General features: G+C 44.4%; 3 protein-coding genes and 1 long non-coding RNA gene across 5 annotated transcripts; 3 read left to right on the top strand and 1 right to left on the bottom strand.

Annotated features, from left to right (window-relative positions):
• Positions 1 to 5,137: 5,137 nt before the first annotated feature.
• LOC127340996 (actin-interacting protein 1-2) lies at positions 5,138 to 10,379 on the top strand. The gene is made up of 6 exons (XM_051366765.2): positions 5,138 to 5,569; positions 6,068 to 6,229; positions 7,037 to 7,223; positions 7,730 to 8,155; positions 8,817 to 9,224; positions 9,811 to 10,379. The coding sequence occupies exons 1-6, from the start codon at positions 5,178 to 5,180 to the stop codon at positions 10,066 to 10,068; spliced, it is 1,833 nt and encodes a 610-aa protein (XP_051222725.1). The 5' UTR covers positions 5,138 to 5,177; the 3' UTR covers positions 10,069 to 10,379.
• Positions 10,380 to 13,139: 2,760 nt separating this feature from the next.
• LOC127340995 (probable ubiquitin-conjugating enzyme E2 23) lies at positions 13,140 to 19,299 on the top strand. Of its 2 annotated transcripts, XM_051366763.2 has the most exons (9): positions 13,140 to 13,274; positions 14,324 to 16,361; positions 16,628 to 16,762; positions 16,869 to 17,013; positions 17,080 to 17,285; positions 17,460 to 17,529; positions 17,623 to 17,762; positions 17,963 to 18,274; positions 18,567 to 19,299. In XM_051366763.2, exons 2-9 carry the CDS (start codon positions 14,385 to 14,387, stop codon positions 18,849 to 18,851), a joined length of 3,270 nt encoding a protein of 1,089 aa, XP_051222723.1. In that variant the 5' UTR covers positions 13,140 to 13,274; positions 14,324 to 14,384; the 3' UTR covers positions 18,852 to 19,299. The 2 variants fall into 2 exon arrangements, with proteins under 2 accessions (XP_051222723.1, XP_051222722.1); XM_051366762.2 differs by having other exon boundaries at positions 16,869 to 17,285.
• Positions 19,300 to 21,978: 2,679 nt separating this feature from the next.
• LOC139838383 (uncharacterized) lies at positions 21,979 to 38,180 on the bottom strand. Its single transcript, XR_011754693.1, has 3 exons — positions 37,707 to 38,180; positions 23,200 to 23,285; positions 21,979 to 22,343 (listed from the first exon to the last, which is right to left on the bottom strand). It is a non-coding gene; the product is annotated as an uncharacterized lncRNA (long non-coding RNA).
• A 3,689-nt stretch (positions 38,181 to 41,869) lies between these two features.
• LOC127339175 (uncharacterized) lies at positions 41,870 to 45,528 on the top strand. Its single transcript, XM_071827119.1, has 3 exons — positions 41,870 to 42,982; positions 43,217 to 44,849; positions 45,419 to 45,528. Exons 1-3 carry the CDS (start codon positions 41,870 to 41,872, stop codon positions 45,526 to 45,528), a joined length of 2,856 nt encoding a protein of 951 aa, XP_071683220.1.
• Positions 45,529 to 71,442: the final 25,914 nt, after the last annotated feature.

The following is a 71,442-nucleotide window of genomic DNA, read 5'->3' as shown; positions in this document are numbered from 1 at the left end:
GCAAGCTACGATGCGCGGCGTGTAGGCGACTGCTAGGCGGTGCTAGCGCGCTTGATCGCAAGCCGAATGATGGTCTGTGGCGGGCTGGCGACGGAGGTGTCCTTGCGGTACCGCGGCGGCAGATGTTGATCATGGCGTGGGCGTCAGTGCTTCCGCGAGCCAGTAGGCGTGTCCAGGAGGGTACGGGTGTGGTGGTGATCGCGCATGCTCGAGAAGAAAAGGGAGAGGAGGACGAGGGCGACTGGGCACAGTGGCGTCCTGGCGCGTCCAGGGTGCTGCTGGTGCACGCTCTGGCGTGGCCAGTCGTGGTGATCACGATGCGTTCCCGTGCGTGTCGTGTTCCTTTTGATATGAGATCATGTCTAGCATGCTCAGTGCTGAGAGGGGAGCTAGTTTGGCAAAGTTTTATAGAGAGGAAAGGACCAGGGTAGGGTGGAGCATGGTGGTGAGCACCATGATGGCATGTGGTGGCATGGAGGTCCTTTGGGCATCTTCTCTGGTCCATTTGTGCAGGGTTAGGTTCAGTGGGAGCAGGCATGACTAAGGGACAAGGGGAGAGTGATCAAAGAAGTGGAAGGGCAGGGGTTGGCATGGTGGTGTCCATTTCAATGGCATGGCTTGGCATGGGTCTTATGTGCATGATTTCTTGTGTAACCAATGTGCTGCAAGTTTGGTTGTGATGAGTGGAGTGTGTATGACCAGAGGCACAAGGTGGAGAGGCTAATTGGGTGCACTTTGGATTAATTGCAAAAATGTGTATGTGGTACATGAAATGATGAGGCATGCTTGAGAGGGTGCTCATGGCCAAGGAGGGGTCACTCATTGAGGTTCTTTCAGAGTACCTTGGTGTACTATCAAGGATGGAAAGAGAGGGAGAGAGAAAAAGTGATAAAGTGATGGGTAAAGGGGTTGTACCTTTATTCTCCTCTATGTGTACTTCTTACTCCAAGGTAAAAATCCCTCTTGTGTGTAAATTTGGACAAATGGCTGCATGGATGTGCTCTATATGATGTTGGGCAACTATATGTGACATTGGTTTGAAATTTGGAGAGGTTTTGCAAAGTTTCAAATATGTGGGTCATCTTCTCTTTAATTCAAACTCTCCACTTGGCAATTCTCTACTGGTCAACCTGGTCAAAGTTAGGCATGATGGTCAACATGAAAGTTGTTGACCTTGACCTGGTCTTGGATGACATGGTCATAGTTGACCAAGTTTGGTTGGAGAAAAGTCAAAGTCAGAGGGGTAAAGAGGGGATCATGTTAAAAATCACCAAAATGACCATCATCACATGTGAGATGGTTTTGAGTTTTCCTTTGATTTGATTTTTGTTTCTTTGATGCATTTGTGTTTGTTTTTGTTATATAAGAGTTTTAGAAACCATAAGTCAAGCAATGGTGGCCTCACATGAAGATTTGCAAAAATGGCCATAACACATAAGAGGTGATGTGTCACTTTTTATTATTTTTGTAAAGTGTTGATCTTGCTTCACTTGGACATGGATTAGGGTCAATTTAGGGTTATGTGAAGTTTAGAAATGGTTGCACACCATTTGGTCAAGGTTTAAAGTCATAGGGCAAGAATTGGGTATTATGGCTATGTGCCACATATGCCTCTATGCATATGTTGCATTTCATTTTAAATTTGACTTGGCTTGACCCATTTGGTGCTGTTGAGTGTTGAAATGGTATATAGGAGTGATCCAACCATTCACAACAAGTCCTAGGGTCCATCTTCTCAAATTCACAAATTTGCATTTTACTCTCATATGCCTCTATGGCATTTTTAGTTTCTTTTTAATTTCTTTGGAAAACACTTGGATTTGGTTTGATAAGCCTTAGGTAAAGTGTGTGAAGGTTTTCCAAACCTTTAAACAAAGTGGAAAGTTCTAGGGTATAGATTTATAAAAGTAGCCATAGGCACATATGCCTCTTTCTTATTTAATTTTCCTTTTATTTTATTTTAACTAGGATGGTGAAAAGAGGGGTGAGGTTTAGGGTTTAAGATCACTTCAAATACTAATAACAATCAATCATAGCAATAGCACAAGAATTAAGCAAGATCACTATGTATCCTACTTAATTAATAAAAGTTTTTGTTGGTTCCAAAAATTTGGAACTAGTGAAATTCATTTGTTTTATTTTGAAATTCTTGGGATGTTACAGGAAGTTTATCAATGTAGTACTTTGCAATTTGTTGAATCGACTTAGACTTGAGAAAATATATGTCACTGAAATTTATCAATGTATTTTGCGATCTCTGGTTTAAGATGTTTGAGTTTTGTCTTGCCTTTTCTTGGGTTTTCCCTTCCCAATACATTTGTATCTTTAGTGCACCTTGTTACGAATTATATCCTCATTTTTGCATATTGATTTTTTTCTTGCGATAGAAAAGATAGAGCATTGAGATCAGTGATATGAGCTGTATCATATTTAAATAACCAACACTACTCCCTCCGTTTAAAAATAAGTGTACATGCGGGTATTGCAAGGTAAATTATGAAGTGGAGTATTGGGAATATGCATCTCTCCTATTTAATTCTTTCACCTCCAATGAGCTAAGTGCATGTAGAAAACATGTACTCAATATTATTGGGTTTGATTTCCGTGCGATGAGAGAGAAACAATTAAAGTGCATTGGAAAGATATGAGTACACTCTTTTATGGACAAAATTTAGAGCTAGATGTTCACTTATTTGAGAACGGAGGAAGTAGGTGCCTACCAATGTATACCGTGCCCGGGCATGTTTCATGTAAACAATATCAATTATTGTGTTTCTTAAATACTCCCTCCGTTCTGAAATAGTCTACATTCTAGCCCCAAAATATGTTCTGAAATACTCTACATTCTAGCTTTTAGTCAACAACAACACTGAAAACGAGGTGGTTTTACTCTCTTTATTGGATGTTGTTATTTTCAATGTAGCTTGGATTGATTGTTCAAATATCTAAGTAGTACTAATAAATGCACTACTAATTTGTCTTATTTTTTTCTAAAATGTACACTAAATCAGAACGGAGGGAGTAAACTAGCAAGGTGGCCCTCCATTGCATCTTCAACATATTGGACATGTCTATGAAATTAATTATGGTTTCAGAGATATTAGAAGTATGGAACTATAAATTACATTGTTTTATGGCCACACAAAATGTTTTGTTTAGTAAAATAGAACCCATATGAAAAATTGTTAGACCAAATTTAAGTTGTTGAACAATATTTAATGCACGATTTACTAAAACGCTAACTCACCTTATTTTTTCTTTCATAGGTAGTGCTATTCCTATTTTTTTTTATTTCCTTCCTATTGTCCCCTCCTTTTCATGCAGGGCATTGACGGTCTTAATTACATGTATTTATTTTATCATATCAGATGACTATATCGACTCACATTGGTCATAATTTTCAAAATGCTAATTAGTCACAAATTCACTACGTAATGTCAAACAATTAATCTCTACTATTTTCATGGCACGTGAAATTCTGCCCAATCTGTCATCACCACTCCTCATTAGCATCATTCATTATGCCACAATTCGATATGACTATTGGAACATTTTTACATGACTTATGTCATATGCTCCAAGACGGGCTTGGCTAACTGTCTTTATGTCCAATCCAATGAGAGTCGTGTAAATCAAAAACTAAGGGAGATAATATTTATTGATACATTCTCGATCTAAACTATATTAAACGGACGAGATTGTGCTCTATTCGACTTTTTCACCGGACTCAGCCGGCTAATTATCTCCATAAGTCTGGCTAGTTATCTCCATGTTTGGTACATTGTGATAGTCATGTAAACCAAAAACTACAGGATTTATACATATCTTCTTCTGTTTCGTGAAAAATCGGCCATCTCCCACACCAAGCTAGGGGCCTCACGCTTGTTGCTGCATTGCTCGTCTTATGGATAATGCTGACGAAGTGGTGGGCCCACCTGCTCGACACCGCAACAGTGCGCATGGCTTCCTTTGAATGGACGTAGTCGATCATGTGGCGGCCTAGCTCTATGCTAGGCACAGAGACAACGAAGGGAAAACGGAAATGGAACGGCAATTTCGGGAGGGTAGCGACTAACTCGCACCTAAAATTGCTAGCGCCTAAATTTCTGACAAAAACTGAGAAAAAAATTACATCTTAAATATTGGAACAAAAGGGAGTATTAAATAAAATAATTAATATCCAACAAATACAATTTTATTTTATTTTTAAGACAAAAATTACGTCTTAAATATTGGAATGAAGGGAGTATTAAATAAAATAATTGATCTCCAACAAATACAATTTTCTTTGTTTTTATTGAATAGTCTAGAGCCCTAGATATGTCTTGTCAAGCTCATCAATTTTTTTCAAGACTCCTTCCTTTTCACGTCTTACATGGCACGCGATTGCTCTTCCTTTTCTGGTACATATACCTCTTATTTAACGTGTCAAATATTGTTACACGGTTACGTACGTAACCATTAGTCTCTCGTTAAATCATATCCGTAAATTATAGATCTAACAGGTAACATAATTTTTATGATGTGGATTAACGTGGTGTCTCTATTTTAAACCGTGCTTTTAGCATATAATAGATAGATAATAGAAGTAGATATTGATAAATTCCGAATTCTTAGCATAAAAGTACCACTTTCTCGCTATAGTTTTAGAAAACTACTACTTCTCAATTTTTTTTTTTGCATAAATTTACAACTATACGGCAATTTAAAAAAAACACGGCTCTCTATGGACTCACCGACGCCTATCATCTTAGATCAGCTTAAAAAATATTTCAGATTTTTTTAAAACTTAGAAATATAATTTTAATTTTTTAAAAATGGAAAGATCATTGGTGCTATGGGCACCAAATATCTATTCTGAAGATGTTGTAAACAAAAAAATAAAAATAAAATGCTATATTGCTATGCGAGTGGCCGCGTCTCTATGGACCCACTGACGCGTATCATCGCAGATCAGCCAGATCCTTGTTCTCACTGAATTATGGGACCCATTTGTTCCTGGCTCGACCCGTCAATCACATAGCAAAATCTCCTACGGGGCACCACCATTCGTACACAGACCAGCCCCATGCCGTAACCAAATAACCACCGTCCACTCCCATCCCACTCGCGGCCCCCCTCCCTCCCTCCCAGATCAATCAAACCAAGGTAGGCAAGCAAGAGATAGAGACCCAAAAATGGCGAAGCTGCAGGAGACGTACGCGTGCTCGCCGGCGACGGAGCGCGGCCGGGGGATCCTGCTGGGGGGCGACCCCAAGACGGACACGATCGTCTACTGCGCGGGGCGCAGCGTCATCTTCCGCCGCCTCGACGCGCCGCTCGACGCCTGGGCCTACACGGACCACGCCTACCCGACCACCGTCGCGCGCATCTCCCCCAACGGCGAGTGGGTCGCCTCCGCCGACGCCTCCGGCTGCGTCCGCGTCTGGGGCCGCAACGGCGACCGCGCGCTCAAGGCCGAGTTCCGCCCCATCTCCGGCCGCGTCGACGACCTGCGATGGTCCCCCGACGGCCTCCGCATCGTCGTATCAGGGGACGGCAAGGGGAAATCCCTCGTCCGCGCCTTCATGTAAGCGGATCGCTTCCCCCTCCCCTATCTGTCTCATGCCCGTTCCGTACCGATCTCGGCAAATCGTACAAGGATTTGGGGGAATTTTGTTATCATTGATCTGTCATTAACACTCCATTTCTAACGAATAGGCGCTCGGTGAAGATTTCGTCTCAATTTAAGGGGAGGTCATTTATGATGAAGGATAGCTTGTCATTGACATTTGGTTATTATACTTTATAAGGCTCAATTATTATTATCTAATCTAATAATAATAATACACGATCTACCTTGTCTTTCCCTGTAATTTCTACGGTGAGAAAGTGATTAACATAATTTTGCGCTAAGAATCCGTTGATGGATGTATTCCGTGAGAATTTCCTCCAGGTAATTGGGGGTGATTTTCCACGAAGATAATAGGGACATGAGAGAGTAACATGCTGTTTGCACCGCGTCTTGTTATGTGCTGTTTCACTCCGGGTATATAATCTTATATGCTAAATTCTCCCAAATGTGTAGGTGGGACTCCGGCAGCACGGTCGGCGATTTCGATGGGCACTCGAAGAGAGTTTTGAGTTGCGACTTCAAGCCAACACGGCCATTTCGCATTGTGACATGTGGTGAAGATTTTCTCGCGAACTTCTACGAAGGACCACCATTCAAATTCAAGCACTCCATAAGGTGTGTCGTTTATATTCAAATACTAACATAAAGTATGAATTCTGACATCCATACTTTATTACTTTGTTAGACACTTACTGCAAAGTGTGTTCTCCTAGTTTTTGGGTTCCCAAGGCTTGTTTCTTTATCTTTCTGCTTTGTAACTTCGCTGCACATAAGCCAGATATTACTTGGTACCACAGTATGTGCGCATGCAGTAACCTTCCGTTTGCCTCTGTATATAGAATGTCTTAACAAAAAAAATCATATGTCTGATCTACAGCTGTTTTTGTGCCTGCGTACGGCACGATATGAAGTGCTAATTTCCCCTTGTTTTTTAAATCCTGCCCTTGCAGAAATTTGCTTATCTGAACTGTAGCGCTGAATACTCGAGGCTAAACCGCAAAGTTGTCTCTGTTTGTATACTCCTAAATCTAGTTGTGAGTCCATGATTTGAGTAGCACTCACTATGTTTATTGTCACCTACAAAGACAGTTCGTTTGCTGTTGGTTTCCTCTTTGGACTATGTAGAAATTTCATTTTGCTTGTTGCAGCTGTAAGTTTGCGGCAGCTTAATCCCATGAATTAGCTTATGCTTAAGTGGTGACAGAACATGATATGCGATTGGAGTACTTAGATTCTACATATTGCTCCCTTATGATGTTTCCAACTGAGTGGAGGCTATGTAGGAATCATGTTTGCTCCATATTTCAGAAATACTTTATTTGTTTTTCATTTGTCATGGACCATTGTTTCATCTTGTAATTTATTTTCTTTCTTGGTCTCCTAGACATGAAATTCATATTGTCGGTTCCCTTTGAATTTCAGGGATCACTCTAACTTTGTTAACTGTATCCGGTATGCACCTGATGGAAGCAAGTTTATTACTGTGAGTTCAGATAAGAAGGGTTTAATATATGATGGAAAAACTGGAGACAAGATCGGAGAACTATCCAGTGAAGACAGTCATACTGGGAGCATATATGCTGTTAGCTGGAGTCCTGACAGTAAACAAGTAATTTTAATACGAGTTGTTCCCTGATATCAGTTACTGCACACATACTTAATGTCACCAGTTTCTGGTCCATCGAGATTGGGCTTGGTCTGTTCTCGAGTTCCTTCATTAGGCGTGGTTCCAGAACCGACCACAGATTCATATATCGTAGTTTGCAGAACATAATGCTGTCAGTCATAAAGCATGATCTATCTATATTGCTGATATAATACCTGCAAAACTGGAACTATTTATCCTGTACTTGCAAGATTTCTGTACCTAGGATGCACATGCATTACTGTCTTTAGCTGAAACTATAATCTAATCTTTAGCTAGGATACTTTAATGGTATTAATGCACCTTTGCTACCAGTCAATTAGTTTGTCTGACTCTAAGCAACTATGGTTGGCATGTCTATCTATTCTTAATGGAGACATCATTGTTGCTCATACCTTCAGATATTTTTTTAGCCATCATACCTTCAGGTCTATTCCTAATTGCAATCTGTTTGTTGCTCGTATGGTTAGGTTCTAACAGTTTCTGCTGATAAAACTGCAAAAATATGGGATATCATGGAGGATGCCAGTGGAAAAGTGAACAAAACTCTGGTTTGTCCTGGCATAGGTGGTGTAGATGACATGCTTGTGGGTTGCCTCTGGCAGAATGATCATCTTGTCACAGTCTCTCTTGGTGGGACATTCAACGTCTTCTCGGCAAGCAATCCAGAAAAAGAGCCAGTGTCGTTTGCAGGACATTTGAAGACTGTTAATTCTCTGGTATACTTTCCTCAAAGTAACCCAAGAACTATGCTATCTACAAGCTACGATGGTGTCATCATAAGATGGATACATGGTGTTGGATATGGTGGCAGGTTGATTCGTAAGAACAACACTCAGATCAAATGCTTTGTTGCAGCAGAAGAGGAGCTGATCACTTCAGGTTATGATAACAAGGTAAGAACTAAGAAAACCTCTAGGTGATCTGTGTGGCTAGTGTTATCAGATTATATGTCAGAGTAAATCAATTTTATATTTATTGGGATTGCTTTCTCTTCAAGTTATGTATAGGTTTAACCATTTAAGTATGAAGTGGTAATCATCGTCTCTACGCTTAGCTTACATGATAGGCTCACTAAAAGAACCATGTCTTGCATTTTTAGCCCATATTAGCTCATCAATATGATAGCACTCTAATATATTTGTATCTCATTATCGGATATAGATGGTATCAGTCATGGGATTTAAATTCATTGCACTTGGTTGCTGGATTGAAATGCAAGTTTAGTAACACCTATGAAGTTTGTGTTTCAACCTTCATGTGTCATGTTGTGTAGTAATTGGTTCCGTTGCCCAAAAATAATACTCCCTCTGATCCATAATGAGTGTCGGTGTTTTAATTCAGATTTTGAACTAAAATGAACTAAAACCCCGACACTTATTATGGATCAGACGGAGTACTACAAATCTGTTGGTATGTGGCTTGTTTAGTTTAATTCCATCACTACTTATAAAATTAACAATTGGACTGAAGATTGTCATGGCCTTCTTTTTTCTGTTTGGACAATGGTTAGGCTTTAGTTATGATGAGGAGCTTATGTATTTTCCTTGAAAACAGGTCTTTAGAATTCCTCTTAATGGAAATCAGTGTGGAGACGCTGAGTCAGTTGATGTCGGAGGTCAGCCAAATGCTTTAAACATTGCAGCTCAGCTACCTGAATTTGCACTGATTACCACAGATTCTGCGATCGTATTGCTGCACAAGACAACAGTCACTTCCACAACCAAAGTTAGTTATACTATCACTTCATCTGCTGTTTCTCCTGATGGCACTGAAGCTATCGTGGGTGCGCAAGACGGGAAACTGCGAATTTATTCTATCAGCGGGGATACTGTTACAGAAGAAGCGGTACTTGAAAAACACCGCGGTGCTATTACTTGCATACATTATTCGCCAGATGTTTCCATGTTTGCTTCTGCTGATACCAACAGGGAAGCTGTTGCATGGGATCGGGCAACTAGAGAGGTACTGTTATTTCATCACTTTCTTTAATCTTTTTTTACTTGCCCAATAATGGATGCTAGACTTTCTTATTAGGTCAGAAATTGTTAGGCGTTACATTATCTAGCATGTACATTCAGAGTTTTTTTTCCGTAATAATTAGTCTGGTTCTTAATATGCCCTCAAAGTATTTCTCATTCCGAATATATCCCAAATTTGTTGTGCTGGTTCTGAATATGCCCTTCCCTTCAGTTGAACGTGTGTTAACTATTATGTGTCTGCCGAGACAACCATAGCTTGTAGTGATTTTTGGGTGATTGAACATGCCTTCAAGTAGAAATTACTCCATAGCAATGTTGTTTTTGCCTTTCTGCGGAAACCTCTGTTCATGTTTTGTGTTAAATAAGCTCATGAATTTAGCATTAATAGTTAAATATTATCTCTCAATATGCATGGATAGACATAGGATGAGGGGGTTATATGGCTGTTAAAGTTTTGAACGAGTACTGTCCACTACAGCTTTACCTGAAATACTGTTACCAACTGAAACTTGCTCCCTTGGTGTACCATATCTGGATTACACTGCATCTAATATTGCTTTCTTCCACAGATAAAGCTGAAGAACATGCTGTTCCACACAGCTCGGGTAAACTCCCTGGCCTGGTCACCTGACAGTCGTTTGGTCGCCACAGGCTCAATAGATACCTGTGCAATCATATACGACGTGGACAAGCAAGCATCCAGCCGCATCACCATCAAGGGAGCTCATCTCGGCGGAGTCCACGGACTCACGTTCGCTGACAACGATACTCTGGTGACTGCTGGTGAGGACGCTTGTGTCCGCGTCTGGAAACTGCCACAACAATAGGTGCCCATCATCAGTTAGCATTCCTTCAGTGTCGATTGAAATAAACTTTGCCTGCTGTTGCCCGTATGGTCTCGCTGTTTTTCCACAGGCCGTGGCGTCACCTTTTAGTCTTTGCTTTCTTGTAATGCTCCAGGAAGAACTCTACTGTCGTTATTTCCACGCATCTGGTTTTGTGAGCGGCTGAGAATACAGGGATGCTGGTGTGTGGTTTTTTTATGAGTCTGCTCCCTGGAGTAGTTGTTAATAACTGACATTTTTTTGCTTGAGTTTTCACGAATCATACACCTATACATCTTGTTTTTAGAACACTATTCCACAGCTACCGATATGTACTTTTCATCATAAACAAGCTTTGTCATGCTGTTGTTTCTTGTTGACTGTATAACCATATCCAATCGAGAAAACCCATGCCATTGGCACGAAGCAAGATACATGTCCAAGCTGAGAATATCGCAATGCAGCAGCAGAATGTTCAGGTATACGGTTCTCTCCCGGTGTGAGGGCAAATGAGGGAACAAGATCCAGAAGCGGTGCTTGTTGCTTCCATGAAGGAAAGAACATGGTGGTGGCCCGTGGGCATGCGGACTTTACACGGTCGATAAGGTTCTTTTTTGTGTAATGTTGGGGGTTGGTGTACTGCTGCCACCTGTTGCAATGATTTTTTTTAAAAAAATAAAAAATCAAATCTATGAGATTTTTGAACTCTTTCTTCTTTCCAGATACAACTTTGGAATTCTAGATGCCAAACCACAAACCTTTAAATATTAGCAACCAAGGCTATGGGCACACGCTATTAAAATAATCAACCAACATCAATAAGAATACCAACACCAGTATTTCAGGAAAAATCAACTGAAAAAATTGTCTATGTTACCTAGGAGTCGAGTGTACGAATAACCATTGTCGAGGACGTGATCGTCGGAACAAATATTGCGAGGATAATCTTTCTCGCGACAAACCTGATAAAAAGGTACAGAACTAAGAACCATACCTAGAGAAAATTTATTTTTTCAAACACCATCAAGATCTCGTCGTCGAACAAAAGACCGAAGATCACTTATTATTGACGTGAAGTCCAAAAGAAAACATCTACCAAAATATTAACATAATTAAAAACACTACTATTATTAAAAACTCTACTCATAAATCAGGTTTCCTGCCCCCGTCGACGCCTAGCCAGGGAAAAAAACATTTGTTCTATAGAAGAGGCTGAGGTGGAGACGGTTGCTAGTTTTTTAGTGGAAAAAAGGGCGGCATCTGTACCCTTAGGCTGGTCATAGTGCATAGTAACTTAGATTAGTGTCATGTACTACCTTCGTATATATTGCATAGACATCAAGGTAGTACTCATATAGACTAGTGAACTCCTCTTATCACTCACTTAGTGGGAGGGAATGAGTTCACCTTGTAAACCAGTTCAACTCTCTCCGAACTAGTAACGTGGAACTAAATTTAGTCTTCCAAAAGTTGTCTCAAAACCTTTCATTGTTAATTGATGGGGGAATGCCAAACGGGGCATGTCCACGAAGCGGAGTCGCCCTCCCGTGTGAGGGTGGGCTCGATGGCAGCCCATGGCGAGTGGTCTCATGGCGGCTGGATCACAAAGGCCCATGGAGAATAGTTAGCCTAGTCGGCCTAGTAAGCGGCACGGACTCGCCACCGGGTTTGGCCTTTGTCATTGTAAATCTAGATGAGGGGTGACTATATAAACCCTCCTAGGAGAACCCTAAAGGGTACGCTCCATCATATCTAGCTCAATGCCAAGCAGGCTTAATAAAAAAAAAAAAAAAAAGCTCAACGCCAAGCGCTTGAGCCCTATCCGTCGCGAAATCGCCATAGCCGATTTACCCCTTGTAATCACCAAATTTATACGAAACATCAAGAAGTAGGTCTATTTTTCTTTGAAGGGGCTGAATCTAGGTAAATACCGGTCCCCTTGCAGTCTTGATCCATAGATGGCTACCTCTCAAGTGCTACCCCCTATAGCATCTGCCGTGATCATATCCTTACACTCATAGGTATCCACATGGCCACATCTTTTGAATCTCCATACGTACCGGATGCAAGCATGCCCATGGCAATGATGCATTTCTGGATTGATGAGAAACCATCGCACTCGTGCTCCAGCATGAAGTACTTATTGTACTCTCTCACGTCATGAAGAATCATCATGACTTGTTCGTCTTATAGCGTCCTGAAATCACTTGTGTTATAGGCTGCATCCTCGGCAAAGTTGTCGTTGTAGAGCATGGTATGACCCTACATTCTCTATTGGAGCTTGTATTTCATTCTCCCAAACTTGGAACCTCCACGCCGTCGACCAACCTTCGTGTGCTCGATGGTGGCATTCTCCTGCTCCATCAATTGATGGGTCATCATCTCGTCCTCGTTGTCCATGTCTACAAGTCAACAAAGAAATCGTCAATCAAATGACGACATAGAGAGGCAAGAACGGTGAAAAATGCGCCTACCAAGCAAACGTCCGAGCACCTTCTGTGCGTGGTGGGCGCGCATAGTGGCCGCCACGTTCGGGGCTCGAGTCGACAAACTGGCCGTGGCAAAATGAGCGGCTAGGCGGGGAGGCGCTCAGAAAGCATGTGCAAGCGAAGTACAACATTGTAATGAGCGACCACAACAAGGAGGGAAGAGAGGGGGTGGGAGACGGGGTCATGTTGCACGAAAACGGTTTTTGAAGGGACGGTTGTTTATCCGGCGGACTAGCTAAATATGTTTAGGGCGCGGTTTGGTGACGCCACTAATAAAGACTATCATACTGCACAATGTTTAATCTTTTTTTTTTGTGTGTGCATGGAACAACAATGTTTAATCTGGACGGCGGTTACTGACGTGAAGCCACCGTAGACGCTGTGGGAGCCCCCACCGCCCATCGCTCAACGACCTTTCATGGTAGCACGGCAGGCGGGCGGGCACGAACCGTATCCAGGTCCAACCGGCCCGCACACGAAGTGGAACTGCTCATCTCATCGCCATCGTGCCCTGCCCTGCCTGCGCAACCTCCTCCACCTCTTTTTTCCTTCCTTTTTCTTTCTCCCTCTCTCTCTCTTTCTCCGTCTCCTCCGCACCTCTCGCCTCTCCCACGACCCTAGGGCACGCTCGCCCCGCGCGCCGCATCGGCGCCGCCGCCCGCCGCCGGGCGATCCCGCGGCCCCCGCGCGCGCGATCTCCCTCCCGTCCGATCGCCACAGGTCAGTCGCCCCCTACCTCCACCTCTCCCCCACCCCTCTCTCCCGCTGCTCTCGCCCCCATCCCCGCCCCGCCCGTCCCTGATCTCGCGGCGCCGGTTCCTGGGCCACCGCCCCGTAGCACCATCACCCCCCCGTTGGTCGACGACGGGGTCCCCGGCCGCGCCCCCGATTCGCGCGCGCGCGCGCGTGGCGTGCGGTTGCGGTCGGAGAAGCCCGACGGTTCCTGGGGCTCGGCTCCCGACGCCGATTCGTCGTGGGCGGGCGGGCGTTCCGCTCTCCACCTACTAGGCTTGGATCGGTTTCGCGCTAGGACGAACAGGGCGGTTGCTTCCCCTGCGGTGCTGCTACCTATCGGTTCCGTTCCCTGCATAGTTTTCCTACCTGATTCGGTTCTGTTCCGCGGTGTTGACGTGTTAATTGAAACTAGGATCTCAACTGCGTGTGCTACGATTAACCAGAAGGAGAGACCCGCATTAGATCACCGTCCACACTTGGGTTCAACGAGGCGTCAGTAGGGTGCTCGGAACCAGCCGCTAGAGGTATTCCCCAGTTGCAGTTTACATCGCTCATCCTTTGTTCTACCAAACTTGAAGGCATATCTTCACTATATGCTAGCGGTATCGCATCCTCTAGGAGCCAGCTTGCTCCGAGTTTTACCTCCCTCTACATTAGAGCAGTTTACATGCGCCCGTTTAGGCCTCATATGATTCGTATAGGATTTACATCCCATGAGATTTTTTTCCTGCACTACTTGTTTGATTCATACGAACATAGGTCCCGTAGGAACCAATCCTATAGGAGTCTTGCAGTGCAAATCCTATAGGAAAAAAAACATTCGGTCATACCTCATGGAAAATTCCTCTGGCACAATAAAGGAGGACTCGTCTTTCCATAGGATTGGACTATGCATGACATCCCCAATCCTATACTTTTCCCGTTCTTATGTTTTTCCTACCCTATGAATCAAAGGAGCCCTTAATGTTAGTGGACCTACTCATGTTCGTGTGAATCGCTGTGCTAATTTCAGAACGTATTTTCTGTTTTTTCAGTTTAAACAGAGAGCTTCCACGATTGCTACCAACCTGCCCGTATAGCTTCCTTAATTCAAGCATGGAAGACCAGCCAAATGACTCTGCCGTGTGCGCTGCTGAGCAGAGCCGGGAGAACGAGAAGCCAGCAGCTGCCGGCGAGCCCGAAGCAGCAGCAGCAGGGGACGTGTTCATCTACAGAGAAGATGTTGTTTGCCTGAAAGAAAATCCGGATACCCGTGGGTTGGTGATGGAAGTGGCTGGCGAGTACGATTCCGAGGGCAGCATCACTGACGACGACACCGACACCGAGGAGAACGAGCGTAAAAGTTCTCACAGAACTGAGAAGGGCGGCGGTGGTGGTGCTGCTGCGGCTGCTGATGGTGACAATTGCAGCCATGGGTCTGATCTTGACAGCCTGCCGGATAACAAGGTTAGGGTGCAGTGGATCGATGGTTCGGAGAAGACGGAAGATATCGACAGCGTGGCTGTGGTAGACAGGAGTTTCCTCCATGGGGACATGGTTGCTTCCTCCTCTGACCCGACTGGCCAGATGGGGCTCGTTGCGGATGTCAGCCTCGTGGTTGATTTGAAAAGTGCTCGTGGAGATATTGTTAAGGGTGTGTCTGCCAAGGATCTGAGGCGCATCAGGGAGTTCAATGTGGGTGACTATGTTGTCAATGGCCTGTGGCTTGGTCGAGTTGATGAGGTGTTTGATAATATTACTGTGTTGTTTGAGGATGGCGCTGTTTGCAAGGTTTCAAGGGCAGACCCAATGCGCCTAAAGAAGGTTACGGGGCCATTGCATCCGGATGTAGCATGCCCCTTTTATCCAGGGCAACGTGTGAGGGCGGCCTCTTCGTCTGTGTACAAAACATCCAGATGGCTTCATGGAATATGGAAAGCAAATCGTATTGAGGCTACTGTCATAAAGGTGGAAACTGCTGCAGTCATTGTCTATTGGATTGCGTCTGCGCACTGTGGTACAAATCAAGAATCTGTTCCTCCCGAGGAGCAGAACCCAAAGGATCTGACTCTCCTGTCTTGTTTTTCATATGCAAACTGGCAATTGACTGAGTGGTGCTTTCCTAACACATGCTCATCATCATGTACCAATGCTGCTTTAACGGAATGTTCAAAAGCCAAAGAGCCAAGTTCCGAGCACTCGTGTCTAACATCTGATGCTCCTGAATCTGCCATTGATGTCCAGGCTGAAAATAGTAAAACAGATTCAAATCCCGGGCAAAAAGATGGTGATTTTCCTGCTGATCAACCAAATACCTCTGATGGAGATAATGCATCTGTAGCCAAAGACTCAGAATCAGGCACTAGTGTACCAACCGCTCCGAAGGAGGGAGTGCAGGATAATGGAACTTACAGAAAAAAGAGTAGAAAACTTATTTTTAAAAAGGAGCATAAAAGAACAAAAAGAAGAGATGAGATCTTTGAAAGAGCCCTGCTGATCGCAGACACGCATACTAAGGTTGATGTCATATGGCAAGATGGGACAAAAGAATATGGAGTAAGTTCCATCTCACTGATCCCGATTCAGAGTCCAAATGATCATGACTTCTTCCCAGAGCAGTATGCTGTGGACAAGGTATCTGATGATTTTGATGGATCGTCTGAAGCAAGGCGTGCGGGTCTTGTTAAAAGTGTTAATGCAAAGGACAGAACTGTATCTGTGACATGGTTTAAGCCTTCATTGCACTCACAGGAGCCTAGGGAAATTGAGTGTACTGAAATTGTTAGTGCATATGAACTGGATCCCCACCCAGACTATGATTATTGTTATGGAGATGTTGTGGTCCGCTTGCCATCAGTTTCACATCCTCTGGAACCAACCATTAGTGGAAGCACCATGGAAGTGGACAATAATGTAGATTCGGCAGAAGCGTTGGCTGCTTCAAATACGGTGCCCTCTGATGTTGAGGCAGAGCAACAGCTTTCACAAACGGAATCCAGTTCAGAAGTTACCGGCCTTTCCTGGGTTGGAAATATAGTGGGTTTCCAAGATGGTGAGATTCAAGTCATTTGGGGTGATGGGTCGCTGTCAAAGGTATTACATAAGTGCAGTTAATGCAGCAAGTACCGCTATTTATGTTAAAGAACTAGCATTAGGTGATCTATGTTATCTCATGTCAGTTACTGGACTGTTGATCATCAATTTTTGCCTTGTCACCCCGTTGAGGCTTGTCCAGCCTAACCTTATTTTGTTTGCTTTGCTCATGTTCATCTGGAAGTTCTACCTGACACTTCCAGAAAAATAACCTGCTCCATGCACTACCTCTATTTTTTGTTAATGAGTTTGTATTGTTATTTCAGGTTGGGCCTCACGAGATATATGTTGTTGGCCGAGAAGACGACGGTGCCTCGCTAGATGATGGAACTGCCTCTGATGCTGCCAGCTGGGAGACTGTTGATGATAATGAAATGGACGTGCCTGATGATTCTGCAAATGTATTCTCTACTGCCAGGCTGTCATTTTTCTCGGTCCAGTCATTCCTCTCCAAAGCACCTTTTAGCTTCCTTTTGTTCCTTCATTGATTGCTGCCTTATGTTTCAGGATGATTCACAAAATATAGCCGAGAATAGCATTCCAATGGAGAATGGGTCATTTGATTCCCAGGAGGAAAGTTCTGTCGCAAGTGGTCCACTAACTGCTGCTTTTGGCTTTGTAACCCGAATCGCAAGTGAGCTCTTCGCCCGAGGTAAAAAGCATTTAGATGGGTCAAACTCAGATGCTATGGATGAAGTTGAATCTAATGAGGTTTCAGAATCTGGTGATGATGACACTGATAAAATCGAGGATGAGAACCACATCGCGACATCGGAATGCACTGCTATGGCAACAAATGACTCTTCTGCTGAGAAGTCTGCAGATGTGGTTATGGCTGACGAGCCTGCAGATTCTGATTGCTTGAAACATTTTGACGTTCTGCAGTGCCCTCCAGACCATCATTACCTTGAAAACATAGTACATGTAAGTTCTGCTACGCCACTGTATTTATTACTTATATCCATACATGTATTATGCTCTTGTGTTGCATCTTGAACAGACTGTTGAAGGGCATGTTTATTATTATTAGTTTCTTTGTCTACTGTATTATTTTGTTGGTATTTCCTTGCTTACAAATAAAGCTAAACAATGTTCTAGGGCACTGGTGGAAGAAAATGGGTCAAAAAGGTACAGCAGGAATGGAGCATACTCGAGAAGAACCTACCAGGTTTGTTTCTTCTTGATCAAGTAGAACGATTCGGCCATAAAAGTGTGCACACATTTTATGATTTTGCTGATGCTCTGTTTACTGCAATTGTAGATTATATTTATGTGAGGGTATTTGAAGATCGTATGGATCTCATAAGAGCTGTGATTGTTGGAGCAAGTGGCACACCGTACCAAGATGGCCTTTTCTTCTTTGACTTCCACCTTCCACCTGAATTCCCACAAGCCCCTCCAGTAAGTACCACAATTAAATAATCCCATTCTGGTTACCACGTCTTACATAATGTATGGCCTATTCTTTTTTGTTTTGCGTCTTTATTCTGGTTACCACAGCTGCTTTCAGTTTACGTTGTAAGTGAGTCCATAAGAGCTAGTTGTTCTGCTGGCACTGACTGCAACTTTCCCATTGTTAACATCTATTGCCAAATCTGCAGTCGGCGTACTATCATTCGGGTGGCTTGCGTGTAAATCCAAACCTTTACGTGGACGGGAAGGTTTGTCTGAGCCTCTTAGGTACCTGGAGCGGCAGAGGAAATGAAGTATGGGATCCATCATCATCTAGTATTCTCCAAGTGCTAGTTTCACTTCAGGGGCTTGTTCTCAATGAAAAGCCCTATTTTAATGAAGCTGGATATGAGAAGCAAGTCGGTACTGTTGAAGGGGAGAAGAATGCACTGCCATACAATGAAAACACATATCTGCTGAGCGTGAGGTCTATGCTGTATATCTTGAGGCGGCCTCCAATGGTAATACACCCCTCTCTCTTGGTAACCAGTTCATTGGTGTCATACTGTCATTATGTAGTTAATTCAACTAATGAACAAAGACTATTTTCTGAACACCATGTTTATCCTTTCTACTTCTCCGTCATGAGCCAACATGCATGTATTCTAGATCATTATATATTTTTCATGATAATTAAGCGGACCATGATGACCCAAAGATATTAATTACCTTGCTCTTGCATAGAACCTTAGCCATAAGTTTCGTTTAGTCCTTTGAGGTTCTGATTGTTTACATTTATTACTATTGCTGCAGCACTTTGAGGATTTTGTAAAAAATCACTTCTGCAAGCGAGGACGCTACATTCTGAAAGCTTGTGAGGCCTATTTGCAAGGAGATGTGGTCGGCACGCTCAACGACGATGCCTGTTCCACTGATAAGAACAAGGAGTACTCTTGCTCCATGGGCTTCAAGCTTGCATTAGGCAAAATCTTACCACGGCTGGTCACAGCTTTGAAGGACATCGGAGCTGACTGCAGCCAGTACGAGCACCTCGGGAAAACAGAAGCTGGGAAAACAGAAAGTGTTCAAGAAAGCTGACCACTGAGCCGAGTTGCATTCAGATCTTCTTTTGGCTTCAGAAACATGATAAACTTCACCCCACTGTTTTTCATATAATTGTACATTCAACATTTGTTGTTTCTATGTGAACATTTTGGAAATGTGGTTCCAAATGAATCCGTCTCTTCCAAACTGGGGAATCGAGGTGCCCTTCACAGTTTATGTTTTTTTGTTGAGCTTGTGGGGTTATTAAGGCCAGGCTAGCATGCAAGATTTGGTTCGAGCCTAGAAATTCCAGGAATAGGGATGCAAAGCCAACTAATGGATCAAGCCAAGCCTGGCCTAGATATTCCAGTCACAGTTTACATACCCTATTGAAGTTACTGTCCCACTTTAAGTGTTGGTCAACATTGTAGTTTAAGGTGTTTGTGTGAAGATTTCAACTTTCAAGAGTGTTTTTCGTGGAAGTTATCTCTGAGATTTTATCTGTTTGACTCTTGACTATCCTGTAATCTGGGCATTAAGAACATTAACTGGTTCAGGTTGCAACTGTGTCATTTTCTTTCCTGCTATTGGTGTTGCTTCCTATTACACTGGAGCAATAATTTCCATATTTAAACTTCAACAATCTAGAGGGTTTACTTCTAGCCAGCACATCTCTGTACTAAAAATTAAGGCATTAGGCTGACAAAGGTTGGCCTGACCCAGCCAAAAACTCTTCTGCAGCTAATCTCTGAATTTTAAGAACGAAGGCCTGACCAACCCAAGCCAGAAATTGTTCTCAGACTTTCGGCTGGCAAAGACTACAAGGTCAATCTCACAATCAAGTAAACCTACCTAAAAATATGTACTTCCTCCAAATCCAAATGTATCTACACATATTTTTAGTTTTAGATAGGTCTATACTAGAGACAAGTAATATAGATGGAAGAAAGTGGTATGGTAGCGGCGTTCACACTTGTAAGTTGTAAGAGCATCTCTAGCAGATCCCGTAAATACGCGAACTAAAAACGTGGAGTTCAGTTCACTGAACTCGTGTTTACGGGTCGAAAAATTGGTGGCGCAAAACAGTCCCGTAAATGAAAACTGCAAAACAGCATATTCCTTAAATATGCCATTAAAGACCCACCTATCAGATTTTTTTCTTTTTTCTCCTAATTTTTTTTCATGTCTTCTTCTTCCTCCCGTGCTCTCCCCGGCCAGCAGCACATCCGCCCCGCGCCCGGCCACCACTCCCCGCCCGGCCGCCGCGCTCGGCCCCGTGCCGGCCCGACCACGCGCCGCTCCGCCCCGCGCCCACCCGGCCGCGCGGCGCTCCGCTCGCGCCCGCCGCCGCCCGCCCACGAGCTCGCACTGCCCGCGGTGAGCTCACCCCGCGCTGCCCCACGCCGCCAACGAGGTCGCCCCGTCCGTCAACGAGCTCACCCCGTCCCGCGCTACCCCACGCCGTCCCGAGCTCGCTAGAAATTGGTTGGATTTTGATGACTGTACCGGTGGAAGCAGTTGGGCTGATCTGAAATTTCAGCGCGCCACGAGTAGTGGTTCGTGTTCAGTTCACTCTTTCAGCCCCTACAAATACAGGCCGAGTTGGGTTTTCGGTCTCGGCCTGAAAACTTTTTTTCGGTTTTAGCTCGTTTACGGTAACTGATCTGCGCCATTTTCTGAACTGAACCTGTAAATTGGCAGTTATTTTTCGGTTTTGCCCAGCTTACGGGCTCTGCTAGAGATGCAACATGCATCCTTTTTCCAGTACCTGCTTGCTTAATTTGGTGCCCTAGCTCCATTCTCCAGTTCAACTCTCTTGTTCTGCTCACACTGGCTTGTCTTGTATTGGACTATTTCTTGAGCAGTGGGCGCACTGTAAGCCCGGCTAAATATTTATCAAAATTGTCAGCCTGGCCAAATTCTCCAGCTCAACTCTCTTTCATTATGTCTTGGGCGTACTGTAACCTGACTAAATTTTTATTAAATATTTATCATCTTTTTATTAAAATAAGCTGCCCTGCCGCCGAAAGCCTGGACGGCGTGCCCGGGCTTAGAAACGATTGGGTCCGGCATATGTGTGTTAGCTAGTGTTAAAAAGTATGTATTAAAACAGAACCTGCGGTGATGGTAAGTCAGCTGGTGTGACACTTCAAATAATTTACAACTAGTATACCACACACCCACTAACAGAAACTCTCTGAGAGCAACTAACTAGTATGCCGTGCACGTCAAGGATCCACCTACCCCTAACACGCCGTATTGGATTCGGTTAGCCCTGATGGGCCAGGCCGGATCCGGCTTCCAGAGAAGGTCGGTTGGATCTGACTCCTTGCTCCTGGGCTGAACTTCCTCCATCCTGATCAACAGCAACTGGGCCGCCCGATAGGCTGTATGCCATCATCACCATCTGTGGGCCACCCGGGCTTGCCGGATCTAGCCACTGTCGAAGGTACACCTATGAAGTATACCACAACATCTAGTTCATCGAAAACGGTTTTTTGCATAGAAAATTTGTTGCCTTTTCGAGGTTGGAGGTTTTACCGGGTTTTATTTTATATATAGGTAAAAACTTTCATCATTTACTTATATCCTACCTTTTTGGACTATGATATTTCACTGCATGATGTTGTAGAGGTTGTTACTAGCTTCGAAATGAGCTCAAGACCATCAAAATCCGAATCCGAATGGTCAAGTTGTGTTCATTCTCGTTTTGCTGCATCGAGCCTAGGGGTAAAATATCCGCCTGATACGTCTCAAACGTATCTATAATTTCTTATGTTCCATACTAATTTTATGACAATATCTACATGTTTTATTCATACTTTATATCGTTTTGATGCATTTTCCGGCACTAACCTATTAACAAGATGCCGAAGCGTCAGTTCCTGTTTTCTGCTGTTTTTGGTTTCAGAAATTCTACACAGGAAATATTCTCGGAATTGGACGAAACAAAAGCCCACGGCCCTGTTTGAATGTAGCACTGATATGAATGTAGCAGATCCGTTGACTAATGCTCTCCCTAGGGCAAAGCATGACCAACACCAGAATGCCATGGGTGTTAGGTACCTTACAATGTAATCTAGATTATTGACTCTAGTGCAAGTGGGAGACTGTTGGAGATATGTGAAGCGACCCGACATATTACAAAATAGTAACATGCAAGTCTTCGACATATTGCAAGGGAAGTGAAGCATCTCGAACAATATGCCGATCAGAGTAGCACAACATAAGCATTGGAGCGTCCACTGTACGAAATTATATTACAAGTTTTGAAGATCCAAACTGAAACATATTACAAGGTTCTGCTACCAAGTACAACAACAACTCCAAAAGAACAAGGAAATTATAACCGAGTTAATAGTTAATACTGAACAACACTCTCAACTACTATCTTGCCGCAACCCATACTACCAACTCTACCGATCAGCACTAGGTTGCCATTGAAGTCCATATAGTAGTTGACTCATCCTTCGGCGGTTTCCTGCTCCTCAGTCTTCTCCTCCTGGAGGTCCGAATATTCTACTCCCGCATCCACCAGCTCACAATCTAAGAAGGGGGATTTTGTAGGAGGGGATGAGTACACGAAGTACTCAACAAGTCCAGGATATATAACAAAACAGTTTTCATGCACTATCAACTACTAGGACCAATGGTCCATCAACTCACAAATTTTCGAAAACATTTCTGAGGAAAGAGTTCAAATTTTATTCTGAAATCTATGATCTTCTTGCCTCACGAGCTGTTAGAATCCCCTGTGGATTCCTTTCTCGCCACGTTCGCAGCTCCTTCCCGGAACAGGGAGTGACAATGCCACAATTTTATACACTCTGCAGAGGTGCGTTACTTTACCCACAGACGCCCATGGTTGTGTTTCCGAGGTAGCTAGCCCCATTCACACACCCGTGGACACGAAGCCTTTTCACCCATCTTCTTTGACATATCTCACATCGTAGCTGGCAAAACCATCTACCCGCCCAATCAGTTTAATGCCTTCAGGAGAGGCCTTTAGTTTGTTTAGACAGTTGGTCGCCTACAGTAGAGGTCACACCCCAACTGCCATCCCTGGGAGATATGCCGTAAGATGGAATTACTTTAGCTCAGCCCTTCCCATTCAGGTCATGTGGTCAACGCGGTCACTACGGTGCTTGAGCTCAAGAAGGCAATTGTTGATTAGATCTTAATGGTGATATCCCTTGTAGTCGAACCCGCCTTCCAATGGCTTCACAGCCTCCACACAAGGTTCGACTACCAGCCATAATAGTTCACCGACTGCTCCATCAGCCGGTCAACATGCATGTCATATTATTTATAAGATAATTTTTCTTTTATGCAAGTGATATACAATAGTAGATTGGCAAATACTTTGATAAAAATAATCAACGATATGCAAGAATGGACTTGCCTGAGATACTCGGAGAGCAATCAAAATCATTGAAGGTCAATGCCGAAGTTTCTATTCAGCCAAAAGAACTCCAGAGAAGATTCAAACTGGAAATGCAAATGACGTCCAATCAAGACTAAAACCAAAGTACACAACATCACATGGTATGTGGTACATGTATGTTACAACAGCTACTGGAGTCTGTATGATGAACTCATATAAGCCTAGGTTGTTTATTTTATCACGCATAAGATGTTACATCAAACAAGAACAGTTCTTTCATGTAAACTCTCTAAGAAAATCTGTTACACACAAGATTTGATTGATATTTGATGTTTATGTTTCAGATTTATTAGTTCAAAGAGTGACTAAATTGTCAGCAAATTTACTTTAAGTTATTTACTCGTTTGGAAGAATGATTGAGAAACACCGAATGACAAGGTATCAACTTGTCAATGCCTATGGATTATAGGCTAGGGTTTAGTTAGAAGTAGAGGGCAAGTAGATCTCGAAGGTTTCAGCCGAAAAGTACTCGACGACTATGAAAACTAGGGTTTGCAGACAATGATTCGATTCCCTCTTTTGTCCCTCGACTCCCCCTTATATATGAGGTGAAGCCGAGGGATTCGTGCTATACAAGTTTACAGAGTCCGGGACGGTTTCTAACTCGTCCCGCCAGATTACAAACAACACTTCCTATTACAACTCTATTTCTTCCTTAAACGCATCTTGGGCTCCCGAATCTTCTTATTCTTCGGGTAGTGGGCCTTCAATAAACCCCGGGTACTATATTCGGCAGGCCCATTTGGGATGCCTATGTCAGTAGCCCCCGAGATTTTGCTTGAATTGTAAAGTCAGGGAAAATCTCCACTGTTTATTTTTACCCGAAAGCCTTAACTTTCTATATTTCTTCTCATAAAATTCTATATTGTACAGGGATATTGGTAATTGGGGCTAGTTCATCTGACGGATCAGGTACTAGTTAACTGCTCTAGTGGCAATCCGCAAAAACCTACTTCAAAATCACGTCCCTGGACATGATCTCGGGATACTGGTGTAAACTTCGACAGTGCCGCTTAAGGTCTTACCATTCTCGTCGAGTCCTACCAAATTTATCGGGTACCTAACGCGTCCGTTAGATTTTTCTTCGTATCTCGTTGATACGGATAAAAGTAGCGTAGCGCAGCCTTTGGCGATGCCACGCCCACAGATCGGATTCTCGGGTCTTACCTTCGCAAATTTGCGGCATTCGTAAATTGATCGCAACTTTGGCGTTCCGAGAATATATTGTCGAGTGCTTTTCCTACTGTTGGAATGGCACATTTTATTGAGTCAAATATGACTTATATTGTTCTCCGATGGGAGTATATGTAGAGTTAATTATAACTCGAAATATACTCTCTTGCTCTTCTATTTTTTCTTTGTTAATTTCATCGGGCACGCGAACAGCTGCTCCCGATGGGAGTAGCCCCCGAGGCTACAACCAAGAACTTGTGCTTGGTTGTAGGCTCAACATTTTATTCCACCTTGTCGCTATTTTGTCATTATTTCGCAATATGAACTCTTTCCTCTTCTTCTTCTTCTCTCTCTTTATTTTTATATTTCTCGGGTGCGAATAATGCGCTCCCGATGGGAGTAGCTCGAGGCTACAGCCAAGAACTTGTGCTTGGTTGTAGGCTCAACATTTTCTATATTGTCATACTCGAAATTTTACTTTTTGTCGGAGTAGCCCCGAGCATTTGGGCAAAAACTTGTATTTGATCAAAGGCTCTCGAAGTATTGAATATTTCATCCCGTCGCCAATCTCTCGAATACTTCCTTGTCGACATTCTTCACTTAATCAAATTTACTTCATCCTTGACAAGTAGTCGTGAATTTTCTCGTCCCGTGGGTCCATTGCTTCCACCATGTTGACACGTCGTGCAAGTGGGGGACACACGTCCTCCGCTTTTTCTGGCGCACGTACGGTAACGCCTATCTCAGTAAAAATACCTTTTTACCCTTGTTTCTAGAAGATCTATTCTCACCACACGATTTCTCCATCCAACGGCACGCCGCTTCACCCGATTCTTATATAAACCTTTCTTCAACCTCCGTTCATCCTCGCTTGCGCCGCTCATCTCTGCTCCCCTTCGCAAAACTTCTCCCGCGCCCGAATCTCTCCAAGCTTCCGCACTCACGCACCTTACTCGCCCATTGCCGTTGATGCCACCGCGCACGCGACTCACTCGCCACAAGACTCCGAATCCAAGATGGCTGCCGAGGATCTTGAGTGGGAGAGATCCAAAATCTCCAACCAAGACACCAACATGTCAAGAGGCTTGGCCTCATGAAGAAGGAGGACGCCATCCGCTTCCCCAACAAGAAAGCTACCCCAAGCCTCCAATGGAGTACCGGTTAGTTTTGTTGATCATCTAATCCGCGGCCTTTCGACCCCAATCCATGATTTCCTCCGCGGCCTTCTTTTCGTTTATGGGATTCAACTACACCAGTTGACTCCCAATTCCATCCTTCACATTTCTATTTTCATCACGCTTTGCGAGTGCTTCCTTGGAATCACTCCTAATTGGATTCTTTGGAAACGAATTTTCGCCTCCGCCGCAATGGCTCCCACAACGTCACTTATAACATAGGTGGCGTTGTAATCTGTGTTCGTACCGATGTCGACTATTTCGACGTCAAATTTCCCGACTCTGTCCAAGGATGGCGCAAAAGTGGCTCTACATTCACGAAGAAAGCGCCAATTCTGTGGAGCACAACATAGTTCCTTTTGACGGAAGTGCCGGGATTCAGCGTCGCCGTTCTGGGATGCCGAAGCTTCGAAGAAGAGAAAAAGGCGACAGAGGCGCTCATGGCTCGTATCCATCATCTTCAAAACACTCGAGGCAAAGAGCTATCTCGTGTTCAAATTATCGCCTACTTCCTTAGGATTAGAGTGCAGCCTCTTCGTGCTCGCAAAAATCCCCTTTGGACGTATTCGGTGAAAATGACGCCAACGTAGTTTCCAAAGTGATCTTTCCGTAAAGGACCCGGAAAAATTGGTTCAAGAATTTCTCGATTAGGCAAGAAGGATCCTATTCCCTCCTCCCGTCGAGTGGAACCATACAAAGGCTTCCAATCCTCTTCCCGAGGTATTTTGTCTTCTCGAATTTCTATCTTGTTCTCAATCGTTCCTTGTATCTTATTGCAGTGGTATCTCACTTATTCTCTTTTGTCACTATTTCCTTGTAGAATCATCCTACTATGGCTTCCCTTCCTCCTCTTCCCGAGGATGGAGAGGTCGAAGAAAGAGCCGTTGTCGATGATGACAACCAGAGACCCCCTCTTTTGTTAATGAACCCGCAGATTCTCGAAAATCTGCGGGATCTACCGAGAAGGATGCTGCCTCGAAGGTACAACATCAGCACAATCTCCTCCTCCTCTCGTTTCTCCGAAGAACAAAAGGAAAAGGAGCAATGCCGAAGATTCCGGACCTCGAAACCCGAAGAAACCGCTCCTTTACCTCGAAAAGCAGCTTATGATCCATACATCGAGAGTATCATCACTCGTAGGTTCCTTGCTCTTTTCCTTTTCTATTTGAAGAATTTTATTTTGCCTTGCTTTTTATGCCGCCACTATTTTGTCACGTTGATGATGAAGAAACACCAACTTTAGATGTGGCTGCTCGAACGAGCACGTCACATACTTTAGTTATTTCGTAAAAACCAGCTTGAAGGGGAGGAATCGTCGCCTCCTCAACAAAATGTTGATACATCTACTCCTCCTTCGAGCCCCCGTGCCCCTTCACCAAAAAGGGCACGGGTTGAAAAGATTGCTGATCCCGCCCCTCGCTTGGGCGGTTCGTCGACTCCGCTCTTAGATGATGTAAGTTTGTCGGCATCTATATTTTCCTTATTTTGTTTTTTCACACCTTTTCTCTTTTTCATGCCGACGTTTCTTTTGATGTACTTACCTTTGAACAGCCAATGATCAAAGAGCTTCTTCGGATCGGGTCCCAATGTGGTGGGTCCCGGGATTATGCGGCCCGAGCCGATGGTAACGACTTTTATACTTGCTATTTTTCTTTGACTTTCTATTCCGTTGCTTGTCGCTATTTTTTGATCTTTCTTTTCTTTCTTTTTCATATCTCGACGTAAAAACTTTCGAGGCCAACGAACGTGTCGACGCACTTGCTCAAAAACTCGAGCAAAGTGAGGCGGCTCGCAAGAAAGCTGAACTTGCCGCTAGTGAAGCCAAGGCCGAGGCCGATGAAGCCAAGGTGAAAGTCGCTAGTGTTGAAGCGTTGCGTAAAAGTCTCACGTATGCCGAATCTGCCTTGAATGAGCAGAAACCGCACAAGCCGCACGTGAGCAAGATATCATCAAGCGCTTGAAGTCGCAAAGTCGACGTACGCTAAGTAATATCATCCATCCCTTCGTTTTATTGTACGTCCTGTTTCTTGGTTTTCGACTAATGGTCGGTCTCCTGTGGCAGCCCAAACAGACCAAGATTTTGACTTGGAAAATCCCGTCAAGGACCCTCTTCTTGACGCACTTTCTCTTCCGGAATTTCATGGGCGTGAAATTCGCGAAGGCGTGGCCAATGCCGGTGCAAGTTTGTCGGCGTTGTTCCCCTACTTCTTCCCGAAGAAAGAGGAACCTTCGACTTTCCTTGCCCTTGCCAAGCTTTTCAATTCGTCGGAAGACCCGGGATTGAAGATGCGTCAGAGAATATGAAGGTTGTTTGCCGAGAGCATCGTTGCCCTGTTGCCGATGCCAACAGACGCTTGATTGGATGAAGGTTGGCGACACCATCGAGATAGAGCAACAAGATGGAGGTCGCCGATCAAGGCGGCCAAGCCCAACACGAAGAAGATCTTGGCGTATCTGGGGATCAAGCCGCTTCAACTCCTAGCTCCTCGAGGCCGGAGGTCTAGTTGCATGCCTCTGCTTTTTCTTTCGTTTTTTGCTTCGTCGCCAAAGTAGTCATTTGGCGACACGTACTTTCTTAACTCCACCGTAATGCCCTTGTAATTATTCCAAGAGATTAATGAAGACTTCTATCTTTGCTTGTTATTTGATGTTGTCTTGTTTATTTTTCATTGATATTTGATAACTATACTCCATCTTCTGCTCCTTCCAATGTTTCGCCTTCTTCTTCCCGCGCGAGGAAAGCTTTTGGTGATACCGCTCCCGTCGACGATACCTTGTCGCAAGAACTGGATGAACTTCGGCAACAACTTCGTATGCGAAGAAGCAAACACTTGTGATGATGGAGCAATCTCGTAAATCATCGAAGCCGAAAAATTGCTCTTCAACAAGCTCGCGAGGCCGTAGCTGCTAAGGAAATTGCTGCTTCCGAGGCTGAAAAGGCGACTATTCGAGAAAATTTCATGCTCGAATTAATGAATGAAGCTGCAGATATGTCGGGTATGCCTGCTCCATCCGCCGATATCCTTTATCTCGCATACTATTGTTTCTTTGAAGGTTTCCGCTTTTGTTTTGATAGGTGCCTTTACCGATGCCGCCGCCGAGGAAGAGAGGGTGAATGCTAGGACAACCCTCCTTGTTAATCTCTCCTTGGACCATGGTTCTTTGTTCTGGGCTACCCCGGAAAGGACCCGCCAAATTGTCGATTTCAAGATCGTGCCTCTCAAACTCGCGATTTCCTCGACTTCGTACCAAGACCTTGTCCATGGTTTACAACTCCATGTTTCCTCGGAACGTCCAACCAAAAACTCTTCCCGAATTGATGGAAAGGTTCAAGGATGCTCGCAGATCCATGATTTTGTCAAAGCTCAACTAGTAGCCGGCGCCGCATTTGCTCTTATCATGCTCCAAATCTGCCACTCGAAGCTTGTCCTTACCCAGGTTGTCGAGAAGGTTCATCAAAAAGTAAAACGGCGGAGAGTTGGTGTTGACAGGATTAACACGAAGGTTACGCCTATAGCCGAAGAAATGATTGAGGACCTACTTCGGATGGATGCCGACTTTTTGCCGATGGCCATTATGCCGATTTTCTTGGTGCTTGCTCCCGAGGAAAACAGTGGTTACTCTTGATGACATATTGAATCAAGACTAGTTAGTTTCTTCTTGTAGATATTTTTTCTTTGTAATCCATGACTATATTGTAAAGCAATCATTATATTTCTCTGTTTGTTTAGCCCCGAGTGTTTCGGTGACTCTTTACTATATTTGTATACTTGCGAGGTTTTGAACCAAGGCATTTATATATTTAAGGCGAATATGAGCCCCCAAGCTTTTTATTGAGCACTATTTTGTATTTTTGTTGACTCACGAGGTATTTGACTACCAAGGCAAGTTTTTCCTTTTGTCGATGAACTATATTGAAATTCGTTTGAGCGAAGACTTTGGTCATGTCGATAAGGAAGAAAAGTTATATTGTCACTATCTTTATTATATTGCAAAGCACCGCGAGCCCGCCTCATTAAAAACCTTCTCCGCCCCACTCGGTGCCCCGAAAAAGGAAAAGAGTGCGTCTGAAAACTCGCGGGCGTTTCAAGACATTGAAGCTTTACAAAGACTATATTTTGACTCTAGGCGTAAAAACGCCTAAGTTGCGCCACGTTCCAGGGGTTTGGCTCCTCCACCCCCGTCTTTTTGTCCTTTATTCGTATGCTCCTCCTCCAATTACTTCCGTGACAATGTAAGGGCCAAGCCATGGTGACTCGAGTTTTTCATGACTTTTTTGCGTGAGCCGAAGAACTAGGTCTCCCACCTGAAAAGATCTTGGCCGCAAACGTCGACCGTGGTAATTCTTCAAGTCCCGTTGATATTTGGTTACCCGAGATAATACTTCATCTCGAGCTTCATCAAGTGCGTCGACGTCGTTTTCTAGCACTCTCCTCGACGTTTCTTCATCATATTCAGCGACACGTGGAGAGTTGTGCTCTATCTCGATTGGTAGTACCGCCTCTGCTCCATGAACCAGAAAACGGAGTTTCTGCGTTCCGTGTTTGGTGTTGTTCGGATGCTCCACAACACGCTTGGTAGTTCTTCCGGCCAGGTATGTCGAGCTTTTTCCAAAGGGTCCTAACAAGCGCTTCTTGATACCATTGCAGATGATGCCATTGGCTTTCTCGACTTGCCCATTGGTTTGAGGATGTGCAATCGACGCAAAGTTCAGCCTTAATACCCACCTCTTCGCAATAATCTTTGAATTCATGGGATGTGAAGTTGCCGCCGTTGTCCAGGACGATGCCGTGGGGCACTCCAAATCAAGACGAGGCCTTTTACGAATTTTATCGCGGATGCTCCATCCGGTGAATTTATCGGCTTCGCTTCTATCCACTTTGTAAACTTATCGACGCCTACTAGCATGTACTCCTTTCCTCCCGGCCAGGATTTGTGTAACTTACCCACCATATCAAGTCCCCATTGAGCAAAGGGCCACGACAATGGTATTGGTGCTAGCTCGCTGCCGGAGAGTGGGGTTTTGCGGCAAACCTTTGACACGCGTCGCAAGTTCTTACTATGTCCTTGGCGTCCTCGATTGCCGTCAACCAAGAGAATCCTGCCCGAAAAACCTTGGCTGCAATAGCTCGACTACTTGCGTGGTGGCCACATATTCCTTCGTGTACATCCTTCGTAATTATTCTTCCTTCTTCGGTGTGACGCACCTTTGCAAGACGCCGAAATACTTCGCTTATACAATTCTCCCTTGACCACCGTGAAAGCTTTGGAGCGTCGAATTACTCGCCTTGCTTCAACCGGATCGGCAGTATTTCTTTCCGAAGGATATATGATATGTACGGCCGCATCCACGGTATCTGTATCATCATGACCAAGTCCTGATCTTCTTCGTCCTCTTGCTTTTCTTTGGCAGCCCCCGAGGGTTTCTTCTCCTTCTTTTTTGACTTTGTTGGCTTAGTGGATCTCTCTGTTATCTCTTCCCAGAATACACCTGGCGGGACCGGAAGGCACCGTGACCCGATGTTTGCAAGAACGTCGGCTTCGTCGTTGCTCAACCTCGCTAATATGATTTACTTCGCATCCATCGAATAACTTCTCAAGCTCGTTGTACACTTCCTTGTATGCCATCATGCTATCATTGATTGCATCACATTGGTTCATAACTTGCCGAGCCACCAACCGTGAGTCGCCAAAGATTTTTAATCGAGTTGTTCTGTGCTTTCGCCATCTTCATCCCGTGTATGAGGGCCTCATATTCTCGCTTCATTGTTAGATGCGTTAAGGAACGTCATCCGAGGATGTACTTCAATTTGTCGCCTTCAGGTGATATGAGTACTACTCGCGCCAGCCTCCTTCTAGTCTCTTGGACCCATCAAAGTTCATGGTCCAAGTTCTCGATAACTGAGGTCCTGTATTTTGCAACTCCATCCATTCTCGCGATGAAGTCCGGCAAGATATTTGCGACTTTATTGCTTTTCTTTTTTCATACGTGATGTCCCGAGGGGAAAGTTCTATTCCCCAAAGGGAGACACGACCCGTAGCTTCCGGGTTATTCAAGATATTTGACAAGGGAGCTTCATTGACCACTATGATCGGGTGTGCCGAAAAATAGTGGCGCAATTTTCGTGCCGTCGTGAACACTCCATATGCTAGCTTTTGGTACCGAGGGTACCTTTGTTTTGAAGGTGACAAGACTTCGCTCACGAAGTATACCGCCGCCGCACTCCATGGATTTTCCCTTCTTCCTCTCTTTCGACAACTAATACCGTGCTAACCACTTGGGGCGTGGCTGCAATATACGTAGGAGAGGTTCCTTTTCCTTTGGAGCCACCAGGATTGGTGGTGTCGAGATTTTTCGCTTCGCATCCTCGAAAGCTCGTCGGCCTCTTCGTTCCACCGGAATTTATCTCCTTGTTTTATCAGCGCATAAAATGGTAACGCTTTTTCTCCTAACCGGCGACGAACCTGCTCAAAGCGACTCGCCCGCTTAGTCGTCGTATTTCTTTCAACTTTGTTGGCTTTCTCATTGTTACTATGGCTTGTATTTTGTCGGGATTTGCTTCAATCCCTCTTGCCGAAACTAGAAACCCCGTAAGTTCTCTCCTGGGACGCCAAAAGAACACTTCGTCGGGTTCAGCTTGAGGCAGAATTTGTCGAGGTTGTCAAAAGTTTCTTTGAGATCCTCGATCAACGTTGTCCCCTTTTTTGATGTTATGACGACATCATCGATGTATACTTGCACGTTTTTCCCGATCCGTGTTGCTAAACACTTCGCATCATCCTCTCGATATGTTGCTCCCGCATTTTTTAGACCAAAGGGCATTGTTTTGTAGCAAAACACGCCGTAAGGTGTAATAAACGCCGTCTTGGCTTCATCATCTTCTTTTAATCTGATCTGGTTATAACCAGAGTATGCATCCAAGAAGGAAAGACGTTCGCAACCCGCCGTGGAGTCGATAATTTGATCGATCCTTGGGAGGAAAGTGATCCTTAGGACAATGTTTATTGAGACACGTAAAGTCGACGCACATGCGAAGGACCTGTCGTGTTTTTCTTCGGCACCATCACCGGGTTAGCTACCCATGTGGCTTCGTAGATATTTCTCCGATAAAACCAGCTTCTTCGAGTCGATTTATCTCTCGAAAGCATGGCTTTGCGGTTTGGTTCCGAAAACGCCGCAAAGGTTGTCTCGATTGGTTTTGTCGTTGGATCCAAATTTAGGTGGTGCTCGGCAAGTTCCCCTGGTACTCCGGCATGTCACCTGGACACCATGCAAAGATTTTCCAGCTTCTCACGGAGGAACTTGACGAGCGCTTTCCTATGCGATATCCATATCGTTTGCGATAGATGTCGTCTTTTTGGATCCGTCGGGTGAATCTCGCACCTCCTTAGAATTTTTCTCTCGTGTTGAAAGTTGATTCTTTATTTGCCCTTCCATCGTCCTGGCAAGACGTCGTAATCAAATATGCTTTTTGACGCCAAGTACTCGCTTGCATCCCGAAAGTTTCGCCAACCCGTGAAAATCCTTGTCGCACTTATCGGCTAAGGCAAAGCTTCCCTTGACCGTGATTGGTCCTTCTTGGTCCGGCAACCTCCACAACAGGTATGTATAGTGTGGTACCGCCATAAATCTAGCATATGCCGGTCGTCCCAACAGAGCGTGGTATTGTGATGGAAAATCCACGACTTCAAATTCGAGCTTCTCGATTCTATAATTTTCTCGGGTCCCAAATTGAACATCGAGATTGATTTTTCCCAATGGATAACTTGGTTTCTCCGGTGTGATGCCGTGGAACCTTGTGTCTGTTGGTTTCAAGTTTGCTAAGGATATGTTCATCTTCCTCAATGTATTCGCATACATGAGGTTCAAGCCGCCGCCGTCTATGAACACTCGAGAGACATCAAATCCTCGCGATAATCGCCGCGTAATAAGTGCCGATCGCCGGTCGAGGAACTTGTCGCGGATGATCCGCTATTGTGAAGCCGATATCTTGTCCCGACCAATTAAGGTACTCAATCGTTGGTGGAGGCATTTTCTCGCCATAAACACTGTCGTGAGATTACTTTTTGAGCTCTATTGGACGGCCTTCCTTCGAATCATCAACACCTGCTCCGTTGGAGTTAGGATCAACATAGGGTGGTGGTGCAGTGCTGCCGCTATTCTTAGCCGGTGTCGATTGTCCTCTCGTAATCGCGGGAGGTGGCGGTAGGTGAATCTCGCTCCTAGGCTCCCGAGGGTTTCTCTCGTGCCGCTCGAGCGTGAGCATTTTCTCGCGTATTCGAACATTGCTCGAAAATTTCGATGCCTTTTCCGCAGTGCCCCGACCGTCTTTTTCCGTTGTCGTCGAGGAAGAAGTGCATCCTGCACGGTCCGTTCAAAGCATTTCCTCTGGGACACGAAAGGTCTTGGAAACCTCGGCCCACTATTTTGCCTCGTTGCGTGAATCATCCCTATTATCACCTCGCTGTTCACCGCTTCTCCGGTAATCATCTCTCGTTGCCTCCGTATTTGTCCGAAACCTGCCGAAATTTGTTCCGGGGGCGTCGTAGTTCGTACGTCCGAGGAAATCTTCGCCTCGGTTGATAGTTTCGACCACGGTCCTCCTCCGGCGACCGTGTCGTTTGTTGTGGACAGCGTCTTCTCCATCTGCCCATTTATTTGCTATCTCCATTAACGCGGATACCGTCCTTGGATTGGTCCTTCCCAAATCCTCGACAAAGTCTCCACGCTCGACTCTCGCGACAAACGCATCTATTGCTCTCTCGTCGATATGTTTTCGCCGAGTTTTTGATGATATTCCATCTCTGGATGTACTTTCTCATTGGCTCATCCGGCTTTTGTCGACACGCTCTCAACTCCTCTAACGATGCGGGTTTTTGCACGTGGATCTGAAGTTCTTGACGAACACGTCCTCGAAACTTTCCCACTGTCGATGGATCCTGGAGCGAGTTTCTTTATCCATGATCGTGCGGCACCACTCGTGTGCACCTGGATGCTTTGCATGGCTGTTGCCCTAGTTCCTCCCGTCGCCTTCACCGTCTCCAGATAGTCGACTAGCCAATCCTCTCGGATCTTGAAGGCCGTCGAATTTCTTGAAATTATCGGGTAACTTGAATCCCGAGGGACTCGCGATTTTCGGACTCTCCTCGTGAAGCATGGTAAGCCGCACATATCTTCGTCGTTAAGTTCGGGGATTGCCGATGATCCCTTCGCTTTGCCGCGCTCCGTCGACTCTTGCTTGTGCCGTGTCTCTTGCTCCACTTGGCCCTTCAAAGCCGCCGTTGTCAGCTGCGGGTCGCGGACTATTTTGCCTTACCACTTCTTCGGGAGGCGTTGATATAAACGCCGTCCCCATAGCTCCAACTCCCCGCTACCGCCATATTGTACAAAGTGTTTCCCTTGGGTCACCCGGAGGTGGTTTAGATGCAAGGATAAAAGCATGTGTCGCCATATACCCAGCCTCCGGTGTCTTAGGGATGATGTTTCCTCTTGTATCTATCGACATAAAGGACATGTCGAGGTTCTGAACCAAGTGTTCTCTTTCTCGCCTCGGGTATGTGTTGCAGCCTTGATCTTGCTCGTTCCGCGCCTCCCGATGGCTATCACCCGTAGTTCTAGATTGTCGACTTAAATCGCCCTTCTCCCGCTCGGATGCGTGCCGCCTCCTTTCTCCGTTCAACTCAAATTGTCTGCTTTTCCAATTCCCTGGCAGCTCGTGCGCGCCTCTATTGTTCTGCTGGCACTTCGTCGGGTGTGGCTGTGGTAGCCATTGGTTCCGTGCCGTTCATAGCTCTCGCAGCTCGTCCCACGCTGCTTGTGAAAGTTGAACTCTATCTCGCGGCTCTGGCCCGACGTATTTGTTGCCCAAGCCTTGTCGCAGATTGGAGGGATCGACGTATGGATTTCCCAAACTGTCGAAAGCCTCAGATGTCTCCTCTTGACCTTCAATGGCGTAAATCTGATGATACCTTGTACTCAGATCTATGTTGGGTTTGGTGACATCATCGTTGAGATTGATGAAGACCTTGCCCACTGTGAGAGATTTGTCGATGAAGTCATGACTGTCGACATCGCTTGAGCCATCGCTTATATACGAGTCCGCAGATGACTCAAACGATATGTCGTTGAAGATCTTGGCGAGTTTCTCTCTTGCTCGAGCATCGACGTAGCGTGTCGCCGAGGTTTCTTCTTCTCCTGACTCGTTTGACGATGCATAGCTTGAAAAATCGGAATCGGCCACTGATGATCCCGACGAAATCGGAATTTCGACACGATACGATCCTTCCTTCTCGACGCGAAAGTGGAACCTTCCGAACGTCATCTCCATGGGCTCCGCCAGATACGCATATGCATCCAAACGGGAGGGTGGGTGAGGAACAAAATCGACAAGACCAGTAGCGATCTGTTTACCTCGATCCATTGTGTTGCTTGCGGTTGACGATGTCGAAGATCTTGAGCGTGCCATCGAGATCAGCTCCTTACGCCTCTAATTCCCACAGACGGCGCCAATTGACAAGGTATCAACTTGTCAATGCCTATGGATTATAGGCTAGGGTTTAGTTAGAAGTAGAGAGCAAGTCTGAAGGTAATTTGCAATGATCCTCTAGAACTATTTTACTCCAAGTGTACACGTGGTCCTGATGGTCCAAAAGTCTTGGAGTAAAACTAAACAATCATGTTTATCTTGGTTCTAAATGTGTTTCACTGAAGGTCCTTGACATCTATAGTTCTTTGATCATATATGATTATAAATCTGAACCAGCATAGTCAAGTCACTGAGTTGATCATTTTAACTGTATGAATGATCTCGTCCAAACTCTCACTGGTAAAATAATAGTTTAAGTCTTTAGACAACATTACTAGCACATTATAACACGAATGCAATAACTAAATTTCAAACAGCAGCCAAGCTAGCTTATCTCTCTTAGGTGTAACCTGATGATTTACTGGGCTAGTTCATCTACTGGGACCTGAAGATATACTACATAGATAGTACTATTTATTTGATAATGGCCATGTGGAGTCCTAGTGCGGACATCAAAGAAAAATATTCTCATTGGTTATAGCTAAATGCTATTGCAAGGAAGAGGAAATTAACATGCTAGTTAACTCTTGAGACTAAGTCAAACATATACTTAATACTGATCATGGCGAAGTATTAACTTGCTGCTCCAGATTTATAGGTTACAGTAAAGTGGTGCTAGGTTATGAACCTGAAGCTAAAGTGTAAAGTGTAAAAGACATGTCTAGCATAGTTTTGATGCCACACTGTAGTTTCTAAGTTCAGGGAAGTGTGATGTAATAAGCTACTACCAAACCTACACCTTTAGGTTAAAAACAAACCAACAAGCAAGCATGAATTTGCTAGATAGTAGCCTACAGTTCGGACATTCAGGGATATGGTTTCATGTATTCTCAGAGATGAACATTAGCAATTTTGTTTAGTTTCAGAACATGCCACTGTATACGTATACGTATTTTCAGATATCTAACATGCAGATCTAGCTTGGTTATCTCCTCACTCAAATGCATGTGTCCTAGATGACATGAGCAAGGTGCTGAACCTATTTCCATTGGTATAACAAGCTGGTGCATACGTATTTACCACTATTGGCCATAACTAGAACAGAAAATAGAAGTGTTTCATGAATACCAAACGAAAATAGAAGTTGGACAATTCCTTGCTCCAATCAAAATATTCTCCAACTCACATTGCTAGGCATTCATTTATGTATTACCTTTTCAACTCTAATAGCAATCTTCTTATCAGCTTCCAGTTCTTTTCTTCTTAATATAGAAACGATGGATCTTATCTAAGGTTTCATCCTAAGCATATAATTGACATAAAGATATACAGAACCCCTGTTTATTACATACTAAAATTTGAAGTGTGTTTCCCTATACATGTATGTTTATTACAGGATGTCAGACTTAAAGTATGAAATAACTCATACAAAATGGTGTCCTATACCACGAAGATTAGTCCAGACTGAAGATCCCCTTTTCTATCTATATCCATATTTTATACTCTCACAACCATGAGTCAGATCAACACACAAGCAAACCGGAAATCAATTTTATTTAGATTCTTTGTGCCCTAGAGTGTAAAGTATTACCTGGCTGATTGGGTATTTGGAGACATCTCGAATTGGTTGCGGGTGGACTTGGTCTCCCTACGCAATTTCTCATCGCCAGCGTTGGTATGGACATCGGGTGCTGACAGGCTCGGTGAGGCGATGGTGAGGATGCAGCGCCAGGGATTCGTTTCTTGGTACTCAGGTTGTCCACCATGGTGTTCGCCGCTCGCCGCCACTAACGGATGTCAACAGAATCGGCCACCAGCGAACCCAAGAGTAGTGGTTCCCCTCCAGGGAATCGCTCTGCTTCCTCTGCTTAGGCTTCAGTGGTCTCCATCTCTCTCTAATCCTACTATCTGGTGCTTGGTCAGCCATCTCAGCACCGGCCATGGCTTCTAGGTTTGGGTGCTTCGTGGGGGAAATGCTACAGAGAGGAGAGGAAGAAGACTGAAGGGGGGTACCCATAGTGGAGAGGCTACAATCGATGTCACAGTGGAGGATGTCCTACAGGACTATGAGGTGTCATATTTTGCTACGGTGGCTTCTCCTTTGTGTGCCAGCTCCTGCTAGCCACTTTCCTGGAATGGTGAGGATAGACATTGGTTGAAAGACAAAGAGACTAGCATTTTGACTGCTACGACCTACGTTACATGGTTAAGTGGAAGATATTTTTGTCCCATGGATGGATTATGTACGTGCACATAACAAGACATTGTAGCTGCTAGCTTTTCCATCAACGGTATATACACTATACTCACTGAAGTCAAACTTCATAAAGTGGATGGATTTTTGATGTGTCTAACTACTCGCTTCTGCTCTGGCGACTCGGGGCGATCGGGAGCTCGCTTCTCGGAGCGCCGCCGCCGCCGCGCCGCCCGCCGCCCCGGGGCCGTCGGGTCCTGCGCGCTTCCCCGGCGCTGTAAGGGGAACTGCTTTCCCCTCGCCGCCGTCGCCGCCGAGGCCGAGGGCTCGAGGAGGAGATCTCGGAGGTGGAGTCCCGGGATCCGTAAGAGGTGGCGGTGAGGCCGCTGCCCCACTCTCCGGCGAACCGCGGGAGGTTCTGGCCGTATCCGGTGGCCGGCGCGTCGTCGGGGCCCGTCCTTGGCTCCTCGCGGGAGAGGAGCCTCTCGCCGTGCCGCCTCGCCGCTCGCGTCGCCGTCACACTTCCCGCCGCTTCGGTCGTGCACCCGGGGAAGGGACCTCGCCGTTGCCGATCGTGGGTGTTCTGGTGCCGGTCGTCCGCATCGGAGCGCTCGGGTGCCGGAGCTGCCGCCGGTCCCGGGGCGGCCGGAGGCGAGAGGGACGCCGCCGCTCCTAGGGTTTGCCTCCGCGTCTGCCGCGCTGGCGCTGGGTGCCGCGGGGCCAGCTGGGCTGGCCCATTCGTTGGTTGGGGCCTCCTCGGCCCAGGTGCGGCCTGTTCTGGGTTCGGTCGTTGGGTCTGGCCCGGTCCTGGGTGCGGTCGGACTTGTTCCAGCGGGTGCCCCTGGGTCGGACTCGTTGGATGCGCGCCACGTCGCCCCCTCGGAGGATGACCGGTTGGGAGGCTCTAGGGTTCCCAGGTGGGATGGTTTTACCCCTCAGCCGCCGGTATTTAAGTGGATCTGGCTCCCTCCCCATAACCTAGACCCTTCACTTGGCTTCCCTGCTTCCGCATCTGACGTTCGCCGCAACCTCGCCGCCGCCAAGGTCTTGTCCTCCCGCCTCGACCCCGTCTCCGGCGCCCGTGTCCCTCTTCTCGTGGCCATGGAGAGGGATAGGAACTCGCATGGCAAGCGCCCCTTTGAGGAGTTCAGCAAGGGCTACGCCCGCTCCCGCGACCAAGATCTGCGTCAACGGCTGGACAGGGAGCAGGAAGAGCACCGCCGGCAACAACGGCGTCGGCGTGACCGCGAGGCGGAGCGCGCGAGCTCCTCGTCCTGGCGTTCCGAGGGGGAACGGCCACGACAGGAATCGCGTGCGCCTCCTCCACCGCCGCCTCCCCCTCGTGGACGCGACTCTGGGCGGAACGCGGGCAGAAGGCTTCCGCGTCAGCCGCAAGGGACTCCTGGGGAGGCTCCTCTCTCGGGGCAGGCCACCGGCCCGGGGGGGTCTGGGGCGCCCAACCAAGACGTGGCCCACATTACGTGCTACAACTGCGGCAAGCAAGGACACGTCCAGGCCGCCTGCGTCGATGAAGCCTTCTGTGTCAACTGCAAGAAGGTGGGTCATCTTTCCGCCATGTGCGCAGCGGTCTCCAAGGCGCTGGCCCCCTTCTGGGCAGGCTTTGGCGGTGGGCGCCCAGGTTTTTGCTGCCTTGAAGTTCCTGATGAAGAGCTCCAGAAGCCAATCTCCAACTCAGCTACAGTTATCCTTGGGGGCGGGCAACTTTCTGCAGAACAGGTGGAGGACGAGTTTAAGGACCTGGTGGATGAGAACTGGGACTGGCAGGTGCGCCAGCTTGGCCCCACGGACTTTGCTGTGGTTTTCCCGTCGAAGGAGAGCCTGCGTATCGCGATCCGTGGGGGCGGCCTTACCTTGCCCTGTACAAAGCTCAAGGCCATTGTCACTGTTCCGCTTGGTGATCCTCTCGCTGCTGAGTCCCTGGAGGAAGTCTGGGTCAAGCTGCTGGGCGTGCCTCCCCCTTTCCGCCATGCTGATCGCCTCCTCCTCGCTACGCGTGAGGTGGGACGCCCTATCGGGGTGGAGGTGGCCTCGCTGGCGCACCCGGATGCGCCTGTCCGTATGTCCTTCGGCTGCCGCAAAGGGGAGCTGCTGCCCGATCACATCACCCTCTTCGTCAACATGCAAGGCTACCGCATCCAAGTTATTCGAGAAGCTCAGTCAGTCCAAGACTCGCCGCCGCACGACCTGCCGAAATTCCCCCCTGGAGATGGGGCTGAAGACAAGGATGAGGACTTTGAGGAGACCGACGAGGATCGCTGGGACGGGCGGAGGGGTAAACACAGTCACAAGGATTCGCGCGGCTCGGCGTCTGCTCCGGGTGCGGGCGGGGGCCCCCGTAAGTCTGTGCCCTTGGGTTCCTCCCCTGCCTCGCCGTCGGCCTGCCTCCCGCTCAACGCTTCGGACCCCAACCTCCAGATTCCAGCCTCGGCCCGTAGTCAGTACGGGTCCAACTTGACCCCCACAGGCAATATCTTCCCGCTGGTGGCACAAATCATCAAATCCGCTTTGCCGGCAACCGCAGCTGGTTCCCATTCTCCTGATGGCGCTCTCAGCATCGATTCCCTCTGTGAGGATCTCTCTGAAGACCCCACTCCGGCCGGCCGCGTCTCGCCTACACCTGGCAAAGCCTTGAACCTTTCCTTGGAGGAACGTGAGGAGGTGGGGTGGTCCAGCCCGTCACAGGGTGCCTCGGACCAGGAATACTTGCGCAACAGCGAACAGAGGAGCAAGCTGAACCATGATCGCCCCTCCCGGAAGCTCATGCTGGAGGCGGCTGCTGCTGCTACTAACACCTCCCCTCCCCCGGCACTTGATCTCCACCAGGCCCCGGCCATATGCGACGCCAACTCCGCGGAGGGACAGCTACTCCTCCTGGACGCTCCCATTCCGGCGCTTGGGGCACCGGTGGCTCGAGGCCCTCGCTCTAAGGCTTCCCCGGCGGAGGCTTTGCGCAAGAGTGCGCGTTCCAAAGGAGCTACTGATGGACCGGTCCTGGAGCGGGCCATTCGCGCCACGGCGGACAAGAACAACCTCTCCAAGAGCGTCATCGACACGGCTACCCCTTCATCGTCCACCCCCGCCCCAGGTACTTCCCCCTCCCTTGCCGACTTTGTTGCTTTTCAAGATTCCTCCTTGGCCCACCTGCTCAAGGTGGCCAAGGATAGCTGTATTCTGTTCAAATCCACAGAAGGGTCACCGGCGCAAGCGGTGGCTCTTCTCCAGGCGCGTGAACGCGCACAAGCGGAGCTCTTGGCAGCTAGGCGAAGACTTGAAGAAGAAGAGGCCAAGACTAAGGAAGAGGCAGCTCGAGGCGAGCTGCATCCAGACTCTACTGGCGGGGGCCCAGAGGCTGGCTCCAAGGGGGAGCCACCCTCGGACGCCGGCAGTCCTGCTCTCAAGGGTTCAGTGGGGGATCCTCTGTCGGGCTCGGGCAAAGCCAAGAAGTCTACTGTCTCTAAGCGACGAGCTGCTCGCAGGCCCACGCCAGTGGGTCACAGACCTGTCACCCGCCAAGCACGGGCTTTGAGCAGAGTGTCCCAATGAGAGCTCTGTTCTGGAACATTAGAGGGTTCGGCCGTCGGGGGAGGCGAACCCTGCTAAAAGAATACCTCAGGTTGCATCGTATTGACTTAGTTCTCCTGCAAGAAACCATCAAACAGGACTTCACGGACGCCGAGCTTACAAGTCTAGAGGTGGGCGAGAAATTCTTCTGGTCTTGGCTTCCAGCTAACGGCCACTCGGGGGGCATGCTACTGGGAGTTAGGGACAGCTTGTTCGAAGTGGGAAGAATGGACAGGGGTCAACTCTTCCTTAGTTTATCTGTCCTTCATCGGGTATCCAACAAGAAGCTGGAGGTTATTGGGATTTATGGGCCTGCAGACCACGCTCGTTCCAGGGGGTTCCTGGACGAGATTTCGGGCAAGATTGCTAGGTGCACTCTGCCCATCCTCATGGGAGGTGACTTTAACCTAATCAGAGCTGCTGAGGATAAGAGCAATGCCAACCTTAACTGGCCACTGATTGACTTGTTCAACAACACCATTGCGTCCTGGGCTCTGAGGGAGATTCCGCGCACGGGAGCACGGTTTACTTGGTCTAACCATCAACTCAATCCGGTCCGGTCTGCTCTTGACCGCGTGTTCGTTTCTGCCTCTTTTGAAGCAATTTTTCCTCTGTGTTCCCTGTCTGCTGAGACCAGCCTGGGGTCCGATCATACGCCGCTTGTCTTCGACACTGGAGAGGGTTTCCCAGTGCGCTCCAACAGATTTTTCTTCGAAACAAGCTGGTTTGAGCGCCAGGAGTTTATCCCCTTGGTCCAGCAATCTTGGGAGAGATTGTTGACCAAGGTGGGTGGCCGCGACATCATTGATTGGTGGAACTTCATGTCCTCTGGCCTTAGGCAGTTGCTTAGGGGTTGGAGTCAGAACCTTGGAAGGGATACCAAGGCTGAGAAAGCCGCTTTGCTGACCAGGATCGCCGAACTTGATGTGCTGGCCGACGCCACAGGTCTTGACGAGGATGCCTGTACCTCGAGATACCACCTGGAGGAGCAGCTGCTACATATATACAGAATGGAGGAGGAGCACTGGCGACAGCGCGGCAGAGTGAGGTGGGCGTTGCAGGGTGATGCAAACACGGCCTATTTTCATGCGGTAGCCAATGGGAGAAGAAGAAAATGCAATATCTCTAAGCTTCGAACGGACAACGGAACTATCTCGGAACCTAAACTGATCCAAAAACACATATACGAGTTCTATAGGGACCTGCTTGGTTCCTCAGCTCCAAGGGTTTGTGGGCTGGCGCCTTCCTCCTGGGGTGAGGAAGCGCGTGTGTCAGAGGAGGAAAATGGGGACTTGGTTCGCACCTTCTCTGAATCTGAACTCTAGGTCATTATCAAAGAGATGAAAACCGACACCGCTCCGGGACCGGATGGCTTCCCCGTGGCTTTCTTCAAGCGCTTCTGGCCTCAGACCAAACATGGCATCCTGCACATCCTCAATGACTTTGTGCTGGGGTGCATTGACATTTCCAGGCTTAACTTTGGCATCCTGTCGCTCATCCCGAAAGTTCCTGGGGCGGAACAAATCTCTCAGTACCGACCGATTGCCCTGATCAATGTTATCTTCAAGATCATCTCCAAAGCGTATGCCTCCAAGCTTGACCCTATCGCCCACAGAATCATTTCCCCGAACCAAACAGCCTTCATTAAGGGAAGAAATATCCTTGATGGCCCTCTTGCTCTCTTGGAGATCATTCATGACATCCGGAAAAGGAAGCACAGCGGGGTGCTTCTCAAGCTAGACTTTGAAAAAGCGTATGACAGGGTGAACTGGGACTTCCTGGGGGAAGTTCTCCGCTGCAAAGGCTTTGACGCAGGGTACATCCACAGGATTCTGCAGCTTGTCTCCGGGGGGCAAACTGTGATCTCTATTAACGGTGAGGTGGGTCCGTTTTTTAGGAATAAGAGAGGGGTTCGTCAGGGAGATCCACTTTCCCCACTGCTCTTCAATTTTATCGGAGAAGTGCTCTCTGGGATCTTATCTGCCGCGGCGTCGGCAGGCCACATCCATGGGTTAGTTCCTCACTTGCTGCCAGGAGGTATCACGCACCTGCAATATGCCGACGACACGCTTATCCTCATCCAGGGTTCGGACGAGGATATCGCGAACCTTAAGTTCCTCCTGATGTGCTTCGAAGATATGTCCGGGCTCAAAATCAACTACCACAAAAGTGAAGTGTTTGTCCTGGGGCAGCGTGCCAGTGAGAGAAACAGCATAGCCAACAAGCTGAACTGCAAGCTCGGCAGCTTCCCGTTTATCTACTTAGGGCTGCCAATTTCGGACAGGAAACTTACGCTTGAGCAATGGCTGTTCTTGGTTAGGAAGCTTGCTGATAAGATTGAGCCCTGGGTGGGTAGACTGCTGTCCTCGGGGGGGAGGCTCATCCTTTCCAACTCCTGCCTTGACAATCTTCCAATTTTTGCGATGGGATTGTTTCTTCTGCATGATGGGATACATGCCAGGTTTGACTCGCATCGGTCCAAGTTCTTTTGGGAAGGAGCTGACCCAAAGAGGAAATATCACCTGGTGAATTGGCCGGCGGTTTGCCGTCCTAAAGAGGTTGGGGGCCTAGGCCTGCTAAACACCACGAAAATGAACTTAGCTCTTCTTCTCAAGTGGATTTGGAGGCTCTACCAGGATGTAGACACGATCTGGGCTCGAATCATCCGTGCTAAATACGGTGACGCTTCTGACTTGTTCTCGGGTTCAGGCCACGGTGGCTCCCCCTTCTGGAAAAGCCTGCATAAAATCAAACATCTGTTTAAAGTTGGTGCAAAACATGAGGTCAGGAATGGTATCCGCACCAATTTCCGGAAGGATTGGTGGATTGGGAGGGGCCCCATCATGGATTCATTCCCTTTGCTCTTTGCCATCTGTGATAACCCTGACATCTCGGTAGCAAATGCCCTTCACCATGATGAGCTGCACATCCGCTTCCGGAGATCCCTGGATCAGGAAGGTTTGCGTCTTTGGGGGGAGCTGCAAGGGATGCTAACCCCTGTGCATCTTAGTTCGGGCCAAGACTTAGTGTCCTGGCACCTTGACCCTTCCGGTTCCTACACAGTCAAATCCATGTACGCCCAACTCTCTCGGGGCACGACTGTTGCCCATGCTAAAGACATGTGGGAAGCCAAGCTCCCTCTCAAAATTAAGATATTCTCGTGGCAACTGGCGCTTGACAAGCTGCCGACGGGCCAACAAATACTGACCAGACACGGACCTTCCAATGGCCTTTGTGCCCTGTGTGGCGCGCCGGAAGACGCAAGTCACATTTTCTTCGCCTGCTCTCTGGCGACGTTTTCTTGGTCGGCCTTGCGCCAGTTGCTAGGGTGCAACTGGTGCCCGGCCAATTTTGCGCAGTTTCACGCTATCCTCTCTAGTTTTTCGGGTTACCCTAGGAGGTTGCTGTGGGTGTTTTTCTTAGCTCAGTCTTGGGCTTTGTGGAATGTGCGCAACAAACTTGCGATTGAAAAGAAACTTATTTCTAACCCAGCTGACATTCTTTACAAAATTATCATCTTCTTGCAGCTGTGGAGCCTAAAGGCCAAGGCAAGAGAAAAGGAGGGGCTAAGCTGGATGGCACGCGAGCTAAGGGAGCTGTACGTGCAGCTCAAGCCACCGGCGGTCTGAAGAAGTAGGGCGGGGCTCGGGACGAGTCCGGGCGTGCGAGAACCTTTTCTTGCTATCATGCTATCTTATCTGTGTCAAGTCTGTTGCTAGTGTCTCGCTGTTATTTCCTGAACTTATTGGCGGCCAAGCTGTAAAGCCCAGCAGTGTGTAATCTTAACCTTGTTACAGTGTGGCTTTATTAAGTTAAAGTCGGGCAGTGTTGCCTGGTATCTAAAAAAAACACTATACTCACTGCTGGAATATGTATTGATAACAACATAAGTTTACTAGGAAGTTCAATTATTTCTTACAAAATAATCATTTTACATAATTCTGCAAAATTAAATTATATTGGTTCCACTTTCTGTGTCCGTTTGCGCTCGCGACTATTCTTGCGAGTTAGGCATGATTTTACCGATGGAATCACTTACAGGAATCAGGAGAATAGCTTTCCTCAAAATCATTGTTCTACAAAAAAAATGCACACTCATCTATGATGACCGAACTAACATTTTCTCTGCCCGAATGACTCGAACATTGTAAGAGACATGTATCCGACAACTTTAATTAACTAGTGGCATTTTCTTATTAATCTTGTACCCTGTTTATTTGTTTCTTATCGAATTGTTTCCGGAATACTTGAGATCAATTTCTTTCGCATTATGAAATGCATGCAAGCATGACACTCAATAGTTCACACATATATGGTTATCACCATAACTGTGGTTCGATCCATACTGCTCCCAAGCCAGTGTGATCTCACCAGTAGTATGGTTAAACCAAACAAAATATAAATCTCTCTTAAGTAGAAACAAAGTTTCCTGGTCCGTATTTTTTTCTAAGCTAGTTTTATCCAGAGTACTTAACGTTCTAAATATTCGGGGTTTTACAATATGCCCAAGAGGCAATAATAAAATGGTTATTATAATATATCTTCATGTTTATGATAATGTTTACAAACCATGCTATAATTGTATTAACAGAAACATTGATACATGTGTGTTATGTGAACAACAAGGAGTCCCTAGTAAGCCTCTTGTATAACTAGCTTGTTGATTAATAGATGATCGTAGTTTCATGATCATGAACATTGGATGTTATTAATAACAAAGTTATGTCATTATGTGAATGATGTAATGGACACACCCAATTAAGCGTAGCATAAGATCACGTCATTAAGTTATTTGCTATAAGCTTTTCGATACATAGTTACCTAGTCCTTTCGGCCATGAGATCATGTAAATCACTTATACCGGAAAGGTAGTTTGATTACATCAAACGCCACTGCGTAAATGGGTGGTTATAAAGGTGGGATTAAGTATCCGGAAAGTATGAGTTGAGGCATATGGATCAACAGTGGGATTTGTCCATCCCGATGACGGATAGATATACTCTGGGCCCTCTCGGTGGAATGTCGTCTAAATAGCTTGCAAGCATATGAATGGTTCATAAAGAGACCACATACCACGGTACGAGTAAAGAGTACTTGTCAGGAGACGAGGTTGAACAAGGTATAGAGATACCGATGATCAAACCTCGGACAAGTAAAATATCGCGTGACAAAGGGAATCGGTAGCGTATGTAAATGGTTCATTCGATCACTAAGTCATCGTTGAATATGTGGGAGCCATTATGGATCTCCAGATCCCGCTATTGGTTATTGGTCGGAGAGAAGTCTCAACCATGTCCGCATAGTTTGCGAACCGTAGGGTGACACACTTAAGGTTTGATGTCGTTTGAGTAGATATGAAATATGGAATGGAGTTCGAAGTTTTGTTCGAAGTCTCGGATGGGATCCAGGACATCACGAGGAGTTCCGGAATGGTCCGGAGAATAAGATTCATATATAGGAAGTCATTTTACATGTCTCAAAATGATGCGGTGCATTTATGGAAGGTTCTAGAAGGTTCTAGAAAAGTCCGGAAGAAAGGCACTATGGAAGGTGGAGTCCCGGAGGGACTCCACCTTGCATGACCAGCCAAACCCTAAGGGGTGGAGTCCCAGGTGGACTCCACCATAGGTGGCCGGCCACTCACCTAAGGGAAAGGTGGGAGTCCCACCTTGGGTAGGACTCCCCCCTTGAGTAGGTTTCCCACCTATGGGTGGTTTTGTTGTTGGGGTCTTATTCGAAGACTTGGACTACAACTCTTGGGGATTTCCACCTATATAATGAGGAGGAGAGGGAGGGGGGCAGCCACTCTTGGCCGCACCACCTAGGGCTGCCCATGGCCAGCGCCCTAGCCACCCCCTCTCCCCAAACCCTAGCCTCTCCTCCTCCACATAATACTCCCGCAGCGCATAGGCGAAGCCCTGCCGGAGTTCTCCACCACCACCGCCACCACACCGTCGTGCTGCCGGGATTTCGAGGAGGATCTACTACTTCCGCTGCCCGCTGGAACGGGGAGAAGGACGTCGTCATCAACACCGTACGTGTGACCGAGTACGAAGGTGCTGCCCGATTGTGGCACCGTCAAGATCTTCTACGCGCTTTTGAAAGCGGCAAGTGATCGTCTACCGTAGCAACGAGAGCCTCCTCTCGTAGGCTTTGGAAATCTTCAAGGGTTAGTCTCGTTCATCCCCTCGTTGCTCCCATCTTCTAGATTGCATCTTGGCTTGGATTGCGTTCTTGCGATAGGAATTTTTTTGTTTTATATGCTACGAATCCCTACAGTGGTATCAGAGCCGTGTCTATGCATAGATGGTTGCACGAGTAGAACACAATTGTTTTGTGGGCGTTGATGCTTATGTTGTCTTTAGTTTGAGTACTTTGCATCTTTGTGGCATAGTGGGATGAAGCGGCTCGGGCTAACTTTACATGACCGCGTTCATGAGATTTGCTCCACGCTCGACATGCAACTTGTATTGCATAAGTGGCTTTGCGGGTGTCTGTCTCTCCTACTATAGTGAAGATTCAATTTACTCTTCTATTGACAACACTAGTATCACCATTGTGGTTCATGTTCGTAGGTAGATTAGATCTCACTCGAAAACCCTAAACCACGTAAAATATGTTAACCAAATTAGAGACGTCTAACTTGTTTTTGCAGGGTTTGGTGATGTGATATGGCCATGATGTGATGATGAATATGTATGAGATGATCATTATTGTATTGTGGCAACCGGCAGGAGCCTTATGGTTGTCTTTAAATTTCATGTTGAGTAGTATTTCAAAGTAGTTGTAATAGTTGCTACATGAGGTGAACAACCATGAAGACGGCGCCATGAACCTTGACGCTACGCCGACGATGATGGAGATCATGCCCGTTGATGATGGAGATCAAGTCCGTGCTTTGGAGATGAAGATCAAAGGCGCAAAGACTAAAGGGCCATATCATATCACATTATGAATTGCATGTGATGTTAATCCTTTATGCATCTTATTTTGCTTAGAACACGACGGTAGCATTATAAGATGATCCCTCACATTAATATCAAGATAATAAAGTGTTCTCCCCTCGTATGCACCGTTGATATAGTTCGTCGTTTCGAAGCATCTCGTGATGATCGGATGTGATAGACTCAACGTTCACATACAACGGGTGTAAGCCATGTTGCACACGCGGAATACTTGGGTTTGCTTGACGATCCTAGCATGTACAGACATGGCCTCGGGACAACGGAAACCGAAAGGTTGAACACGAGTCATATGGATGATATGATCAACATGTTGATGTTCACCATTGAAGCTACATCATCTCACGTGATGATCGGTTTTGGTGTAGTGAATGTGGATCGTGTACCACTTAACAACTATGAGGGATGTTGTATTAAGTGGGAGTTCATTAGTAATTAGATTAAAACATGAACTAATTATCATAAACATAGTCTGAGTAGTATTTTGAATTAATTTTGTAGTATTGGCATCCGTTTTCTACCATGCGCTAGTCTTGTAATTGAGATAGAAATACTGTTAAAATCTGACAAGAAACTTTACGGACTGGTACCGTATTGTTAAAGAATCAAGAAATGATTAAGTCCTATTGCAAACTTTTAGTAAACCTCACATTGTTGATTCAAAGAGCTATGGTTTCAATTAGTACCTAAAGTTATCTTGTCTCCGTGAAACTTGAAGTTCAAATCTGTTTGAAAAGTAAGGAGCTGAAAATTTTGTTTTCAGAAATAATCAAGGTATGAGATATATGTGATATCTAAGACCTTATTGCAAGATGATAGAATATAATTTGGTGAGACTACATAAACTCATAAGTTTTATGGGAATGTAGGAAGGTTGAAGACGCAAGGCGTCCCAATCCTCCAACTATTGGGGCACTAACGATATTCGCATATCCATGAAGTGATCGTCCTTAGTATGCACCGTTGACTCGTCGTTTCGAAGCATCTCGTGATGATCGGGTGTGATAGATTCTACGTGTGCAAACAAAGGGTGCAAGCCAGATTTGCACATGCGAATACTGAGGTTAAAACTTTACGAGCCTAGCATGTACAGACATGGTCTCGGAAAGTCGTCATGATATGATGGATAAAATTATGAGTGAAATTGTTCATTATATTAAAAAGTTACTAATAGTGAAATCTGAAACACTTGTCATATGATGATCAACTTCAAAGTAAGAACCTCAAGGTTATTGGTATTTGACCAAAAACCTAGAAATTATTGAAGGTGAAGTGTTTTCTGAATAATGAGGAAAGCTAAAAGAGAAACTACAAAAGATATTTTGGCAGAAAGAAAAGAAAAGACTAGAAAGTCTAGCTCAGGTGTATATACATGATATACATGTTATGGTTGTATTCCTAGTTTGGTCAAACAATGAAATTCTTGGGTATTAGTACCATATTGGTTGGTATGAAGTGTCATACAAAACAACGCAATACAAGAAAACAATGGCCTAAATGACTAACAAGGAATATGATAGGAATGCACGTCTGAAACAAAAATAAAGTGTTATTATGTTCGTCGTTGGCATTCTATCTAGCCCTTAGAATTTATAATAAAGAACTTAATAATTGTTATTTTGCTCTGGTCAAATAAAAACAATGAGTTGTTCAAATTATGACATTACTCCATGTACGATGGATAAGTTATTATAAATCTTAATTGTGAAACACACATACATAACACTGACGCTAAAATGCCATAAGTCAAATGATTTGAATTCCACTTATTTGTGGAACCGCCATTTAGATCATGTTAGAAAGGAACGCATGAAGGAACTCCATGCAAATTGATTTTTTGAGTCATTCGATTTATGAATCATTTGGCGCTTGCAAATCTTTTCTAAAGAGAATGAATGAAATACCGTTCATAGGCCAAGAGTTGAACGGGCAACTAACTTAGTGGAAACATACATGATGATGTATGTGGTTCACTGGGCATAGTTGTGTGCGGGAGATTCTTCTACTTCATGAAAACTTCCAACAATGAATTGAGTATATATATGTGGATATATTCGATAAGGAAGAAGTTTGAAACATTTGAATGGATTCAAATAAATTTCAGCATGAGGTGGAAATCATCGTAATAGAAAAGTCAAATATCTATGATTGGATCATGGTAGAAATATTTGAATTACGAGTTTTAGCGAACATGTAAGAGAGTTATGAAATTATTCTACAACTCACGTTTCTTGTAGTATCATATTGATGATAAAGTATCCGAAAGACGTATCCAAACCTTGTTGGATTAATGATGAGATAAAATAAAATGAAGCCATTATATTTTTGTGAATTATGCTTAAGAGACTACCGCTTTTACACTGAATAGAGCATCATCATGATCCGTTGAAATGACACCATACGAGTTATGGCATGGGTATGAACCCTAATAGTCCTTTCTTTAAATTTTGGTCTAAGAGTTTACAACCAAAATCAGATGAATGTCTTTGTTGGTTATCCCAAAGAATTGATTGGGAATTCTTTCCACTATGGAGACAAAGACAAAAGTGTTTGTCGATGTTTCTTACTTATTTCCAAGGTTTTCTAGCGAAGTATTTGAGTGGGAGGACAATAGAACTTGATAAGGTTTATGAACCTGAGCATAATGATCAGAGTAGCGCAGCATCGGAATTGGTTCCGGAAGCGGCCACGACGATCATAGCTCCCATGACTACAAAGTGTTTTATTCATGGAGATCGAAGTACATATTGAACCTTGTAGGTATGGTTTACTTTGTGATCAAATAAATAATTTGTGAACAAAGGATTGATTTTGAACAATGATAAACCAACTACAAATAAAGAAGTTATGATGGGCCCTGACTCCGTTAAAATGGCTATGCGCCATGAAATCCAAGATAGATGAATATTTTTTTAAAGTAAATGGATCTATGAAATTGATGGACTTGGATGTAATATCCTTGAATAAGCTCGACTTGTCGAAAAGTTGTTTACGACAAAATTCAAAGAGTTGATTACGATAAGATTAGATCTTCCGTAGCAATGCTTATAGTCTATGTGGATTATTCTAGTAATCGCTGCATATTTCTTTTATGAGATATGCTAGTAGGATGGCAAAATACATTACTTAACTGAAGTGTGTATTAAAGGTGTATACAAGATACGACCAAGAGTTTTGCTAGTCCGTGGAATACTAGATAGGTATACGAACTTCAATTGGATGAAGTGAGTATCGCGGAGTTGGAATCTTCACCAGATGAAATAGTCAAAAAGTTTTTGATTTCATCAGAAACGATGAAGATGCTTGCATTTGCAAGAAATTAAGTGGGAGTGCTGAGACATATTTATAATACTTTATGTAGATGACATATAGTTGGTTATAAATGATGTAATTATATACTTGATTAAAAGGTTTCATTGAGAATTAACTTCAATGAAAGAATATGGACTGAAACATATTTAGTGTCAAGATCTATGAAGATAGATTGAAACACATAATAAGTTTAAGTCAAAGTACATAGAATGGATATTGAAGTAGTTCAATATAGAAATTTTAAGAAAATGTTTTTGTCATGTGAAGGTTTAATAAGACTTGAGTGTACCCGACACTCAATGAGTAAAAACACATGAGTGATTTTAGATCACGAATAATATGTACAATATCAGATGTCCTATGCTCTAAATGGTTAGGAGCATATACCAGAATGATTCATGTGATGATCATTAGATTAACAGTAAGAATATACTTGAGTGCTTTAGAAGAACCAAGGATATATAGTTTTGTATGAGTAATGACAAACAAATCGCTGTAAGGTGTTGCACCGATATTAGTTTGGTCACATATAAAAATAAAATTTCAATCTCAAATTAGGCTAAGTGTTGTTTAAAAGGTAGCACAATGAGCTAGAAATTGTCTATGCTAGATTTAGATGAGTTCTAAATGTTGTGACGGATTCTACAAACGAAGGCAGAATATGTCATTGTTTTGACAATGACTGAGGATGTTAAGTTAAGAGGTTCTTTGAGAACTTGGTGTAGTTCCGATAGTGTTAGAACTTTGAAGCTATATTGTGTATGACAATATTAGTGACATATTTCAGACCGCGGAATTAAGGTTCCACCAGAAGACCAAACATATTTAATGCCGACTCATTTAGAAAATGATTGATGCGTTGAGACGCAAATGAATTGCAAAATACATACGTTTCTGAGCATGTCAGATCCGTTGACTAAAACTTCTCCCGTGAGCAAAACATGATAAAGCACCGGAAGGCCAAGGTGTTATATCTTTACATATGTAAACTAGATTATTGACTCTAGTGCAAGTGGGAGACTGTTGGAGATATGCCCAAGAGGCAATAATAAAATGGTTATTATAATATATCTTCATGTTTATGATAATGTTTACATACCATGCTATAATTGTATTAACAGAAACATTGATACATGTGTGTTATGTGAACAACAAGGAGTCCCTAGTAAGCCTCTTGTATAACTAGCTTGTTGATTAATAGATGATCATAGTTTCATGATCATGAACATCGGATGTTATTAATAACAAAGTTATGTCATTATGTGAATGATGTACTGGACACACCCAATTAAGCGTAGCATAAGATCACGTCATTAAGTTATTTGCTATAAGCTTTTCGATACATAGTTACCTAGTCCTTTCGACCATGAGATAATGTAAATCACTTATACCGGAAAGGTAGTTTGATTACATCAAACGCCACTGCGTAAATGGGTGGTTATAAAGGTGGGATTAAGTATCCGGAAAGTATGAGTTGAGGCATATGGATCAACAGTGGGATTTGTCCATCCCGATGACGGATAGATATACTCTGGGCCCTCTCGGTGGAATGTCGTCTAAATAGCTTGCAAGCATATGAATGGTTCATAAAGAGACCACATACCACGGTACGAGTAAAGAGTACTTGTCAGGAGACGAGGTTGAACAAGGTATAGAGATACCGATGATCAAACCTCGGACAAGTAAAATATCGCGTGACAAAGGGAATTGGTATCGTATGTGAATGGTTCATTCGATCACTAAGTCATCGTTGAATATGTGGGAGCCATTATGGATCTCCAGATCCCGCTATTGGTTATTGGTCGGAGAGCGGTCTCAACCATGTCTACATAGTTCGCGAACCGTAGGGTGACACACTTAAGGTTTGATGTCGTTTAAGTAGATATGGAATAAGGAATGGAGTTCGAAGTTTTGTTCGGAGTCTCGGATGGGATCCAGGACATCACGAGGAGGTCCGGAATGGTCCGGAGAATAAGATTCATATATAGGAAGTCATATTCCAAGTTTGGAAATGATCCGGTGCATTTATGGCAGGTTCTAGAAAGTTCTAGAAAAGTCCGGAAGAAATCACCATGGAAAGTGGAGTCCCGGAGGGACTCCACCTTGCATGGCCAGCCAAACCCTAAGGGGTGGAGTCCCAGGCGGACTCCACCATAGGTGGCCGGCCACCCCACCTAAGGGAAAGGTGGGAGTCCCACCTTGGGTATGACTCCTCCCTTGAGTAGGTTTCCCACCTATGGGAGGTTTTGTTGTTGGGGTCTTATTCAAAGACTTGGACTACAACTCTTGGGGATTTCCACCTATATAATGAGGAGGAGAGGGAGGGGGGCAGCCACTCTTGGCCGCACCACCTAGGGCTGCCCATGGCCGGCGCCCTAGCCACCCCCTCTCCCCAAACCCTAGCCTCTCCTCCTCCACATAATACTCCCGCAGCGCATAGGCGAAGCCCTGCCGGAGTTCTCCACCACCACCGCCACCACGCCGTCGTGCTGCCGGGATTCCGAGGAGGATCTACTACTTCTGCTGCCCGCTGGAACGGGGAGAAGGACGTCGTCATCAACACCGTACGTGTGACCGAGTACGGAGGTGCTGCCCGATTGTGGCACCGTCAAGATCTTCTACGCGCTTTTGAAAGCGGCAAGTGATCGTCTACCGCAGCAACGAGAGCCTCCTCTCGTAGGCTTTGGAAATCTTCAAGGGTTAGTCTCGTTCATCCCCTCGTTGCTCCCATCTTCTAGATTGCATCTTGGCTTGGATTGCGTTCTTGCAGTAGGAAATTTTTTGTTTTCTATGCTACGAATCCCTACAGTTTGCACATGTCTATGTCCGGAACCCGAGGCCCCAGAGTGACAACAACTGGGATAACTGGAGGGGAAGGCTTAGATATGAGGATCACATGTTTTCACGGAGTGTTAATGCTTTGCTCCGATGCTCTATTAAAAGGAGTACCTTAATTTCCAGTAGATTCCCTAGAGGCCCGGCTGCCACCGGCTGGTAGGACAAAAGATGTTATGCAAGTTTCTCATTGCGAGCACGTATGACTATATATGGAAAACATGCCTACATGATTAATAATCTTGATGTTCTGTCTTAATGCTATTTCAATCCTATCAATTGCCCAACTGTAATTTGTTCACCCAACACTTGTCACTTGTTATTGGAGAGTTACCACTAGTGTAGATAGCTGGGAACCCCGGTCCATCTCTCATTATCATATACTCGTTCCTACATGTCATTGGAAGTAGTATCAACTATTTTCTGGTGCCATTGCTCTCATATTACTGCTACGCTGTGTTATCACATTACTGCTCTCATATTACTACTGCTTTCACATCACCCCTGTTACTCGTGCTTTTCCAGGTGCAGCTGAATTGACAACTCAGTTGTTAAGGCTTATAAGTATTCTTTACCTCCCCTTGTGTCAAATCAATAAATTTGGGTTTTACTTCCCTCGAAGACTGTTGCGATCCCCTATACTTGTGGGTTATCAAGACTATTTTCTGGCGCCGTTGCCGGGGAGGCATAGCTCTACTCATAAGTTCACCTGGGGAGTACACTCCACCTCTCTCTCTGTTTTACTTTATTTTGTTTTGCTTAGTTTACTTTTGTCTAGTTTATTTGTGCTTAGTTTATTTCTGTCTGGTATTGTTTTGCTTAGTTTACTTTTGTCTAGTTTCTTTTTGTTTTGTTTTATTTTCCCTATATACCCGAAAATCCATAAAAAATTGAAAAACCGAAAAATTAAAAACTGTTGCTATGGGAGAACCTACAACCTATTTGGAGCTTATTGAATTATATAATAATTATAGAGAATCAAGAACGGGAAAAGTTATGAGTGATGTGATAGAAAAATTGAATACAATTGCTAAAATCTTGCTTAAACGCCATGATATAAACTGTTGCTCTAAACAGGATACTAAACATCTTAAATTTCAATGTGGCTTTAGTGAGGAAGTTCTAATTAAGAACTATAATTGGAATAGCTATATTCATTTTGGGTTCGAAGAAGTAGAACAATTTGTTTTGTTTATGGGAGCTTCTGAGATCGAATCCTTCATATCTAAAAATTATGAAACTTGTGCTGTTTGTAAGGACCTTAAAGATTATGTCTCTTCTATCCTTAATTTTTGCATATAAAGTTACAGTGATAATCCTTATATCATTGATTATAAAGAGAGACTCATTAATGCACAAGAATGCACTCACAATTTGCAGGAACCTGTGAAAGAAGAAATTGATGAACCTGAAAGCTCATTGGATGAAAAAGAGGAGGAAATTGATGAACCTGAAAGCTCATTGGATGAAAAAGAGGAGGAGAGTGATGAACAAAAGGAGGAAGAATGGATTAGCTACCCATGCCAACCTTCTAATGAGAGTAACTATTTATCTCTTACACTATTTGATTGTCCTCCATGCTTACCAAAGGAGGATGAATGTTATGTTCCTGTGGATTCTCTTGAAATATTCCCTATGAGTAAAACTTGTGAAAATGATTATGCTACTATTATCTATGGTAATCCATGCTATTTTGGTAAATCTTATGATAATGCTTTGTTTGTGCGTGATGTCGAAATGCATGGTACTAAAGAGTTTTGCTTAGCAAATGTTTATGATAAATCTCTAGATGATGGTCCTATGTTACTTGATAATATTAATTGTACTACTAATGAAAATGGGATTGGAGAAGTCTTGACTTTATCTATGAGTCCCATATCTCTCGAGATTGATCAATCATCTTGTTATATTATTGCTAAAAGTGGATTCGAAAGTTTTGATCCTATTATTTTTAAGCTTGGTAAAAATTATGTGTTTATGGATCATGAAAAGTATGCTACATGTGATAGTTATATTGTTGAGTTTGTTCATGAAGCTACTGAAAACTATTATGAGAGAGGAAAATATGGTTGTAGAAATTTTCATGGTACTAAAACACCTCTCTATATGCTGAAAATTTTGAAGTTACTCTTGTTTTATCTTGCTATGCTTGTCACTTTGTTCTTCATGAATTTATTTGTGTACAAGATTCCTATGCATAGGAAGTGGGTTAGACATAAATGTGTTTTGAACTTGCTTTTTGATGCTCTCTTTTGCTTCAACTCTCATCCTTATGTGAGCATCATTAAAATTGCTGAGCCCATCTTAATGGCTATAAAGAAAGCACTTCTTGGGAGATAACCCATGTCTTTATTTTGCTACTATTTTGTTGTGTCTTGGAAGTTGTTACTACTGTATCAACCTCTCCTTATCTTTATTTTATTGCAATGTTGTGCCAAGTGAAGTCTCTAATAGAAGGTTGATGCTAGATTTGGATTTCTGCGCAGAAACAGATTTCTATCTGGCACGAATTTGGGCAGGGCTCTCTGTAGGTAACTCAGAAAAATCTTCCAATTTACATGCGTGTTCCTCAGATATTTACGCAACTTTCATTAGTTTTCAGTTTTCTGAGTTGAGCAACGGAAGTACCTCTTAAAAATTCATGTTTACTGGCTGTTCTGTTTTGACAGATTCTGTCTCTGTTTTTTGCATTGTCTCTTGTGGACTTTAAGTAAGGCTTTCTAGACATGGAGAGCTATAGCTAATGTTTTATTGAGTTCTTGCAATGTGTCACTACAGGACTAAAGTGGATTAAAGTTTTTTTTGAGTACTAACCCCTCTAATGAAGTTTATGAGAAGTTTGGTGTGAAGGAAGTTTTCATGGGTCAAGAGAGGAGGATGATATATGATCAAGAAGAGTGAAAAGCCTAAGCTTGGGGATGCCCCCGTGGTTCATCCCTGCATATTTCAAGAAGACTCAAGCGTCTAAGCTTGGGGATGCCCAAGGCATCCCCTTCTTCATCAACAATTTATCAGGTTTCTTCTATTGAAACTATATTTTTATTCGGTCACATCTTATGTGCTTTACTTGGAGCGTATGTGTGTTTTTATTTTTGTTTTTGTTTGAATAAGATCGGATCCTAGCAATCCTTGTGTGGGAGAGAGACACGCTCCGCTTTTTCATATGAACACTGGTGTTCTTAGTTTTATTTTAATGTTCATGGCGGAGTAGAAAACCGCAACACTTATTGGTATTTGGTTGGAAATAGAAAATGCTTCATATTGTCTTGAATAATTTGATAATTGGCAATTGTTTTGAGCTCTCAAGTAGATCATGTTTAAGCTTGATACGTCTCCGACGTATCGATAATTTCTTATGTTCCATGCCACATTATTGATGTTATCTACATGTTTTATGCACACTTTATGTCATATTCGTGCATTTTCTGGAACTAACCTATTAACAAGATGCCGAAGTGCCGATTCTTGCTGTTTTCTGCTGTTTTTGGTTTCAGAAATCCTAGTAACGAAATATTCTCGGAATTGGACGAAATCAAAGCCCAGGGGCCTATTTTCTCACGAAGCTTCCAGAAGTCCGAAGGAGAGACGAAGAGGGGCCACGGAGGGGCCACACCCTAGGGCGGCGCGGCCCCCCCCTTGGCCGCGCGGCCCTGTGGTGTGGGGCCCCCGTGCCGCCTCTTGACCTGCCCTTCCGCCTACAAATAGCCTCCGTGACGAAACCCCCAGTACCGAGAGCCACGATACGGAAAACCCATCGAGACGCCGCCGCCGCCGATCCCATCTCGGGGATCCAGAGATCGCCTCCGGCACCCTGCCGGAGAGGGGATTCATCTCCCGGAGGACTCTACACCGCCATGGTCGCCTCCGGAGTGATGAGTGAGTAGTCTACCCCTGGACTATGGGTCCATAGCAGTAGCTAGATGGTTGTCTTCTCCCCATTGTGCTATCATTGTCGGATCTTGTGAGCTGCCTAACATGATCAAGATCATCTATCTGTAATTCTATATGTTGCGTTTGTTGGGATCCGATGAATAGAGAATACTTGTTATGTTGATTATCAAAGTTATATCTATGTGTTGTTTATGATCTTGCATGCTCTCCGTTATTAGTAGATGCTCTGGCCAAGTAGATGCTTGTAACTCCAAGAGGGAGTACTTATGCTCGATAGTGGGTTCATGCCTGCATTGACACCGGGACAAAGGACGAGAAAGTTCTAAGGTTGTGTTGTGCTGTTGCCACTAGGGATAAAACATTAGTGCTATGTTCAAGGATGTAGTCACTAGTTACATTACGCGCCATACTTAATGCAATTGTCTCGTTGTTAGCAACTTAATACCGGAGGGGGTTCGGATGATAACCTTTCGAAGGTGTACTTTATAGGTATAGATGCAGTTGGATGACTGTCTATGTACTTTGTCGTAATGCCCAATTAAATCTCACTATACTCATCATGATATGTATGTGCATGGTCATGCTCTCTTTATTTGTCAATTGCCCAACTGTAATTTGTTCACCCAACATGCTGTTCGTCTTATGGGAGAGACACCTCTAGTGAACTGTGGACCCCGGTCCAATTCTCTATACTGAAATACAATCTACTGCAATACTGTTCTACTGTTTTCTGCAAACAATCATCTTCCACACAATACGGTTAATCCTTTGTTACAGCAAGCCGGTGAGATTGACAACCTCACTGCTTCGTTGGGGCAAAGTACTTTGGTTGTGTTGTGCAGGTTCCACGTTGGCGCCGGAATCCCTGGTGTTGCGCCGCACTACATCCCGCCGCCATCAACCTTCAACGTGCTTCTTGGCTCCTCCTGGTTCGATAAACCTTGGTTTCTTTCTCGAGGGAAAACTTGCTGCTGTGCGCATCATACCTTCCTCTTGGGGTTCCCAACGAACGTGTGAGTTACACGCCATCAAGCATATTTTCCGGCGCCGTTGCCGGGAGATCAAGACACGCTGCAAGGGAGTCTCCACTTCTCAATCTCTTTACTTTGTTTTTGTCTTGCTTAGTTTTATTTACTACTTTGTTTGCTGCACTAAATCAAAATACAAAAAAATTAGTTGCTAGTTTTACTTTATTTGCTATCTTGTTTGCTATATCAAAAACACAAAAAAATTAGTTTACTTGCATTTACTTTATCTAGTTTGCTTTATTTACTGTTGCTAAAATGGCCAACGCTGAAAACACTAAGTTGTGTGACTTCACAACCACAAATAATAATGATTTCTTATGCACACCTATTGCTCCACCTGCTACTACAGCAGAATTCTTTGAAATTAAACACTGCTTTATCGAATCTTGTTATGCGAGAGCAATTTTCTCAGTGTTAGTTCTGATGATGCTGCTGCCCATCTTAATAATTTTGTTGAACTATGTGAAATGCAAAAATATAAAGATGTAGATGGTGATATTATTAAACTAAAATTGTTCCCTTTCTCATTAAGAGGAAGAGCTAAAGATTGGTTGCTATCTCTGCCTAAAAATAGTATTGATTCATGGACTAAATGCAAGGATGCTTTTATTGGTAGATATTATCCCCCTGCTAAAATTATATCTTTGAGGAGTAGCATAATGAATTTTAAACAATTAGATACTGAACATGTTGCTCAAGCTTGGGAAAGAATGAAATCTCTTGTTAAAAATTGCCCAACTCATGGACTGACTACTTGGATGATCATCCAAACCTTCTATGCAGGACTAAATTTTTCTTCACGGAATTTATTGGATTCAGCTGCTGGAGGTACTTTTATGTCCATCACTCTTGGTGAAGCAACAAAGCTTCTTGATAATATGATGATCAACTACTCTGAATGGCACACGGAAAGAGCTCCACAAGGTAAGAAGGTAAATTCTGTCGAAGAAACCTCTTCCTTGAGTGATAAGATCGATGCTATTATGTCTATGCTTGTGAATGATAGGACTAATATTGATCCTAATAATGTTCCATTAGCTTCATTGGTTGCACAAGAAGAACATGTTGATGTAAACTTCATTAAAAATAATAATTTCAACAACAATGCTTACCGGAACAATTCTAGTAACAACTATAGGCCATATCCTTATAATAATGGCAACGGCTATGGTAATTCTTATGGGAATTCTTACAACAATAATAGGAATTCACCCCCTGGACTTGAAGCCATGCTTAAGGAATTTATTAGTACACAAACTGCTTTTAACAAATCTGTTGAAGAAAAGCTTGGGAAAATTGATATACTTGCTTCTAAAGTTGATAGTCTTGCTGCTGATGTTGATCTTTTGAAATCGAAAGTTATGACTAATGAGAATCATCATAATAAAATTACTACTACAGCAAATGCCATTCAAGTTAGAATTAATGAGAATATAAGATTAATGGCTGAACTGCGTGCTAGGTGGGATAGAGAAGAAAATGAAAAACTAGCTAAAGAGAAGAATATAGCTAAAGTTTGGACTATTACCACCACTAGTAATGCTAATGCTACACATGTTGCTGCACCTCCTACTCATACTAATAAAAGAATTGGTGTTAGCAATGTTTCCACTTCTAATGCAAAGCGCGAAAAACTGCCTGAAACTGCTAAAATCGCTGAAATCGCTGTGATAAAGTGCTGAAATTCTTTCCAACATTGGGGATGATGATCCCATTGCTTTAGATTATAATGGTTTGAATTTTGATGATTGCCACATCTCTGAAGTTATAAAGTTCTTGCAAAAACTTGCTAAAAGTCCTAATGCTAGTGCTATAAATTTGGCTTTCACGCATCATATTACAAATGCTCTCATAAAAGCTAGAGAAGAGAAACTAGAGCGTGAAGCCTCTATTCCTAAAAAGCTAGAAGATGGTTGGGAGCCCACCATTAAGATGAAGGTTAAAGATTTTGATTGTAATGCTTTATGTGATCTTGGTGCAAGTATTTCTGTTATGCCTAAGAAAATTTATAATATGCTTGACTTGCCACCACTGAAAAATTGTTATTTGGATGTTAATCTTGCTGATCATTCTACAAAGAAACCTTTGGGTAAAGTTGATAATGTTTGCATTACCGTTAACAATAACCTTGTCCCCGTTGATTTTGTTGTCTTGGATATTGAATGCAATGCATCTTGTCCCATTATATTGGGAAGACCTTTTCTTCGAACTGTTGGTGCTATTATTGATATGAAGGAAGGTAATATAAAATATCAATTTCCTCTCAAGAAAGGTATGGAACACTTCCCTAGAAAGAGAATGAAGGTACCTTTTGATTCTATTATGAGAACAAATTATGATGTTGACACTTCGTCTCTTGATAATACTTGATACACACTTTCTGCGCCTAGCTGAAAGGCGTTAAAGAAAAGCGCTTATGGGAGACAACCCATGTTTTTACCTACAGTACTTTGTTTTTTATTTTGTGTCTTGGAAGTTGTTTACTACTGTAGCAACCTCTCCTTATCTTAGTTTTGTGTTTTGTTGTGCCAAGTTAAGCCGTTGATAGAAAAGTAAGTACTAGATTTGGATTACTGCACAGTTCCAGATTTCTTTGCTGTCACGAATCTGGGTCCACCTCCCTGTAGGTAGCTCAGAAAATTAAGCCAATTTACGTGCATGATCCTCAGATATGTACGCAACTTTCATTCAATTTGAGCATTTTCATTTGAGCAAGTCTGGTGCCATTTTAAAATTCGTCAATACGAACTGTTCTGTTTTGACAGATTCTGCCTTTTATTTCGCATTGCCTCTTTTGCTATGTTGGATGAATTTCTTTGATCCACTAATGTCCAGTAGCATTATGCAATGTCCAGAAGTGTTAAGAATGATTGTGTCACCTCTGAATATGTTAATTTTTATTGTGCACTAACCCTCTAATGACTTGTTTCGAGTTTGGTGTGGAGGAAGTTTTCAAGGATCAAGAGAGGAGTATGATGCAACATGATCAAGGAGAGTGAAAGCTCTAAGCTTGGGGATGCCCCGGTGGTTCACCCCTGCATATTCTAAGAAGACTCAAGCGTCTAAGCTTGGGGATGCCCAAGGCATCCCCTTCTTCATCGACAACATTATCAGGTTCCTCCCCTGAAACTATATTTTTATTCCATCACATCTTATGTGCTTTTTCTTGGAGCGTCGGTTTGTTTTTGTTTTTTGTTTTGTTTGAATAAAATGGATCCTAGCATTCACTTTATGGGAGAGAGACACGCTCCGCTGTAGCATATGGACAAGTATGTCCTTGGTTTCTACTCATAGTATTCATGGCGAAGTTTCTCCTTCGTTAAATTGTTATATGGTTGGAATTGGAAAATGATACATGTAGTAATTGCTATAAATGTCTTGGGTAATGTGATACTTGGCAATTGTTGTGCTCATGTTTAAGCTCTTGCATCATATGCTTTGCACCCATTAATGAAGAAATACATAGAGCATGCTAAAATTTGGTTTGCATATTTGGTTTCTCTAAGGTCTAGATAATTTCTAGTATTGAGTTTGAACAACAAGGAAGACGGTGTAGAGTCTTATAATGTTTTCAATATGTCTTTTATGTGAGTTTTGCTGCACCGGTTCATCCTTGTGTTTGTTTCAAATAAGCCTTGCTAGCCTAAACCTTGTATCGAGAGGGAATACTTCTCATGCATCCAAAATACTTGAGCCAACCACTATGCCATTTGTGTCCACCATACCTACCTACTACATGGTATTTTCCCGCCATTCCAAAGTAAATTGCTTGAGTGCTACCTTTAAAATTCCATCATTCACCTTTGCAATATATAGCTCATGGGACAAATAGCTTAAAAACTATTGTGGTATTGAATATGTAATTATGCACTTTATCTCTTATTAAGTTGCTTGTTGCGCGATAACCATGTTCACTGGGGACGCCATCAATTATTCATTGTTGAATTTCATGTGAGTTGCTATGCATGTCCGTCTTGTCTGAAGTAAGAGAGATCTACCACCTTATGGTTAAGCATGCATATGTTAGAGAAGAACATTGGGCCGCTAACTAAAGCCATGATCCATGGTGGAAGTTTCAGTTTTGGACAACAATCCTCAAATCTCAAATGAGAAAATTATTAATTGTTGTTATATGCTTATGCATAAAAGAGGAGTCCATTATCTGTTGTCTATGTTGTCCCGGTATGGATGTCTAAGTTGAAGAATAATCAATAGCGAGAAATCCAATGCGAGCTTTCTCCTTAGACCTTTGTACATGCGACATAGAGGTACCCCTTTGTGACACTTGGTAAAAACAATGCATTGTGATGATCCGGTAGTCCAAGCTAATTAGGACAAGGTGCGGGCACTATTAGTACACTATGCATGAGGCTTGCAACTTATAAGATATAATTTACATGATGCATATGCTTTATTACTACCGTTGACAAAATTGTTTCATGTTTTCAAAATCAAAGCTCTAGCACAAATATAGCAATCGATGCTTTTCCTCTATGGAGGACCATTCTTTTACTTTCAATGTTGAGTCAGTTCACCTATTTCTCTCCACCTCAGGAAGCAAACACTTGTGTGAACTGTGCATTGATTCCTACATACTTGCTTATTGCATTTATTATATTACTCTATGTTGACAATATCCATGAGATATACATGTTACAAGTTGAAAGCAACCGCTGAAACTTAATCTTCTTTTGTGTTGCTTCAATGCTTTTACTTTGAATTATTGATTTATGAGTTAACTCTTATGCAAGACTTATTGATGCTTGTCTTGAAGTGCTATTCATGAAAAGTCTTTGCTATATGATTCACTTGTTTACTCATGTCATATACATTGTTTTGATCGCTGCATTCACTACATATGCTTTACAAATAGTATGATCAAGATTATGATGGCATGTCACTCCGTAAATTATCTCGTGTTATCGCTTTACCTGCTCGGACGAGCAGAACTACGCTGGGGGCTGCTGAGACGTCTCCGACGTATCGCTAATTTCTTATGTTCCATGCCACATGATTGATGGTATCGACATGTTTTATGCACACAGTATGTCATATTCGGGCATTTTCTCGGAACTAACCTATTAACAAGATGCCGAAGTGCCATTGTTTTCATTGTTTTTGGTTTCAGAAATCCTACTAACGCAATATGCTCGGCATTGGACGCAATCAAAGCCCAGCGGCCAATTTTCTCACGAAGCTTCCAGAGTCCGAAGGAGAGACGAAGAGGGGCCACGGAGGGGCCACACCCTAGGCGGCGCGGCCCCCTTGGCCGCGCGGCCCCGTGGTGTGGGGCCCCGTGCCGCCTCTTGACCTGCCCTTCCGCCTACAAATAGCCTCCGTGACGAAACCCCCGGTACCGAGAGCCACGATACGGAAAACCCATCGAGACGCCGCCGCCGCCGATCCCATCTCGGGGGATCCAGAGATCGCCTCCGGCACCCTGCCGGAGAGGGGATTCATCTCCTGAGGACTCTACACCGCCATGGTCGCCTCCGGAGTGATGAGTGAGTAGTCTACCCCTGGACTATGGGTCCATAGCGGTAGCTAGATGGTTGTCTTCTCCCCATTGTGCTATCATTGTCGGATCTTGTGAGCTGCCTAACATGATCAAGATCATCTATCCGTAATTCTATATGTTGCGTTTGTTGGGATCCGATGAATAGAGAATACTTGTTATGTTGATTATCAAAGTTATATCTATGTGTTGTTTATGATCTTGCATGCTCTCCGTTATTAGTAGATGCTCTGGCCAAGTAGATGCTTGTAACTCCAAGAGGGAGTACTTATGCTCGATAGTGGGTTCATGCCTGCATTGACACCTGGGACAAGGATGAGAAAGTTCTAAGGTTGTGTTGTGCTGTTGCCACTAGGGATAAAACATTAGTGCTATGTTCAAGGATGTAGTCACTAGTTACATTACGCGCCATACTTAATGCAATTGTCTGTTGTTAGCAACTTAATACTGGAGGGGGTTCGGATGATAACCTGAAGGTGGACTTTTTAGGCATAGATGCAGTTGGATGACGGTCTATGTACTTTGTCGTAATGCCCAATTAAATCTCACTATACTCATCATGATATGTATGTGCATGGTCATGCTCTCTTTATTTGTCAATTGCCCAACTGTAATTTGTTCACCCAACATGCTGTTCGTCTTATGGGAGAGACACCTCTAGTGAACTGTGGACCCCGGTCCAATTCTCTATACTGAAATACAATCTACTGCAATACTGTTCTACTGTTTTCTGCAAACAATCATCTTCCACACAATACGGTTAATCCTTTGTTACAGCAAGCCGGTGAGATTGACAACCTCACTGTTTCGTTGGGGCAAAGTACTTTGGTTGTGTTGTGCAGGTTCCACGTTGGCGCCGGAATCCCTGGTGTTGCGCCGCACTACATCCCGCCGCCATCAACCTTCAACGTGCTTCTTGGCTCCTCCTGGTTCGATAAACCTTGGTTTCTTTCTGAGGGAAAACTTGCTGCTGTGCGCATCATACCTTCCTCTTGGGGTTCCCAACGAACGTGTGAGTTACACGCCATCAAAGCTCTTGCATTATGTAGTTTAAACCTATTAGTGGAGAACTACCGTAGAGCTTGTTGAAATTGGTTTGCATGATTGGTCTCTCTAAGGTCTAGATATTTTATGGTAAAAGTGTTTGAGCAACAAGGAAGACAATGTAGAGTCTTATAATGCTTGCAATATGTTCTTATGTAAGCTTTGCTGTACCGGTTCATACTTGTGTTTGCTTCAAACAACCTTGCTAGCCAAAGCCTTGTACTGAGAGGAAATGTTTCTCGTGCATCCAAAACCTTGAGCCAAAACTTATGCCATTTGTGTCCACCATATCTACCTACTATGTGGTATTTCCTGCCATTCCAAGCAAATACTTCATGTGCTACCTTTAAACAATTCAAAAGCTATTATCTCTTATTTGTGTCAATGTTTTATAGCTCATGAGGAAGTATGTGGTGTTTTATCTTTCGATCTTGTCATTTACTTTTGACAGACTTTCACAATGGACTAGTGGCTTCATCCGCTTATCCAATAATTTTGCAAAAAGAGCTGGCAATGGGGTTCCCAGCCCCAATTAATTAACTTGTATTAATAATTCTCTTCACATGCTTTGCCCTGATCTATCAGTAAGCAACTTAATTTTGCAAATAGACACTCCTTCATGGTATGTGAATGTTGGAAGGCACCCGAGGATTCGGTTAGCCATGGCTTGTGAAAGCAAAAGGTTGGGAGGAGTGTCAACCATAAATAAAACTAAAATACATGTGTAAACTAAAGAGAAGAGGGATGATCTACCTTGCTGGTAGAGATAACGTCCTTCATGGGAGCCGCTCTTGAAAGTCTGGTTGATGAGGTAGTTAGAGTACCCGCTACCATTCGTTGACAACAACAAACACCTCTCAAAACTTTACTTTTATACTCTCTATATGATTTCAAAACTTAAAAAGCTCTAGCACATGATTTAATCCCTGCTTCCCTCTGCGAAGGGCCTTTCTTTTACTTTATGTTGAGTCAGTTTACCTACTTCCTTCCATCTTAGAAGCAAACACTTGTGTCAACTGTGCATTGATTCTTACATACTTGCTTATTTGCATTCATCATATTACTTTGTGTTGACAATTATCCATGAGATATGCATGTTGAAAGTTGAAAGCAATTGCTGAAACTTAAATCTTCCTCTGTGTTGCTTCAATGCCTTTACTTTGAATTTATTGCTTTATGAGTTAACTCTTATGCAAGACTTTTGATGCTTGTCTTGAAAGTATTATTCATGAAAAGTTTTGCTATATGTTATCTATTTGTTAGCAACTATAGATCATTGCCTTGAGTCACTGCGTTCATCTCATATGCTTTATAATAGTATGATCAAGATTATGTAAGTAGCATGTCACTACAGAAATTATTCTTTTTATCGTTTACCTACTCGAGGACGAGCAGGAACTAAGCTTGGGGATGCTTGATACGTCTCCAACGTACCTATAATTTCTGATGTTCCATGCTTGTTTTATGACAATACTTACATGTTTTGCTTGCACTTTATAATGTTTTTATGCATTTTCCGGAACTAACCTATTAACGAGATGCCGAAGGGCCAGTTGCTGTTTTCTGTTGTTTTTGGTTCCAGAAAGGCTGTTCGGGCAATATTCTCGGAATTCGACGAAACGAAGACCCAACATCTTATTTTTCCCGGAACCTTCCAGAAAGTCAGAGTGGGACCAGAGGGGATCCCTGGGGGCCCCACACGTGGTGGCGGCGCGGCCGAAGGGGGGGGCGCGCCCCCCTAGTGTGAGGAGGCCCCGTGGCCCCTCCGACTCCGACTCTTCGCCTATTTAAGCCCTGGCGACCTAAAAGCGCGAGACCAATTGACGAAACTCCAGAAAGACTCCAGGGGCGCCGCCGCCATCGCGAAACTCCGTTTCAGGGGACAGAAGTCTCTATTCCGGCACCCTGCCGGGACGGGGAAGTGCCCCCGGAAGCCATCTCCATCGACGCCACCGCCTCCATCATGCTCCGTGAGTAGTTCCCCCATGGACTACGAGTTCTAGCTGTAGCTAGTTGGTACTCTCTCCCCCATGTACTTCAATACAATGATCTCATGAGCTGCCTTACATGATGGAGATTCATCTGATGTAATCGGTGTTGTGTTTGTTGGGATCCGTTGGATTGTTACATTATGATTAGTCTATCTATAAAGTTTGTGAAGTTATTGTTGCTGCAATCTTATTGTGTTTAATGCTTGTCACTAGGGCCCGAGTGGCATGATCTTAGATTTAAGCTCTATACTTATTGCTTAGATTGTATCTACAAGTTGTTTGCACATGTCTATGTCCGGAACCCGAGGCCCTAGAGTGACAAAGAATCGGGATAACTGGAGGGGAAGGCTTAGATATGAGGATCACATGTTTTCACGGAGTGTTAATGCTTTGCTCCGGTGCTCTATTAAAAGGAGTACCTTAATTTCCAGTAGATTCCCTAGAGGCCCGGCTGCCACCGGCTGGTAGGACAAAAGATGTTATGCAAGTTTCTCATTGCGAGCACGTATGACTATATATGGAAAACATGCCTACATGATTAATAATCTTGATGTTCTGTCTTAATGCTATTTCAATCCTATCAATTGCCCAACTGTAATTTGTTCACCCAACACTTGTCACTTGTTATTGGAGAGTTACCACTAGTGTAGATAGCTGGGAACCCCGGTCCATATCTCATTATCATATACTCGTTCCTACATGTCATTGGAAGTAGTATCAACTATTTTCTGGTGCTATTGCTCTCATATTACTGCTACTGCTGCTGTGTTACTGTTACTACTGCTCTCATATTACTGCTGCTTTCACATCACCCCTGTTACTAGTGCTTTTCCAGGTGCAGCTGAATTGACAACTCAGTTGTTAAGGCTTATAAGTATTCTTTACCTCCCCTTGTGTCGAATCAATAAATTTGGGTTTTACTTCCCTCGAAGACTGTTGCGATCCCCTATACTTGTGGGTTATCAGAATCCCAGGTGGGCTCCACCAAGGGTGGCCGGCCACCCCACATCAAGGAAAGGTGGGAGTCCCACCTTGAGTAGGACTCCCCCCTTTAGTAGGTTTCCCACCAAAGGTAGGTTTTGGTGTTGGGGTCTTATTCGAAGACTTGGGAGACAAGACTTGGGGCTTCCACCTATATAAGGAGGAGCAAGGGGAGGGGGCCGGCCAACCTAAGACCACTAGTTGGCCGCACCCCCCAGGCCGACGCCCCAAACCCTAGCTACTCCCCAAACCCTAGCCGCCTCCTCCTCCACCACAACTCCCGCAGCGCATAGGCGAAGCCCTGCCGGAGTTCTCCACCACCACCGCCACCACGCCGTCGTGCTGCCGGGATTCCGAGGAGGATCTACTACTTTCGCTGCCCGCTGGAACGGTGAGAAGGACGTCGTCTTCATCAACACCGAACGTGTGACCGAGTACGGAGGTGCTGCCCGATTGTGGCACCGTCAAGATCTTCTACGCGCTTTTGAAAGCGGCAAGTGATCATCTTCTGCAACAACGAGATCTTATCTCGTAGGCTTTGGAAATCTTCAAGGGTTAGTCTCGTGATCCCCTCGTTGCTACCGTCTTCTAGACTGGATCTTGGCTTGTGTTTCGTTCTTGCGGTAGGAAATTTTTTGTTTTCTATGCTACGAATGCCATCAGTGGTATCAGAGCCGTGTCTATGCATAGATTGGTTGCACGAGTAGAACACAATTGTTTGTGGGCGTTGATGCTTTGTTGTCTTTAGTTCGAGTACTTTGCATCTTTGTGGCATAGTGGGATGAAGCGGCTCGGGCTAACTTTACATGACCGCGTTCATGAGATTCGCTCCACGCTCGACATGCAACTTGTATTGTATAAGTGGCTTTGCGGGTGTCTGTCTCTCCTACTATAGTAAAGATCCAATTTACTCTTTCTATTGACAACACTAGTATCACCGTTGTGGTTCATGTTCGTAGGTAGATTGGATCTTATGCGAAAACCCTAAACCACGTAAAATATGCAAACCAAATTAGAACCGTCTAACTTGCTTTTGCAGGGTTTGGTGATGTGATATGGCCATAATGTGATGATGAATATGTATGAGATGATCATTATTGTATTGTGGCAACCGGCAGGAGCCTTATGGTTGTCTTTAAATTTCATGTTGAGTATTTCAAAGTAGTTGTAATAGTTGCTACATGGAGGACAATCATGAGGACGGCGCCATTGACCTTGGTGCTACGCCGACGATGATGCAGATCATGCCCGTTGATGATGAAGGATCATGTCCGTGCTTTGGAGATGAAGATCAAAGGCGAAAGACAAAGGGGCCATATCATATCACATATGAATTGCATGTGATGTTAATCCTTTTATGCATCTTATTTTGCTTAGATCGCGACGGTAGCATTATAAGATGATCCCTCTCACTAAATATCAAGATAATAAAGTGTTCATCCTTAGTAGCACCGTTGCTATGACTTGTCGTTTCGAAGCATCACGTGATGATCGGGTGTGATAGATTCTACATGTGCATACAACGGGTGCAAGCCAGATTTGCACACGCGGATACTAAGGTTGCCTTGACGAGCCTAGCATGTACAGACATGGTCTCGGAACACGGGATACCGAAAGGTAGAGCATGAGTCATATGATTGATATGATGAACACTTGGAGTGTTCGCCATTGAAATTACATCTTGTCTCGTGATGATCGAACTTGGTGTGGTGGATTTGGTTCGTGTGATCACTAAAGCAATGCGAGGGATATTGTTTTGAGTGGGAGTTCACCTAGTTTTTAATTTTGTTGAATTAAAATTTGAACTCAATTTATCATAAACTTAGTCTAAACTATTGCAAATATATGTTGTAGATCATGGCGTCCCCATCAATCATTTTTAACCAGTTCCTAGAGAAAGAAAAGCTTAAAAGCAATGGTAGCAACTTCACCGACTGGTTCCGTCATGTGAGGATCTTCCTCAATGGCGGAAATCTGCAATATGTGCTTGAT

The sequence above is a fragment of the Lolium perenne genome, chromosome 3, assembly GCF_019359855.2.
Source record: "Lolium perenne isolate Kyuss_39 chromosome 3, Kyuss_2.0, whole genome shotgun sequence".
NCBI classification, from domain to species: Eukaryota; Viridiplantae; Streptophyta; class Magnoliopsida; order Poales; family Poaceae; genus Lolium; species Lolium perenne.
This window is presented reverse-complemented; position numbering and strand designations above follow the sequence as displayed.

Excerpts from the sequence above, each read along its gene's own strand:
- LOC127340996 (XM_051366765.2), top strand. The coding sequence starts at position 5,178 with ATGGCGAAGCTGCAGGAGACGTACGCGTGCTCGCCGGCGACGGAGCGC. Across the intron at positions 6,230-7,036 it reads AAATTCAAGCACTCCATAAG|GGATCACTCTAACTTTGTTA; the intron begins GTGTGTCGTTTA and ends TTTGAATTTCAG. Across the intron at positions 9,225-9,810 it reads GGGATCGGGCAACTAGAGAG|ATAAAGCTGAAGAACATGCT; the intron begins GTACTGTTATTT and ends TTTCTTCCACAG.
- LOC127340995 (XM_051366762.2), top strand. The coding sequence starts at position 14,385 with ATGGAAGACCAGCCAAATGACTCTGCCGTGTGCGCTGCTGAGCAGAGC. Across the intron at positions 16,763-16,868 it reads TGCCTGATGATTCTGCAAAT|GATGATTCACAAAATATAGC; the intron begins GTATTCTCTACT and ends CTTATGTTTCAG. Across the intron at positions 17,763-17,962 it reads AATTCCCACAAGCCCCTCCA|TCGGCGTACTATCATTCGGG; the intron begins GTAAGTACCACA and ends CCAAATCTGCAG.
- LOC127339175 (XM_071827119.1), top strand. The coding sequence starts at position 41,870 with ATGAGAGCTCTGTTCTGGAACATTAGAGGGTTCGGCCGTCGGGGGAGG. Across the intron at positions 42,983-43,216 it reads ACACGGCCTATTTTCATGCG|GTCATTATCAAAGAGATGAA; the intron begins GTAGCCAATGGG and ends TCTGAACTCTAG. Across the intron at positions 44,850-45,418 it reads GAGATCCCTGGATCAGGAAG|CTGTGGAGCCTAAAGGCCAA; the intron begins GTTTGCGTCTTT and ends ATCTTCTTGCAG.